The sequence below is a fragment of the Pinus tabuliformis genome, chromosome J, assembly GCF_031772625.1.
Source record: "Pinus tabuliformis cultivar Carrire ecotype Pingquan chromosome J, CPIR1, whole genome shotgun sequence".
NCBI classification, from domain to species: Eukaryota; Viridiplantae; Streptophyta; class Pinopsida; order Pinales; family Pinaceae; genus Pinus; species Pinus tabuliformis.
This window is the reverse complement of record NC_142295.1, coordinates 1,423,008,190-1,423,080,278: the sequence shown is the minus strand read 5'-3', so window position 1 is coordinate 1,423,080,278 and position 72,089 is coordinate 1,423,008,190. Positions and strand designations below refer to the sequence as shown.

The window sequence follows — 72,089 nt, the reverse complement described above, 5'->3', positions numbered from 1 at the left end:
TTTCTTTAGGAGGCCCATTTTAGACCTCAAAATTCCCCTAATGTGTCTTTGGAATGGTTCTCCTCACAGACTGAGGAGACGTCTATAACATTCAGTGAAAATTCATTTTTGGGGTGTATCTTGGTGAATTTAGGGAAAAAGATAGATAAGGCCCTCTCTACTTCCTCTTTTTTCCTCTTGATCTGCATGGTGTCCATCTACATAGCAAAGGTGTGTAGCATTTCACTTTTAAATTCCTCCAACATGTTTCCAATTTGATTTTCTATAGATGTGGTGGAGGAAGAGGAGCTGGCAAAATATTGACTAGCCCTACCCTTATTTCTAGCAACCCTAGAATGGTTTCTGAATACTATCTTGATATAATTATAGGGTAGCTAATAAATATCCCCTCCAGAAAACATATTTTGGGTTTCTAGTATGTCTTCCTTGATTCCTCTAAGGAGGACTAACTTGAGTGATTCATGATAAAGGGTGCATATGGCCCTTTTGTAACTGAGTTGGAACCTTTCATCATAATCTTCTAAGGATTCATAAGGTTGTAGGGTCATTCTATTCCCTCTTCGGTGCCTTTGGACCTACAATATTCCTTGTACTTTTTGTTAAAGGATGGTTACATTTGAGCTCGGGTGGTGATGTTATACCATGGTAGACCTGTGAACCAGCGCAAGGTTGCATCCTTAAGGATAGATGGGAACAACTTCATCTTCTGGTCATGAGAGGTATAATCATAAGCTCTGCAGATGAAAACAAACTCAAATAACAAGGTATCAGGGTCTTCTGAGTTTAAGCCATGGAAGTGAGGAAGGGAAGAGGGGCTTATATTTTTCATCCTATTATCTCCATTAGTCTCTCTAATGCAAAAAGCACCCTCATTCCTATTTTCAACTTCATTTATGTTTTCTGCCATGGTGTAAGCATGTGAAATTGTCTCTTCTTATTCTTCCCCAATAGGCTCTTCAATATTTCAGGTTCTTTACCTAAGGGATCCTCTAACTCTCCTACAGTTAGAGATGGAAGGTGACAATCGTCGAAGAAGAGGGCATGTTGACTGTTTGATGGTGTAGGGGTATTTGGCAATAATTTCCCTAAAGTGTCTCTACTCCTACAACACATGAAAGAAATATATATTTTTTTCTTTTATGAGTGTTTTTCAAAACCAAATGTGAGACAAAAAGTAAAGAAAGAGTAACATCTATCTAGTAAATGCAAAATAGAAAAAAACAAAACAAAAATTACATCTACCTAGACACCTACTCGGAAATGACGCCAAAAAGTGATGAGCCCTAGTATTGCAACAACAATGTTGTAACTCCCAATATTACCAACTTTACTTTATCAACCCGGGGTTTCATACAAACTTGGAGGTGATAGTGTTATATACACAACAGATGCATCATTCTACTCGTGTCACTTCTCAACTGGGGCACTTCACCATTAGGGTTCCAGAGCATTCCTCTATTGAACTAAAAGGATTTTGACTACTGAAAGCAGAAAGTAAAGGTTAGTTCTAGTGTAGAGAAAGTAAATGCTTGTCAATTCAGGAAATGAAAGCTGCCACCTTGTAAATGCTATGAAATGACATAAATCATCTAGGTATTAAATGACACAAATCACTTGCAGAAAGGAAACTATGCTAACCTTGTACTTGATCATATAGCTACCAGGGTTTCTTGAAAATAGAAGGTTATTCTATCATTTAAGAATTCAAACATGCACGCATTAACTATCTCATTCAAACTTGCAGAATAGATAAAAGCTCTAATTTCTAAATACAAAAATATAAAAGCTAATTCTAGATCTTGGAGGAGGGAAAGGAGTGAAAGGGATGGTTTAGGTGGAACTTTTGGTCATCGAGTCCAATCTAAGGGGTTAACCTACTCCTACACTAGGCTATGTTGTCAGTTTAGGTCAAAATAGGCCACTACAGGTTTGCTATATGAAACAATGACAGGATGTCCTAAACTGCTACAAGATGCCCTAAACTGCTACAGGATGTTGGCTGAGAGGTTTTTGAGGGTAAGCCAAATGAAGTGTTGGAAAGGTGTATGATAGTTATAAAAGGTGGATGGAAGGTGAACATCACCCAAGGCAAAGCCCAATACTCCAAGAAGGCCAAATTTTCTTAAGACATCTTGCTAATGATGGCTTGAAAATAGAGGTTCAAAATATGTACTGGCATGCATCAACAGAAGGTAGAGAAGGCCTAGATGGAGTTGGTAGGAGGAATCCCTACCTCTATATCAAAACACCTACAATCAAACTTGATTCTCTTTTCATTTACAAATAATTACATGTCAATGTGGAAAAGATGAGTTGAATTTGGAAAATCTGATCTAACTATTGCTAAGAACTAGATCTATGAAATGGACTACCTCCTAAGCTACAACAATTTTAAGAAGTGGCATAACAACTGTAGATATCTCCAAGAAATCATTAACAACTATCTAATTAATACTGAAACTTAATATATCCCATAAACAAAATATAAACTCTATTTTTAGGTTCTGAGAGTGGGGTCCTCTAATCATGATCCCATGAGGGAGATGAGATAGGGGTCACTATCACAATATTTTTGATTTATTTTCCTTCACTAGACTGCAACGTTAATCTACTATTTAAGCTAATGGAAGCATGGATAAGAAACAACTTACTCAACTTTCTAAGCTAAAAAGATATATAAATATACTTCAACAGTTAATTAACATTCTAAGCTAAGAATATAGATACATGAGAGAAACGTTTGCTACTAGGGTTTGGCCCTAACCCAAGAGATTCAACCCTCTGAGTCAACTCAGTGCTGGATCCAAACATAATTTCTCATTATCAATAAAAAAGTGTCAAATACATCATAACAATAACAATCAAATGTGTTGTAGCTTAATGGCCTCTTGGCTACAATAGAGACAGTTTCTCCACATTCAAAGATATAGATAGGGAAGATTTCCTTGAGACCCAAGTCCTTGCACTTGGTGGGAACCCAGCCTTAAGTGTTGAAGAAAAAGAAGGAGAATTAGAGGAAGGAGAAGAAGAGGCAGGAGAAGAGGAAGAAGCAGAAAAAGAAGAGGCAGATGTAGAATATGGAGGAAAGGAAGAGGTAGAGAAAACAAAGGGGGAGCCATAGAAAGAGGAATAGGTGGAGGAAGAATAAAAGGAATAAGAAGGGGATATGTCTCGAGAGTAGAAAAGGTTGTCTCCTAAACCCACTAAAAGGAGGCAACTACTTCCCTGGATGATTTGAGCACACCCATCAAATCCAAGAAGAAAAGGTAGAGAAAAAATCACCTGTATTTCAAAAAAAGGAAAAGCACGAGGATTAGATAGGGGAAGCCTCAATCACCCACAAGTACCCCCATTCTGATTGACGAATCACCTAGCAAGAGAGACGAGATGGATAATATTGAAAGGAAGGTTGAGGAAACCACATCTCCTAGAGCCATTTCAAAGACTCCCATAACCTATGTAAGGAAGCCTATCACCATGGAAACCTCCTCTAAATACCCCAAGGCACCTATCACACTCTAACAAAAAGGAAAAGGCCTGCTATAGGAAACAGAGGCAATGCTACAGGAAACATAGGAAGTGCTACAAGAAAGACAAAAAATGCTATAGGAGGAGAAAAAGGAGTAGAAAGAAGGCAAGGAGGCAACACAACAGGTACACGAGGAGAGAGATTTTCCAAATATTTAGGAGCCTAGCCCACGTAATGGCATAGATTAAGTTTTCCTCTCCCTTTTCTTCTTGGGTTTGATGGGTGTGATCAAGGCAATTAGGGTAATGCATGCCTCCTTTTCAATGGGATCAGGAGACAACCTTTCTTTCTCTCGATACATCTCCCCTTCTTCTTCCTTTTGTTCTTTGTCCACCTTTTCCTATTTGTGTGGTTCTCCCTCTGTTTTCTCTACCACTTCCTTTCCTCCATATTCTACTTTTGCATCTTATTTTTATGCTTTTTCCTCTTCTTATCCTCCCTCTTCTTATCCTTCCCCTTCTTCTCCATCTTCTTCTTCAGCAACTAAGGCTGGGTTCCCACCAAGTGCAAGGACTTGGGTCTCAAGGAAGGCTTCTCTGTCCATATCTCTGAATGTGGACCAGAGGACAAGAACTCTTGATTTACTCAAAGCATCATCCACTATTATCTTGATGAGACCATAGTGTGTTAACTGTTGTTTCTTTCCCTCTTTCACATTATGGATCATAGTAGATGCATCGTTCTAATCATGTCACTTCTCAACTCGGGCACTTGACCATTAGGGTTCTAGACCATTCTTCTATTGAACTAAAAGGAGTTTGACTACTACAGGCATAATGTAAAGGCTAGTTCTAGTGTAGAGAAAGTAAATGCTTGTTAATTTAGGAAATGAAAGCTGCCAACCTGTAAATGATATGAAATGACATAAATCATCTAGATATGAAATGACACAAATCACTTGCAAAAAGGAAACTATGCTAATCTTGCTCATCTAGCTACCAAGGTTGCTTCAAAATAAAAGGTTATTCTATCATTTTAGAATTCAAACATGCATGCATTAACTATCTCATTCACACTTACGTAATAGATAAAAGTTAAAATTGCTAAATGCATAAATATAAAAGCTAATACTATCTGATCTTACAGGAGGGAAAGGAGTGAAAGGACTGGTCTAGGTGGCATTCTGTTCATGGAGTCCAAGATGAGGGGTTAACCTACTCCTATACTAAGATCTTCAAATATTTCAGCTTTTTCACCTAAGGGGTCCTCTAACTCTCCTGCAGTCAGAGATAGAATGTGATAGTCACCGAAGGAGAGGGAAGGTTGATTGTTTGATGGTGTGGGGGTATTTAGAAATAATTTCCCTAAAGTGTCTCTACTCCTACGAGGCATGAAAGAAATATATTTTTTTTTGTTTTATGAGTATTTTCCAAAACCAAATGCAAGATAGAAAGGAAAGAAAGAGTAACATCTATCTAGTAAATGAAAAATAGAAAGAAAAAGAAGAAATTACATCTACCTAGACACCTCCCTGGAAATGGTGCAAAAAAGTGATGAGCCCTATTATTGTGGCAAGAATATTACAAATCCCAAGACTATCATCTTTACTTTATCAACCTGGGGTTTCGTGCAAAATTGGATGTGAAATTGTTATATACAAAGTAGGTGCATCATTATACTTATTTCACTTCAACTGGGCCACTTGACCATTAAGGTTCTAGACCATTCCTCTATTTAACTAAAATGAGTTTGACTACTGAAAGAAGAATGCAGAGGCTAGTTCTAGTGTAGAGAAAGTAAATTCTTGTTAATTGAAGAAATGAAAGTTGCCAACTTGTAAATGCTATGAAATGACATAAATCATCTAGTTATGTGTTGGTTTGTGGGGGCTTGGACTAGGTTCAGAGTTAGCTGCATTAACTTAAAGTTATTTTCAGTTAAACAGAGCTATAAACTTTGCGTAAACATCTAATCATGCATAAAATAGCATATAACAGTAGATCCAGATATTTGAAGAGTACTTAAGACAAAATATAGATAAATATCATTCAATTACATGTAAATAAAGAAAATACACAAGTATATAAAAATAGACACATAATTGCTTCAAATATCCTTTATTACTTCAGATCTTCCTTATACAAACTTTCCAGACCCTGCGCACATAGTTGCAGGGGCCCGCGCACTCAGCTGCGGACTTACCAAGGTCTCCGTGCACTCAGTTGCAGGAGCCTTACCCTTTGCAAAAACGTAGAAAGATTGTACAAACTCAGAACAAACCAAAATCCCATTATGTTCATTAAGATATTTTTTAGATTCGCTAAGACACCCTTTTATATACTCTTTTCTATTACAATACCATGGTCCGCAAACCATGGGTAGATTTCAAAATAATACCAAAACTAAGGGGATTTGACCTTCCTAAGCCCCTTGAATCATAGTGACTTGCACTACTCATGCTCCGCTCCTCAAAACGTAGAGACTTACAATATTTTAACAAAACTTGACCTAGGGGACCCTGTCCCAACAAGCCTCCAACAAAAATATGTCACTCATCCTCGAGTCACTTTGTTGGTACACTTTGGATATTTTCTTTTGGGCTGCTAAATGAAGAATTCATACAGTGAAGTGTCTCTGTTCATTGTACTTCTACCTAGCGATCTTTGTTGACCAATTTTTCCTTAGATCAACGAGATCAACAATAAAAACCAAATGTAATGGAATTCTTTTTCTTCCTCTTGCACTTCATGGAAATCATCCAAGAATTCTTGGCATAGGTACTTCGCCCAATTGAATCGAACCCCCTTGCTACACCAGGTAGCTAAGGATACCACTGGTGTCAGTACTTCATCAGCACGACACTTTCTCATTATTTTTCTTACCAAAATTTGTGCAGAAAACTGCACAACTTCATTGGAGATGGAACTAAGGGCATATACTTGCGATTTCTTGATCAACCTGGAGTCACTTTTCATTTGATCTATGAGATTTTACTCCTATGAATTCCCCACAAAAGCGTCTGTGGGGTTTGCGCCCTAATATGGCAGTGCTTTGATTCTTCATATCAGTATTTGATCAATTGGGATGGGCCCTCCCAGCCAGAGACACCCATCATGGACCAATGCCAATCAACTAGAGAAAACAAATAGTGTTAATAATGCTTTGGCTAAAATGCGGGACTTACAACATATTGAGCAACCCTACGCGCTCAATATCGGTCTCCCACTTCATTAGTTCAAGTTTTGTAACACTTGCATCCTCATATTATACCATCTTCAAGTGCTTGTTGGGTTCTTGTTATGGAAATTTCTCATGGTCGCTCAAATCCAAATCTTTCGTCTTCACACATGGTACCCAACCTAATAATTCACCCTCAATAGGTACTTCGTATGGTAGAAATGATATGAATACCTTGACTTTTACAGAGTTGAGGTCCATAGTTACTTTTGCGGTAGGCTTTTGCTATGGTATATATTGAGGCAGCCGAGAAATTGTCTCCACCCCTTCTGCATTGATATCCTCAACCCACACATTCATCTCTACTTCATCCAAGTCCTGAGGTTCCATAGGCTACTTTTTTAATCCATTCTTCCCTTTTGTCTTTTCTTAGTTGGGATCTTCTATGATGATTGTGGAACCGAGAGATGCTGCAGATTTTTCTACGTTTTCTCTTCTTCCAAAGAGGTCGTAGGCTTTGGCCTTGGTGACTTGGGTGTTGTAGCAGGGACTGGAAATGTTTTAGTCATAATGTTCCCTAATCCTATCCTCTAGAACTCTTGCTCGACTTCTGCCCAACTCAGGTAACCAGACATGCAACAACACACTCATCTCTTTAAGTGCAACAACACATAACAATTTCTCAAGAAAAAATGTGGCCAATATGGAGCAGGGTGTGATATTTATAACCTGATTCAAATTTGAATTGTCTGTTCCCTCACAAATATTCCTAATAAATGAAATTTTAGCAGCAAATTTTCCTAGATTTTCACTTTAAATGCATTTCCACCACTCTTTTTAAGGACAAAATCGTTGTCAAAGAAACTTTAGTTGTTCCAATGGTCACTTTTTGTGCAGTCACGTAGCAATCCTCCTTGTGGCATAGTTACCTCATTGCATCTTCCCCCTACGCGATCTTCCAAAACATCGCACAGCCTTCCTTCTTCGATATTTTCTTTCCTTGGCAGACTAGTTTATAGTCTTGCACTTTCTTTCAACTGCCAGAAGCATTGAGACTTTTCTGTGGCCATGTAGTCATTGCATAGGGGAAGGATTTTCACTATAAATATTCAACCCACTCCCATTAATCTTGTCAGGAAATAATTTCTCATTCATCTTCGTGATTTGAATTTCACCACCTTTTAAAATGTCCTTAATTACATATAGTCCTAACCAGTGCATCTGAAACTTCCCCGAAAATTTGGTAAACTTGTTGTCATACATTAGGACCAAAATCACCATTCTTGAAAGTGCACTGCTTAATGTGATGATCGTGCCATGCGTTTTCTCTATCTTTATGTACCTGTTGATGAAAGCCAGCCAAAAAATGGTCTTCTTCTAGCGCAAGCAGCTGCACTAGGTGTGCCTCCATTACTTGTGATCTTCCATCTCAGTTACTACTGTGATCCTTAGGTTGGGCACTATGTATTCCATTGGTATTACTTCTTCTTTCCTGTAAACTAGTCGAAAGGGTGTTTTCCCAGTTAATTTCTTACATGTAGTCTTGTATAACATAGAACCATTGGTATGTGTACATCCCAATCATTCCTATTAACATTGTAGACCATTGTGAGGGAATTCTCCAAGATTTTATTGAAATCTTTGAAAGTTCCATTCGCCTGGGGTTGATATGGCATACTCTTCTCATGGTACATCTGGAACTCTTCTGGTAAAGATGCAACTATGTCATTCAGGAAATGTGACCCTCTGTCATTCATCAAAATATTCAGGAATCCAAACCTTGACAAAATAAACTCAAGCATGAACTTCATAGTGGTTTCTGCACTACAATCGTTCACAAGTTGTGCCTCAACCCACCTTCTTAAGTACTTCATCATAGTGATAATATAATGTGCTCCTGTCTTCTTTCCCAGTGGCTGAATAGGTCCAACAAAGTCAATTTCCCATTTATCAAATTCTTGTAGCGTGAATTGTGGATTTAATGGAAGTCCATGCATTTGTAATGGTCTGCCATCCTTTGACACACATCTCATGCCCTGCATTATTCCTTGGAATCTTTATGTACCATAGGTCACTATAATCCTGCTCGTAGGATCTTCTGTGCAACAGTCTTTCCTGCATAGTGTCCTCCAACGACACCACCATTTCCTTAAGCTAGAATGTTATCTCTTTCATATTTAAGCACATATCATCATATAACTTCATCTAACCCTGTCTTATATAATTTCCCTGCAATCACAGAAAAATCTACAGCCTTGACAACTAATTCCTTCTTCTTCTAAGTCGTATAATCGTCAGGGGATATGACAGTAGATAAAAATTGAATAATTTATGCAAAATGTTCATACGCAACCCTGATAGCAAAGGTCTACACATCAGGTAATCCTTCATCAATATTTGTAGGCTCTTTTCCATTATCGATCCTAGAAAGGTGGTCTGGTCCATCATTTAATCTCCCGGGCTTCACTATTACTTCAAAATCATATTCTTAGAGAAGGAGAACCATCTACAGATTTTCCGCCACAACACACACTTATTGACCACATACTTCAAAGAAGAATGGTTCATGTACATCTTAAAGTGAACACCTAGCAAATAATGCCTGAACATCTATAGTGCTTAAACCATGGCCAATCCTTTGCACTATGTGGTTTATTAGTTCTTATCGGCCTTAGATAGTTTTTAGTTGGTGAAGGAAATCATGTGATCGATATCTCCTACCCTTGGTTGAGTTATGATGACTCCCAACGCTATGCAAGACACATCCACATGCACATGAGATTTCTTTTTCCAATCCATGAATACTACGATTGGCACCATAACCATCTTCTCCTTTAGAGTATCCAATCTCTTATGACAAATCATCATCCCAGAAAAATGTAGCATCCTTCTTTAACAACTTCTCCATGGACACATTGATCTGTGCATATGCCTTAATAAACTTCCTATAGTACCCAGTCTGACCAAATGTCACGTGTAGTTGCTTTACGTTCTTAGGGAGCTCCAGATTGATAATTACAACAATCTTAGCAGAATCTGCCATCAATCCCTGCTTACAGATAACATGGCCTAACAATATTCCATAGGGTACACAAAAAATACATTTCTTCACGTTCAAGGAGCTCTGATACTTCCCACATGTATCCAACATCAGGTGGCGTTATGAAACGAGCTCACAAAAATATAGAAAAAATAGATCAATGCCTTAGAAATAAGGCTCTTTGATGGGGCAACCTCCTTTACATTACACAAATGAACAATTCTTAGATGATACAAATGACAAGGCCTCCTTTCTATATATAGGATTCTAAGGGGTCATAATATAATCAAAGCCGACATAGCGATAATAATGTAAGGGCACAATAGTAGCAATAGTGGACTTATATGGGGCACAATAATAACAATATGGGGACTACATGGGCACAACAATATAATAAGGGGGTTGTACTAATAACAATAAGGGGTTACGCTAGTAGTATAGGGACCTAACATGCCCCTCTCCTTCAAAAAGTGTTGTCCTCAATGATTGAGTAGTTCTTGATGCTTTTGTATAAAATTCTTGTCCTCCCATGTGGAATATTCAGTGAGTAATTTCTTCCACTTGATGAGATACTCTGAAACTGGTCAATTTCCTAGCTTTCGGGTTTTTGTTTCTGTGACTGCTCTAGGTTCTAATATGATTTTTCCTTCCTCGTCAAGTTCTGGAAATATTGTTTGAACTGGGATCTTCTGCAACTTTTGAATGAGTGGCCACACTTCTTCATCCTTCTTCCATTCATTCCTTGCTTTGTTTATCCAATTTGGTTGGATCATAGAAATAGCACAAGACAATGCTTCCACATCCTCATCATTTCTTAAGAGTGCATTAGCAACAACATTTTTCTTTGCTTTTTTGTAGATGATTTCAAAATCATAACCCAACATATTTGTGACCCATTTTTTCTTTTCTTCTAAAGATAATCTTTGTTCTAAAAATAATTTCAGACTATCATGATCCAATTTTACTTTGAAGTGTCTTCCCATTAGGTAAGGTTGCCATTTCTTAAGTGCATGTAGTATTGCCAACATTTCCTTCTCATCAATATCTTTCTTGAGATGTAGCCGTAAAAATACCCAATCGCCTACATCAAAACTTATTTCACTGCGATGTTGATCTACCTATTGTTTAATTCGATTCTACACCAAAGTAGCATTATCCTTTAAAAGTTGGAGAACTTGTTGTTGATGCTCGATGTGATCTTTCACTACTTGAACCTTTTTCTTATTGATATGTCCTTCTATCTTTAGAGTTATAGGAGTGGTAATTTCTTCCAATGCTTTACAAGATATGGTCGGATTCATTTCTTGAAGCTCGATGTGATCTTTCACTTCCTGAACATTTTTCTTCTTGATATGTCCTTCTATCTTGATAGTTTGAGGAGTGGTAATTCCGGCCAATCCATTACAAGATATGGTTGGATTCATTTCTTCTTTCTCAATGTGATCTTTCACTTCTTGAACCTTTTTCTTCTTGATATGTCCTTCTATCTTGAGAGTTTGAGGAGTGGTAATTCTTGCCAATGCTTTACAAGATATGGTCGGATTCATTTCTTCTTTCTCTGGGGTTGGTTCCTAGTGTATATCCTCTTATTTTGATGTTTCTTGATCCTTTTCTTCCTCCTCTTCATAATCTATGTAAAATAATTTCTTCTCAGCACACTTATGACCTTTAGTGCATTTGCATTAACAATTGTAACAAAGCCCTCTTTCTCTTCTTTCTTCCAATTGTTGTGGTGTCACCCTTGTAGGTTGTGGAAGGCTAGGAGAAACAACACTTCCATGTTTATAGTTGTGAGTAGACTTCCTTGTTGCCATAAGTTTTCTTTCCACTTGGTAACAAAGCCCTTTTCCTATTTTTTCTCTAAAGAAGGTGTTTCTCTTTGTATTCTCATAATGTGTTATCATTTCCTCCGTGAAAATTGACCACGTAACAAGTTGTTTACAAGAACAAAGCCCTTTATACCATAAAATTGATCTGGCTCTAAATATGAAGATGCAATGCATACCTTTTGTAATAGTGGTACACCATGTAGATCAAAATATTGCTCCATCTGTAGTATCCAATTTACCGAATCCTTGCCATCAAACTTCCTCATATCGCCTTTTCTTGATTTTAGGAGCTCAATCTTGAAACGATTGTAACTCTGTAATTTCAGATCTTAAAGTTGTGAAATTGCAACCTACAGTATCCCTCTGCGTCCTCTTTCCAATGCCACCAGTCTGATCAAAATTGGATTCTCCAAGGAAGAGTTATTCCAAATCTCCCATGGTGACCTGATTATAGACTAGTTCAGTAGAGCGAACTTGTATGACATTCCACGTGTCACTGTTTCGACCTTAGTACCTGAAACTGATATACAGAAAACTAGAGGCTGTCCTCTTTCTGAAACTTCTTACGAGATTTCAATCTGATGCTCAAAACAAAAGTTATGATGATTTTCCCTAAGTCACCTTAGTGTTTGGAAAGTAATTCGGGAGTCCGAAAAAACACCAACTTCCTCAGATCATATCTCCACAAATATAGAGAGAAAAGCTTGGAAATTTGGACCTGAAGTTCAAAACTATTTCTGCCAAAATGGTTTTTTTTTAACCTTCTGAAATGTCGCAGAAAACAAGTTATAGCAAAAATTCCACGATGACCTATTTTAGATGAAATTTTTGAGCTTGCAAAAACTATAACTTCCTCAAATCATATCTCCAAACTTATAGCACGACAAGCTATGAAATATGGACGCAAGGTTTAGTGAGATTTCTTCTCAAATGGGTTTTCTTTTTAGTGTCTGAAACGTCACAAAAACAAAGTTATAACAAAAATTCCACGATGACCTATTTGGAGCAGCGAAACCCTAGAATGCAAAGCTCTGATACCAAGTGTTATGAAACGAGCTCACAAAAACATAGAAAAGATAGATCAACACCTTAGAAATAATCCTCTTAGAGGGGGAAACCTCTTTTACATTACACAAATGAACAATTCTTAAATGATACAAATTGCAAGACCTCCTTTCTATATATAGGAGTCTAAGGGGTCATAATATAATCAGAGTCGACATAACAATAATAATGTAAGGGCACAATAGTAACAATAGTGGGCTTCTATGGGGCACAATAATCACAATATGGGAACTACATGGGAAAAACAATATAATAAGGGGGTTTTACTAATAACAATAAGGGGTTACACTAGTAGTATAGGGACCTAACAGGTGGAGACTAAAGACATGTTTTCTGAGTAGCTGAAACATTGTCCAATCATCGAAGTAGACTTCCAAAAAATTATGAATGAATTCCTTGAATGTTGCGCAAACTACCCTTGAGAAAATCACAGGAGAATTTTTTAGTCCAAAAGGCATGACTGTATATTGGAATGACCCCCATTTTGTAGTGAATCTAGTCTTACTTATATCCTCCGGCACAATCTTAATTTGGTGGTATCCCGAGAATCCATCTGTAATTGAATAAGCTTCATGTCCACCAACATTCTTGAGAAATTCATCTGTAAATGGCATAAGGAATGGATCATGTACACATGTGTCGTTTAACTTCTGCGGATCCTAATATCATCCTTCACTTTCTTCTCTTGGACCACCATAGGACTGACCCACTCAGATTCTTCTACAAGCTCAATTATTCTAGCTGTGAGCATCTTATTTAGTTCCTCTCATACATTTTCCTTGTATTTTGGATTCAAATGATATGGGTGTTGCTTAACTACCTTTGCATTAGGTTTTAAATTGATCTTCATCATCCCCAAATATCCCATTATCCCTTTCAAGTTAGAGAGTAATAATTCATCTACCTTATCCATTGTATCTTCATCCCAATAGTCGCCAATGTTCGCAAATTTTGATTTTGCTTCTGAACCAAAATTTACTTGCTTTATGGGCACTTGTTGCGAAATATCAAGGATCTCCGCATTAGGTCCACCAACTTCAGGTTGTCTCTCTGATTCAGGGATATTAATATTCTGTGGATCCTCATAACCTTCTTCTGTCTTGACATTGTAACATTCTAAAGCATGTTGTAGCTATGTACTCCAGTCAGGTTGTACCCACATGATAGGTTCGACGAGTGTTTGGAAGATCGTTGATTTAATTTCCTGAAAAACTTCATCAATGTATTCGAACCCATATTCAAAATTGAATGTCAGCAAGAAACTTTCCTTAATCTCATCCCAATCAATGGTCTTGTGTCACAACTCCATCTCTAAATACTAGTTCTTTGGGATCACAACTAGGGTATGAATAAAGATATGCACCCACTCAAGTTGAGGTATCTCACCCCACACCTTAGTCCATCACACCATATGTTCACGCGGATCATCCTTCCAGGCATATTTTTCTGTGAGTCAGGTGTTCGTGTAGCCAAATCTTAATTGCATCATTCCATGATATTCCTTCAAGTCAGAAAAATTATCCCTGTGTGTACCCAACCATCTTGCAATTGTAGCTCTTAATGCTAGATCTAAGGCCTAGAACCGATGTTCCTCTGGTATATCCCTTTCAAAATGGTCAAGAAATATATTGACATCACCCAATCCCTCATAAAAGGGTAACTTACATACCTTGGTAGATACATAACGTAGCTCTTTTGTAAACTGAGTACATCGCACTGTAGAGACCTCTTGCAACCGACTCTGCCAGTTTTCTAACTCTTCGTCTCAATCTGATTGGTAGGAACTATCCTTCTCCCAACTGATCCTTCCATCCACAGTGGGATTGAACCAATCTTCATTTCACGCAATTAAATTATATATGTGCTCAATCTCTTCATCTTCATAATAGTCACGGTTCAATTCTATGTACTACACACCCTCAGCTGGATCCAATAGGACAATTACCCGAAGTTCATTATTTTCAAATACCATGCTTTGCTTCTTTAAGTTAATGATTGCATTCACTTCAAAGGCCCAATCAATCCCATGCAACACTGGGTATGGATTTATATCATCGATGATCTCAATAACTTCAAAATCAGACACTGCTCTTACACCTTCAATATCTACAGTTACTCCATGCAGGTGACCCATTGGAATTATTTTTTGTTGGTTCATCATGCGCGGCTGAATAGGAAACCACTATAACTTAGGCTTTCCCATGCATTCCCAAGTCTTCTGCGGTAGTATGTTAGCATGGGAGCCCAAGGATAGGATTGCCTGATCCATTTCAATATCACCAATCTGTGCAGTCAACCGCATCTCCCTACTAGTTCTCTTCTTGATTTTGTTCACCTTATTAACTAGGCATTGTTCTGTTAATGACTTATCCTTGTTGGTGAAATTATCTATTAGCCCTTGCATTCCTTCTACTACCTTCTAATCCTGTAATAACTTCATGCAGGTCTACAGAAATGATTTTAACACAGTAGGATCTGAATCTTGTGTTGCAGTAGTGTCTTCAAGTTTCTCCTTTTGTAAGACTATCGGCATCTGGTTCTGAGACGCAGAAGCACCTGGACCCATAAACCTCTTTCTTGTGGCCATGAACTTCTCTTTTTATCTATGTAAATCAAACCCAACATTCTTCTCACTAGCTTTTGAGAACCATGAATCTAATTCTGGTTTTTTTCGTTCCACCTTGTCTTCACCAATGCCTACACCTCTTCATGTGACTATGTTGATACTGGGATCGTCTTTGCGTGGCTCGAATCTCATCAACTGAAAATTTTGCGTCAGATGCGGGTTCTTCTTCTCCTGCATCTTCTCTATTAATATCGAGCAATCTTCTATAACATGATCAAATTCATGACAATACTGACACGAAGGGTGTGTTGGATTCTGACAATCATGCGTAAAGTGTCTTGGTTCTCCGCAGTTCTAACAAATAATCTATCCCCGACCTCTTCCAACTCCTCCTCCTCATCCTCTTCCCCGGTCTTGGAATCCTCCTCAAGTTGTAGGTGAGCCTTGGTCATTCTACACGTAGTTTTCAACCTCCACTCTATACAGCAGAGTTATGTCCATCATTAGTTCATAGCTTCGACAATTCCTCTCATCATGACCAACCGATTTACAAAAGTTACAAAATATTTTCTTTGGAAACTGTATAAACTTTTGTAATAGGGAACAATTATCTATCGAATGTTGTCCTGATACTTGGTAGATGCTACACCAGGTACTTGCATCGGTTCTTGATCCAGCGGAAGATTCTGGCTTTAGCGAGTTAGGACCTCCCACAGCTATATAATCCCGGAATACAGGGCACTAATCCTTATGATGACCTTCGGCCTTGCATTTTGTGCACCAAAATTCAGAATGTTCCTATGAGTTAACCTCCTTTCCCTTCTTCAGATCCTACAACTCCATATGGAGGCTTCCTAGCTGCGCCTAGATTTGTTAAACTCCTACATTCATATTCTAGATTGGCGAGGCTTCTAGCTTAATCGTGATTTCCAACACTTTGACCTTAGACCCAATCTTCTGCTGAGATAACAACAATCTATTGATGGTGTTGGACCTGCCAAACATGTAAGGGAATCTCCCTGGTAAGAAGTCCCAATTAGACCTCAGACCATTTGGTGTAGGAGTCTCAGTAGTGGGTCATACGATAATGCCTTAATTGTGGTTTCGCACAGAGGTAAGATGTTCCTGTTGGTAACAAGGGTGTGACAGCTGCAGTAAGTCAAGGAAGGTGCATGAGAGGTTCTAACACACTGAGGGTGAGGTGAGTGTGCCCCATGGAAACCTATAATAGTACGCGGCTTGGAAGGGAACACACAAGAGAAGATGCATCACAAGATGGAAAGAAAGTTAGCGAGCAATCCAATGTGATGGTTAAACCAACAACAAATTTCAGAAAGATTAATACATACTTATACAGAATAGTCCATACATACATGCGTGAGAAAAAAAATACATATATCATTTAGAGTAGACCAGATAGCATAGAATACAATACAACATATGCATGAAACGTGTTGGCTCTGTTATATTAAGCAGTGTAAGTTCCAGTCATACAATACATCCATGTCTAACCACTAGTTCTGATAGTGGAACATTACAGCCACAACCGCCTGCTCCTCCAAAGAGATATACTAGCTCTACACAGTGGAGAAGCCAAGGCTCATTACAATACTATCCAATATCTCTCCAAGATAGCCTTATTGAAAGCTTGGTTAACCAAAAGCCTTTACAATGAGTTATGAGGTTCTATTTATAAGAAAGGGTGGGGTGACCATTTACATTCCCCTTTGTGGCAGTCTGTCTACCCTCATGACTCTTCATCTACTCTATGATTGTTACATCCAACTATCGGCACTTGACAAGATGTTACATTAGAATGCACATGTGCCCATGTGAGACAAAATGGCTTGAGCAAGCCATGTAAGACATCACTGACACTCAGTCCATTGTGGCGATACCAACTATTTGACATGCTTGTGATGGTGAAGGTGGTGAGTTGATGCCAAGCTTGGTCATCCGTGATGGTGTGCATGCACTCCATGGTGACATCTTGCTGAAGTGAACTCTTTCCTCCATTGCATCCGGGTGCATTGGTATGAATCCTCAATCCAACTCATCTACTGGCATGCGCATGGTTTTATTAGGTGCGGTTGAAACGGAAACACACTGATGCATAGTGTCTATGCTGATCTTCTGGTGTGTACTAGTGGTCATTCACATCAACCGTCAACTGCATGTTCAGCTCTAGTCAGACTTGCTTCTTGTCTTTGCCTTGGTGAGTGTGTTGAATGGGTGGGATCGCATGAGTTCAAAAAATGACATGCATGTTGCTGAATTCCCTTACATTCGATCAACAACACTCCTCACCATGTCCACTCCATGTCAACTGTTGGGATGGATCTATAACTCGTACATGCGCAATTTCATCTGTGAGTGCATGTTTCACCCCCTGTTGTACCTGTTCCTAGTGCAACTCATTCTCTTGTCTATGTAGTTCCTGTTCTTCCTTGAGTTGTTGCTTCATCATATGTAACTCCTTCTCTATTCCATTTTGTTCCATCGCGTGATCTTCATGTCACGCCATCACCTCATAGCCCGAGTCTCCAAATTTTATTTCATCACAAGTAGATCTCCTTGAGCTTGCAACTTTGTCCTACCTCAGTGTTGTCAACAACATTCCTCTTGCGTTCATTGCATTCGGTATGCTACCTTCAGCTGTTGTTCATTGTGTTGCTCGCTATGATGCTGCTTCTGTCATATCTTGACATCCTTGTCTACAAACAACTTGATGTCTTCATGGGTAGGAAAGTTCATAGACACTTGATCGAATGCATCCCCAAGTGTGCTCTAAATGGTGTCTTCAACTCTGCTCTCCTGGAAACCATTGTACTTGTACTGCTGAGAAGTAGATGAACACCTATGATGCTTGGAGACATGGAAATACTCATGATAATAAATCAGTTAGTCAAAAACCAAAACGAACTTGAGAACTGACTTGCAACATACCTGTGTGACTGATCACGAAGGTCGTGCAATTTCCGTCGGGAGGTTGGGAGACTGACTACCAAAACTATGCAAGGCATATTCTGAGTTGTCAAGAGGCTCACTAACTGATAGAACTGCGCAATGCACATTCCAACCTAGCCTGTTTAGTATTGAAACTGCACAATGTGCAATTTCAATCAGCAGTGACATGCAACCTGCAAACTGCATTGCATAGTTTCTAGGGCCAATAGGACACTGCCTCCAAGAATTACGCAATGCAAGCCTGGATGCCTGTGCATGGCTAAACTTACACAATTTATGGAGGGAAAGCAGGGTCTTCACTTCCAGAAATGCGCAGTGCTAGCTAGGCAAGGCACAGTCTGAGCAAAGGCAGCCCAGTCCAGCCTACGGGTGACTGAAAACATGAGAATTTTGAATGCATAGTGGGATGAGTGTAAACGAGAGTGAATGATCATTCATGCAAACAACAAGTGTAGGATTTTGAAAATGGGTGTTGGCTTGATGGGCCTTGACCCAGGTTCAGCGTTATTCAGCCAAGAAAATCCCTACACTACTGGCCCTTTCAGCATCAATCTGCAGAGCGCGGACCGAAGTCTCACCCGAAGCAGTAAGGGGGGATGCAAGAACCAAGTTTCTGCACCCTAAGATGGTCGTCATGTTGGTTTTATACCTTAGCTCCTTCCTTCGCGCAGATTGATAAACCTTTAGGGCTTATCAATGTACTTTCTCTTCTGTCTCTTAGAAACTTCGTGAAGGTATACGATGGTCCTTCGTGGAACCCTACCTAATGGCTCAGGTACTTACGCACCTTTGTTACTATGTTATTGTATAATTTCCTAGATTATCTTACATGTTCATCGAATTTACCATGCAGTTAAGATTATCTCCGCTTAAACATATATCATTATTTGCGTTCATCTAACAGATAGAAACATATACATTCGCACATCAGATTAGCATTATAACATAAACCCAGAACTTAACATAACATAATCACATGTGATCCACAGAGGAAAAAGACACAATAATTTCAGAATACTTCTCTTTATTGATGATTTAGCTTTTCAATACAGACTATGTCCGCCCTGTGCACACAACTGCATGGGTCTGTGCACTCAGCTGGACTTCTACCCTAGGCCTCTGCGCACTTAGCTGCAGAGCTCTTCCTATGCTAAAACTCTCACTCTTAGCTCTTTACATACTCATCAAGAACTTTTACTTCACTTCCTTCCCCCTTAGACTCATCTAAGACCTCCTTTTTATATAATCCCATGGTCCACAGACCAAGGGCAGATCTCTAAAACTGACACAACTTATCTAGACTAAGGGCGAAAAACCCTTTTTGACTCTTGATATCTTCACACTCCGTGACCACAAAATGCAGATACTTTACATTTATTTATACAAACTTCGGGTCTTCTGCCCCAAAACTTGGGTTTTTAACCCCAAAATTGACCCCTAGGGGACCCGTTCCCAACAACGAAAAAGCATGCATATCTGTAAGTGAGTAGCCGCAACAGTGACCCTTGATGAAAAACAATGTCATGCATGCGAAAACAATGAGATGAAAATGAAAACTGAAATGGTGTTGAAAATAGCAACAAGAAATGCAAAATATAGAAGTGCTAAAAATAGCACTGCGATAAATAGCATTTCAAGATACCTTCCTATTTTAGTTAGTATCTGAACAAAAATAGAGAAGTAAAATTTGAATTCGATCTTAGAAGTTGTTTGTAAAATAATTAATTAATTCATCTTGAGTTAATTAGTTGTAGAAAATGAAACATGAAGCCTATGTGGGGACATGCAATAGTTATCCCATTAATTGAGGAATTTATCCCTCAGTTAAAGAGATAAGGATGAGTTGTAATTAGTTAGCTCAGTTAACTGGGTTAAGTCCAGTTATACTAGTTCAAATAGTTTGTTGAACTAATTGTGATTTCAGTTAGTTAATGCATGCATGCATGTAACTGTTGCACTTTAGATAACTGAATATTCTCTCATAAATAACTCAAGCATGTCAGTTCAGTCAAAGACCCAGTTGAGATCAGATGATGGGACAGTGTACTATCAATTGTGGTAATATTCCATTGTGAATATCTCTTGCATGCATAAGGAACTCATTCCTTGGAGATTGCATAGTTACTTCTTCAATTTAGTGAGTGTGTTGTTAGTCCAGTGTTCGCAGCCTGTCACCAGTAATCAACATGAGCTCTTACTATGTCCAAATTTTTTAGATGTTTTGCACATGATAGTCAGCACAAAACATATCATAAGTATGTTTGTCAGGAGCATCTCGAAAAGAGCTTTCCAACAGTATATCACACTCCAAAAACCGACTCCCAGATCAAAAGATATGACTGAATGAATGGTTGACTCAAAGGTTGGCCTCCCATGCAGCAGTTCAGGTATTGAATGATCCAGAGGAAGCTAGGAGATGTCAATGGCTGGACTGTGATAGAGAAGAAAATAGTAGTTGAGGTCTATTATCGTGTTTATAATCCTCATCTCAACATATGGTGAGCTCATTTCTTTGCTTTTATTGAAAGAGATATCTTGTGCAGATGGCACTGTGCATTGCTGACAGTGAAATTGCTGGTGAAAGGTATACAGTTGCTAGTCTCATGGTCCTAGAGAGGAATTACTTGAAGATTTATAGATGTTCATTCAGTGTTTGTTGTCATCCTTACTTACATCTCTTCCAAGCTTTTCAATTCATCAGCCTGTGTCTATTTTCCTACCTAAAATGCTTCAGCAAAACAACGTTTATTTGAGCAACATGATCTGGAGTGCCGCCCTACACGTAGCACTTACACCTGGGAAACAAACAGAACAACCATATGAAGGAGCTGTAGCAGAAGATGGTCAGAAGCCAAGCATATTTGACACTTTCACTCATAGGGAAGGGACTACTCTGGATGGAAGTAATGGAGATGTAGTTGTTGATCAATACCATCGTTACAAGGAGGATATTGATCTAATGTCTGTGATGGGAGTAGATGCCTATAGATTTTCAATCTCATGGCCTAGGCTTATTCCTGATGGTGAAGGACCCATCAATCCAAAGGGCATTGAGTACTATAATAACCTCATAAATGAGCTTTTGTCCAATGGCATTCAACCACATGTTACATTGTACCACTTTGATCTGCCCCAAGCTCTGGAAGATTCCTATGGAGGTTTCTTAAATCCGTAAATTTTGGAGGATTTTAAAGGTTATGTAAATGTGTGTTCCAAAGAGTTTGGTGATCGAGTAAAATATTGGTCCACTTTCAATGATCCCAATATATTTTCCACTGCAGGATATCATCAAGGCTTTTTCCCACCTCAACGATGCTACCAACCATTTGGAAATTGTACTGCTTGAAACTCAATTGTTAAGCCTTATATTGTTGGTCATCATGTTTTTCTATCACATATAGCTACTGTGGAGCTGTATAGGAAAACCTATCAGGCAAAGTAGAAGGGATGGATTGGATTAATAATTTTAGTAAATTGGATGATACCTCTTACTAATAAATCCACAGATGTGGTTGCTACTCAAAGAGCAAATGATTTTATGGTGAGCTAGTTTTTAGACTCATTTGTTTCTGGAGACTATCCAGGGAGCATGAGGAATATAGTGGGTTCTCGGTTACCTTCATTTACAAAAGAACAGGCTCAAAAGTTACAAGGGTCATTGGACTTCATTGGTGTCAATCACTATGTTACCATGTATTGTTTTGATGTTCCAAGAAAAGGTGAACTTATATCAAGAGACTATGCTCAAGATATTTCCATTGGAATTGTAGTGGAACGAGATGGAATTCCCCTCAGCGGCAATGGATCATTTTTTTGGTATGCCAGTTGTACCACAAAGCATGTAGGTAGTGCTTGAATATATTGAGGACCGTTCCCATAATATTCCTATTATTGTGCATGAAAATGGATTTTCAGACCCTAATAATTCTTCTGTTCCCCTTTCTAAGGATTTGAATGAGCAATTTAGGATGGATCTCCATCAAGATGTCCTTCAGTATGTGCTGGTAGCAATAAGGAAAGGGTGGTGGCAGCGGTCATGATCCATTTGACATATTCTAGTCGTTCTTCATTGGAAATCCTTTTGGAGGTGGTAGCAGTAGGGGAACCCGAAGGCAAAGGAGAGGTGAAGAGGTTGTTCGCCCCTTGAAAGTATCATTGGAGGACCTTTACAATTGGATATTAAAGAAGTTATCACCATCTCAAAATGTTCTGTGCCCACAATGCAAGGGTGAAAAGTCTTACCCGATAAGAAAATGCTCGAGGTCACCATTGAAAAGGGAATGCAAAATGGTCAAAGGATCACCTTTCAAGGGGAAGCAGATGAAGTGCCCGACACAGTTACTAGTGACATTGTATTTGTATTTCAACAAAGGAAGCATCCCAAATTCAAGAGAAATGGAGACGATCTTTTCGTTGAGCATTATTTATCATTGAAAAAGGCATTGTGTGGGTTTCAGTTTATATTTACCCATCTGGATGGTCAGCAACTGCTTATTAAATCTAGTCTCGGTGAAGTTGTTAAGCCAGGTCAGTTCAAGGCTATTAATGATGAAGGAATGCATGTTTACTAGCGGCCATTCATGAAGGGTAATCTATACATTCATTTCTCTGTAGAGTTCCCAGATTCTTTAACTCCTGAACAGTGCAAGGATCTGGAAGTAGTTTTGCCTCCTTGAACTGCAAGCCAACTAACAGACAAAGGCCCAGCTCAGCACCCCTGCATCAACAATACACACAAGTCAAAATTTGAAGTCAAGTTAAAATAAAATTGAAAGTCAAGCTAATATGGCTGTGGTGCTGTGCTCCTGGCTGTGGCGATGTGCTTCTGGGAGTGTGGCACTGTGCTCCTGGCTATGGTGCTGTGCTCCTGGGTTTAGCGTTGCGCATAGAGGAATACCAAAAGACATGGACTTCTATGCCTATGGGTGGAGATGGCCTGTGTCATTGTGTCTTCAAAGCACTGTATCCTGGTGATAAGGAAGAGAAGAAATGGATTGTTGAGTATGTGGATTTTTGATGGTCTCTCATGAGATATTTACAACAAAGGTTTAAGGCACTTTCAACAGGTGGTAAATTGCCCAAGGCCGCAGAGTGCTCTTTATTATTGACACCATTTATAAACTTGTACACAAGGAAAGATCTCTATCAGCTATTGTAACTTCGGCTGTTAACTTTATACCTCAGAAATTTCTATTTGAGAAGCACACTATCATAGATGAAGACAATGGAAAGTTTTTGAATGACGCTTTCACTCAATGCACCTATGGTTAATGCTTCTCGAAGAAGGGGAGTTTGAAATTGAGTTCACAGAAATCGTAGTGTTTAACTCAACAACCAGCAACAAAAACTATCATAGTGCATGGTTATCACTTTACCTCTAACACTTCTAGGCTGCAAGATAAACGGTGATGATAAACAGGTAATAATCTCACAAGTTCTATGGTAACCAGAGATCAATGTGAATGATAGTGAAGTTGAAGAGTAGAAGCACAATTCCTTTGTGTAGGCTTGGCCACATGCGCCCTCAGTGGTGACCATAGCTACTCGAGCGCTTTGATGGACATAAACATCGTTTGACATTGAAACTATTGCTACAAGTGATGAGCAATTCTTCATCTGTTTTTCCATCTCTCATCGCTCATCAAACACCAATCATTTGATTGATGGTTACAACCACCCCATCCATGTAGTCCCACAAATGAACACATATTATAGAGGGCAAGTATCCCTGCCATGAAATCAGTGGCATCAAATTTTTCAAAGGAGAGGTGGTAGTGTTCAAATCATTCAACAAACAGATGGCAAAGATTTTTGGGCATCCAAGCCATGTACAGGGCGTAGGTGGAGGATGAGTTGATCAGCATCCCAAATTATCCCTGATTTCCAGCGATGTTCCACAACAGACTTTGGAAATTCGACTTGTGGCAACAAATTAATTGTTCCTTTTTATTTTTGAGATTAAATTAGTTTATTTTGTTATAATTCAATTCAGGTAATTTGATCGCATAAAAACATATTTAGGTTTTTGTTTGTTTTTTATATTTTAATTATTTTGATTTCTATGTTTAGGAATCAATAATTAATATGTAATATTATAAATAGGATTAGTTTGAAGATGTAAGGGTTTGATTTTGGCAGCAAAGAGGCTGCTTGGCATTGTGTAAAGTTTTCTTGAATATCATTTTAATAAAGCAGTTTTCTGCCCTTTAGACCTGGGATTATCATGGTGCTTAAATGTCCAGTATGTTTTTCTCATAAATTCTTTTATACATTATGTTTTTATGGCTTTTTACAGCATTATCTAAGAGATGTGTTAGGAATCCATCCCCTATGATGCTCCTTTCATGATGATTTTGTTGTTAGATGTAATGGTTGTCTTAGCAAAATTCATCTTTTGCTAGATGCTCTGTTAGCAACCTCGTGATTCTCTTTCGTCTAAAGTTGTTGCTGCAAATCCATCCCTTGTTTGATTCCTGTAGGGTAGTGGGCTTTCTCCCCTATTCTTCTCACATTAGCAATCTTTATCTAGTTGAACATGGAACTTACTTTGCCCCATGTTTTCAGACAGAAACTGACATCGACTCCATAGCCCAATCGTCCTTTCTCTTGTTTTTTCAACCCAAAACCTTTTAAACAAATTCCCATACTCCATAGCTAGCCTAAAACTTCATTCATTGCAGCCACATCTTGTTGGCAAAGAGAGAGCCCTCTCTAGTCTGGCAGGGCTAGATGCCAGATCGAAAGCTTGGTCTGTGGTTACCTCAGAATTGCCTTTTCTCAGCCATGAGGTAAATTTTGATTGCTAACATATTGGCATCGTTGCCGGGGTCGAGGTGATAGATATTCTCCGAGAAAGATCATTCAAGTTGCAGATCTGATTGCTGATGGTGGACAATAGTCAAACACATATGAAGGCTGAAATCATATACCTGACGACTTCATTGTTCAAGATCTGAAGCTTCAAAGTTTAGAGCGACTTCACTCCCAAAGAATCCATATTTCAGAGCATTGATGGTAATCACCAATGACAGGGTATGTGACAAACCCTGTGTATTGTAAAGCTTTCAAAGAAGTTAGAGATCAGTTAGTGGATATTGAAATAGATGAAGTATTTTTCATTACTGTGCTTCAATGTTTGAGATCTCCGAAGTTTCCTCCTAAAGCTAAAATTGGTTTCTTTGAGTTAGTTGTTGAAAAATTTGAGAAAGAGATTCAATATTTAAATGATCAGATCCAATCATATGAATTCCGAGATCCTGAAAAGTTCTTGGAAACTCTCCCTCCTTCAAAGCAAGAAACAATAGGGATGCCCGTGGATGTTTGCATTGATAGTTTGCAGTTGGAGGTCTACGTTAAGGAGTTAGGGAAGCAATCAGAGTCTGGTTTCTTTGATCCTATTTCCACATATATGGACTATTTTTTCAGTTTGAATGATAAGTTAGATTGTCTTTCACACAGCGAAATTCAATTTGTGCATGGATGGCTATCAGCATTTACTTTTGCATCCTAGTTCAAACACTTCCAAGCAGCATCCTTGTCACAGTTACTTGATTGGTTGATCTGGCATTACAACATTACTTGATCTGTCAATTTTGCAACAAATTAGGTTAGATTTGTACATAAATAAGATGCCAAAGGAAACATTTCCTTTTCCGATATTTGTTATGTACAGGTTGCAGTATGTGTATGTTTGGATTGGTATGAGTTGTTTTGAGTTTGCAGCTGTTTGACCGTATTGCCCAATGGATGAGGCACTTGGTCTGCGGTGTTCTTGATACCTCCAAGGAGTTTCCATCCCCAATAAGGCTAATGTTAGTCCAGTCTTCACAGTCTGTCACCAGGGATCAACATGAGCTCTTACTATGTCCGGTTTTTTTAGATGTTTTTCACATGATATTCAAAACAAAACATGTCATAAGTATGTTTATTGGGAGCAGCTCGAAAAGATATTTCCAACAGTATATCACACTCCAAAAACCGGCTCCCAGATCAAAAGATATGACCGAATGAATGGTTGACTCAAAGGTTAACCTCCCGTGCAGCAGTTCAGGTATTGAATGATCCAGAGGAAGCTAGGAGATGTCAGTGGTTGGACTGTGATAGAGAAGAACATAGCATTAGAGGTCTATTTTCATGCTGCTAATCCTCATCTCAACATATGGCGAGCTCGTTTCTCTACTTTTATTGAAAGAGATATCCTATGCAGAGGGAACTATGCATTGCTGACAATGAAATTGCTGGTGAAAGGTATACAGTTGCTCGTCTCATGGTCCTAGAGAGGAATTACTTGAAAATTATAGATTTTCATTCTGTGCTTGCTATCATCCTTACTTACATCTCTTCTAAGCTTTTCAATTCATCAGCCTGTGTCTATTTTCCTATCTAAAATGCTTCAACAAAACATCTTTTATTTGAGCAACATGATTTGGAGTGCCGTCCTACGTGCAGCACTTACACCTGGGAAAAAAACAGAAAAACCGTATGAAGGAGTTGCAGCAGAAGATGGTCAGAAGCCAAGCATCTTTGACACTTTCACTCACAGGGAAGGGACTACTCCGTATGGAAGTAATGGAGATGTAGTTGTTGATCAATACCATCGTTACAAGGAGGATATTGATCTAATGTCTACAATGGGAGTAGATTCCTATATATTTTCAATCTCATGGTCCAAGATTATTCCTGATGGTGAAGGACCCATCAATCTAAAGGGTGTTGAGTACTATAATAACCTCATAAATGAGCTTTTGTCCCATGGCATTCAACCACATGTTACATTGTACCACTTTGATCTGCCCCAAGCTCTAGAAGATTCCTATGGAGGTTTCTTAAATCCACAGATTGTGGAGGATTTTAAAGGTTATGCAGATGTGTGTTTCAGAGAGTTTGGTGATCGAGTAAAATATTGGTCCACTTTCAATGAGCCCAATATATTTGCCACTACAGGATATGATCAAGGCTTTTTCCCACCTCAACGATGCTCCCAACCATTTGGAAATTGTACTACTGGAAACTCAAATGTTGAGCCTTATATTGTTGGTCACCATGTTTTGCTATCACATATAGTTGCTGTGGAGCTATACAGGAAAACCTATCAGGCAAAGTAGAAGGGATGGATTGGATTAATAATTTTAGTAAATTGGATGATACCTATTAATAATAAATCCACAAATGTGGTTGCTACTCAAAGAGCAAATGATTTTATGGTGAACTGGCTTTTAGACTCATTTGTTTCTAGAGACTATCCAGCGAGCATGAGGAATATAGTGGGTTCTCAGTTACCTTCATTTACAAAAGAACAGGCTCAAAAGTCACAAGGGTCATTGGAATTCATTGGTGTCAATCATTATGTTACCATGTATTGTTTGGATGTTCCAAGAAAAGGTGAAATTATATCAAGAGACTATGCTCAAGATATTTCCATTGGAATTGTAGTGGAACGAGATGGAATTCCCCTCAACAACAATGGATCATTGTTTTGGTATGCCAGTTGTACCACAAAGCATGCAGGTAATGCTTGAATATATTGAGGACCGTTCCCATAATATTCCTATTATTGTGCATGAAAATGGATTTTCAGAGCCTAATAATTCTTCTATTCCCCTTTCTAAGGCTTTGAATGACCAATTCAGGATGGATCTCCATCAAGATGTCCTTCAGTATGTGCTGGCAGCAATAAGGAAAGGGTGGTGGCATCAGTCATGATCCATTTGACATATTCTAGTCATTCTTCGGTGGAAATCCTTTTGGAGGTGGTAGCAGCAGGGGAACCCGAAGGCAAAGGAGAGGTGAAGAGGTTGTTCACCCCTTGAAAGTATCATTGGAGGACCTTTACAATTGGATATTAAAGAAGTTGTCACCATCTCGAAATGTTCTATGCCCACAATGCAAGGGTGAAAAAGTCTTACCCGATAAGAAAATGCTCGAGGTCACAGTTGAGAAGGGAATGCAAAATGGTTAGAGGATCACTTTCCAAGGGGAAGCAGATGAAGTGCCCGACACAGTTACTGGTGACATTGTATTTGTAGTTCAACAAAGGGAGCATCCCAAATTCAAGAGAAAGGGAGACGATCTTTTCATTGAGCATACTTTATCATTGACAGAGGCATTGTGTGGGTTTCAGTTTATATTGATCCATTTGGATGGCCACAACTAATTAAATCTACTCCCGGTGAAGTTGTTAAGCTAGGTCAGTTCAAGGCTATTAATAATGAAGGAATGCCTGTTTACCAGTGGCCATTCATGAAGGGTAATATGTACATTAATTTCTCTGTAGAGTTCCCAGATTCTTTAACTCTTGAATAGTGTAAGGATATGGAAGTAGTTTTTCCTCCTCGAACTACGAGCCAGCTAATAGAAAAAGGCCTAGCTCAGCACCCCTGCATCAACAACACACACAAGTCAAAATTTGAAGTCAAGTTAAAATAAAATTGAAAGTAAAGCTAATTTGACTGTGGCGTTGTGCTCCTGGCTGTGGCACTGCACTCTTGGGTTTAGCACTGCGCATAAAGGAATGCCAAAAGACATGGACTGCTATGCCTATGGGTGGAGATGGCCCGTGTCATTGTGTCTTCAAAGCACTGTATCCTAGTGATAAGGAAGATAAGAAAAGGATTGTTGGGTATGTGGATTTTTGATGGTCTCTCATGAGATATTTACAGTAAAGGTTTCAGGCACTTTCAATAGGCAATAAATTTCCCAAGGCCGCAGAGTGCTCTTTATTATTGACACCATCTATAAACTTGTATGCAAGGAAAGATCTTTGTCAGCTATTGTAACTTCGGCTGTTAACTGTATACCTCAGTAATTTCTATTTAAGAAGCGCGCTATCATAGATGAAGACAGTGGAAAGTTTTTGAATGACACTTTCACTCAATTCACCTGTGGTTAGTGCTTCTCAAAGAAGGGGAGTTTGAAATTGAGTTTACAGAAATCGTAATGTTTAACTCAACAACCAGCAATGAAAACTATCATAGTGCCTGGTTATCACTTTACCTCTAACACTTTTGGGCTGTAAGATAAATGGTGATGATAAACAGGTAATAATCTCACAAGTTCTATGGTAACCAGAGATCAATGTGAATGACAGTGAAGTTGAAGAGCAGAAGCATAATTCCTTTGTGGAGGCTTGGCCACATGTGACCTTAGTGGTGACCATAGCTACTTGAGCTCTTTGATGGACATAAACATCGTTTGACATTGAAACTGTTTGTTGCAAGTGATGAGTGATTCTTCATCCATTTTTCCATCTCTCACCACTCATCAAACACCAATCATTTGATTGATGGTTACAACCACCCCATCCATGTAGTCCCACAAATGAACACATATTACAGAGGGAAAGTGTCCCAGCCATGAAATCAGCAGCGCTGAATTTTTCAAAGGAGAGGTGGCAGTATTCAAATCATTCAACAAAAAGATGGAAAATATTTTTGGGCATCCAAGCCATCTACAGGGCATAGCTGGAGGATGAGTTGATCAGCATCCCAGATTATCCTTGATTTCTAGCGATGTTCCACAACAGACTTTGGCAATTCGACTTGTGGCAACAAATTAATTGTTCCTTTTTATTTTTGAGATTTAATTAGGTTATTTTGTTATAATTTAATTTAGGTAGTTTGACCGCATAAAAACATATTTAGGTTTTTGTTTGTTTTTTCTATTTTAATTATTTTGATTCCTATGTTTATGAATCAATAATTAATATGAAATATTATAAATAGGATTAGCTTGAAGATGTAAGGGTTTGATTTTGGCAGCAGAGAGGCTACTTGGCACTGTGTAAAGTTTTCCTGAATATCATTTTAATAAAGTAGTTTTCTGCCCTTTGGACCTGGGATTCATCACGGTGCTTAAATGTCCAATATGTTTTTCTCATAAATTCATTTATACATTATGTTTTGCTGCCTCGGTACAGCATTATCTAAGAGATGTGTTAGGAATCCATCCCCTATGATGCTCCTTTCATGATGATTTTGCTGTTAGATGCAATGGTTGTCTTAACAGAATTCATCCTTTGCTAGATGCTTTGTTGAGAAACCTCATGATTCTCTTTCGTCTAAATTTGCTGCTACAGATCCATCCCTTGTCTGATTCCTGCAGGGCAGCGGGATTTCTCCCCTATTCTTCTTGCATTCGCAATCTTTATCTAGCTGAACATGGCACTTACTTTTCCACAAGTTTACCAACAGAAACTGGCATCGACTCCATAGCCCAATTGTCCTTTCTCTTGTTGTTTCGACCCAAAATATTTTAAACAAATTACCATACTCCATAGCTGGCCTAAAATTTCATTCATTGCAACCACATCTTGTTGGAAAAGAGATAGCCCTCTTTGGTTTGGCAGGGCTAGATGCCAGATTGAAAGCTTGGTCTGTGGTTACCTCGGAATTTCCTTTTCTCAGCCATGAGGTACATTCTGAGTGCTAACATGTGTGATGAGGCCAATCACATAGGTTGCATCATTGGACCCCAAGAAAAACTGCACAAGGAAATAGAAGGCTTGGAGAGCTGAGGAAAGGCATATCTTGTGCCTATTCAGTCTATGAGTTGTATTGTTTGATTGCAGAGGGAGCAGGATAGCTTGTGAGCTGATTCTTTTTGCAATTTGAACATATTTCCACTTGTATGATAATACAGAGATTGGGGCTTTAGGCTAAGGCTTTCCATGCGTTATTCTTCTGTGTTCATGTGTGATTGATTTCTCATTCTGAGTTATATGTGTTCTAACTGATCTTGCTCATATTCGATTAAGCTTCCGCAAAGTTTGTTGTAGAAGTAGATCTTTTATTTTGATTTAGTATATTGCATAATCTGTTGATCTAAAATGGGAATTTATACATGGTATCAGAGCAAAAGTGATCAAAGTGAAGAAAAATATACAAGAAGGGAGAAGTTTGAAGTTTGAGGTTCCTGAATATAGAAATCGAGTTCTTATCACATCTCAATTTTACCAATGGCATTCAACGGTTTAAGACTCGAGTACGCCCTTGATCGTAGCTCAAATTATATAGCGTGGAAGGATCACATGGAAGTAGTATTAGAGGATAACGATCTAAGGGACTTCATTGATCAAGAAGTCCCCAATTCGGTAGTAGCTGATGCTACAGAATCAACGGAATGGAAAAAATGTGTGGCTAGATGTTACACTAAAATTTGTCACCATGACTATTTGCAGTTAGTATGGCTCCATCAACTGTCATACTATCCTACTTGGCAAGTCTTATACCTCTGCTCTTCATGTCAAACTCCAAGAAAGAGAGAAAGTCTTTAAAAATCTATATAACTCTGGGTACGCAATTTCTCTTAGCCTTACCTGCGTGTACGCACCCCAAGTTCACAATACCTGCGTACTTGTACGCTCTGTCTGTAAAGGGGTGAGTTCGTACTCCTGTAAAGGTCAAAAGGTGCAAGTTTCACTTCAAAAAAGTTACTTGTGGTCATTTCTAGAGCATTCTAGAAGTTTGTTTGACGTGTATTGAGCGCCTCCAGATGGTTCATGTATCCCTATGAAAGAGGAACTTATCCCATCAAGAGGGGAGCTATCCCATTCAAAGAGGGGCTTATCCCATTGATGGTGGACCTGATTAACTTCCTCTAAAGCACTATAAATACAGGCATTGGGCTAGAGGGAGGGGAGGTTGAAAGCTGAACATTCCTAAGGGTAGATGCTGCTGGAATTAGGACTCCCTTATAGAGCTTGAGAGGAGAGATTCCCATCCTTTCTTAGCTTCATTTGGAAGTGGGTGAGCTGATCAAAGTAAAGGAGAACTCTTGCTGGACCCTGGGAGGGACCTGCACAACACCAAGGCTCAAGTTGTAATGGTTTCTTTTGTTTCCACTTAATACAATAAACTCATTTTTCTCAACAGATTGTTATACATGATTTGTTTCATATACTCCTTGGTCTGTATGATGAATATGTTTTATTTTATAAGTTATTCAGGTGCTATGTAATCTTTTGTTTGTTAGTGAATGCAGGTTTCGAAGAGAAGGAGGAGCTCATCCGGATCGGCGAGGCTGGACTACTACAAAGCGTTGGACTAAAGGTATGTTATAAACACCTGATTACTTGTATTCTAAATGCATATTTAGAGAAAGGTAGTGTTTAATTGTCTTGTTTGTCACTAGAAAGCCTTAGCTTCTAGGGAGGTTGGTTTTATCCACAAAATTGACTCTTTCCGCATGAAAAAATGGCGACTCCACTGGGGAACTCCATTGATGTGAATGATTTCTCTTTTGATTGATACTTTGATTTGAGAAAAGTCGATTTCTTTCTGGTTTTTGGTTGATTGACTGTGAATTTGGGTGGAATAGCTTAGGGTTAAGTTAGATTTTATTTTTCTTGATTTTGAGAGCAGTACGCACCCTCTGCGTTAAGCACAGTGCGTACCTGTACGCACTTTTGCTGTGTACACAGAGCGTGGCCGCACCTGTGCAAACAGGCTGCCTGCGTACCCCTGTCAAAAGCTTAGAAAATTTCCATTTTTTCCTTTTTCTCCTATTAGATTTTGTTTATAGCGTATTTTTGCTGCCCAGATCCACTATTCACCTGTCAGAAGCTTTCATCTTGGCTAATTTCATTGGCATTCCTGCTTTAAGCTTTTATCAATTGGGTGTTTTGAGTCTCTTTTTTGAGAAATTCTTAATTTGATTTCCTTTGGTCATTACTTGGAGGTTTGTCTGAGTCTTTTCACAATTTTGCATCGTTTTGATTTTGTTTTTGCAAAAAAAATTCCCCCTCATTCGCCGGGGGGGGGGGGGGGGCTAAATTGTGTATGAGTGTTAATCGCCTTTTAGTGTTTTTATTTTTTGATCTTTGGAACTCTCACCCAATTTTCTCGACTTGCACTTGATTGATTCTTAGATTACATTAAAATCGTCTTGTGTTTGAGAATTCTCTTGCATAGATCACATTTGCATAATTAGAATTCTCATTTTCAGAATATGAATGAAAAATGTGCATAGATTACATTTGCATACTTTTCAAGTGAATTGTGCTTAGATTACCATTGCATAGTTTACATTCTGAAAAATCAATCGTAGATTTGGATCAGCTTTCTTTGATTTGAATTTACACAAAAAATAAAAATAAAAAAAAAAACTATTTTGGAATTGATTTGCATTAGTTTTTCTTGATAAAATTAGTGCATTAGAGAATTTGTTATATTTTCTCTTAGTGATCAATTTTTTGCATTGTTGGAAGTGAATGGAAACTCTCTCCTTACTTTAGTTAGGATTCATCGAATTGAAAAGATTACATTATCATATTCGATTGCATTCAGTTGAGTCGGGTCATAACACCATTGGTTTCATTTCCATTTACCCATTTGAGTAATAACAGCCTTAATAACACAACGCTTAATTAAAATTCATCTGGTAATTTTTACATTTCTAGGGCTCTGATACACCAACATAGCTTAGGCTAGTATCTTGGAGTAGGAGAGTAATTAACTCTCCAAGACAGCAAAACCAAACAAGTAGCTCATCTTGTGTTAGGATAAATCCACCAGTTACATTTATGCTCTGGGAAAGCTCCTCTTAAAGGAGAAGCACGAGATCGTGTCCGAACCAGTGAGGGGATCAATCCTCCTTAATTGGGAACGACGCCAGATACGCACGTACTACAAACGGTAAACCTCAGATTGACCATTGTCGAGGAGCCTGGGGTCACTTGTCGGTAAACCTTGGATTATTGTCAAGGAGTCGGCAAGGGGATTGAGCTTGTTACTCTGCCCTTGTGTGCTATCGGATCGTAGACTGTTCCCCCAGGTATATTTGTTGTTGTTGGTGACCGTAGTGACCACTATCTTTAGGGTTCTACCCAAGGTGACGGTGGAGGGAAGATCCCACTGTACCTGGAGCAGACGTCGACTAGACTCACTTGGATTTTCTGGGGGGTTCACTTCACTCGAGACGGTTAAAGTGGAGGAACTTGGTCCAGTCTATTCATTAAGCAGGTTGCCGGGGTAACTGTTCCACCCGCCACTTCTGTACTGAATTCTGCGATGTTGGATTTCATCACCACCTAGTGTTTTCGGTCCGGAAGGCTACTGTTTGTGTGTGGTTTGACTCCTAGATTTGATAGCGCGTGTTAATTTGTTTGTTTTTACTTTTAGAGACCATAGGTGTGAATTGTGGATTTTAATTGTTAAGTGTGAATTGTGAATTGTTAATTTTAGCTTTAAATTGTTAATAAAATTCACTGAAGTTGAATATAATGGCAAATGTTCCAGAATTCACCAACCTAGGAACCCCTCCTAACGAGAATCCTAGTACTTTTCCTTACTTTGGAAATGTTGGTCCTCCTTATATGGCTACTTTGTCATTACCTGGATTTACAATAGGTTTACCGATATGGTTATTTTCAACTTCGTTGGCCCAAAATACTCCAATTGTTCCACCTCGACCGAATGCTTCACCTCAACAGAGTTCACCATCTCAACATCACCAACTTTCTGTTGACCCTTTACCTTCTTCGCCTAATTTTTCTTCCTCCATCTCTTCCTCTTTGCCTGGTAAAAGCCTTGATGCTAGTAACCAGGTGTCTAAGAAGAAGAAGAAAGGGAAGAAGAAGAAGAAGCAAGATAAAAATGAAGTCAACCAACCCACCATGGTTGTAAGTGTTAGTTGTGTTGAGGAAAACTCCGACATGCATCGTAAACCAAAATACCCTTGCAGGCTTTGTAAGGGTGACCACTTCCTTGTCAATTATCCTGGTATTCCAAAGGTCTTGGAAGTATTGTCAGAAAAATCTCATCAACTTTCCATTGATCCATCAATCAGTGATAGTCAGGTTCCTCGGAAAAAGGGTAAAGTTAGGTTTCCTTGTAAGTTATGCAAAGGGAGTCATCAAACTCACATTTTCCCTCACATGGATGAAGCCTCAACATTATTGGAAAACCTTACTGTTCCACAGCAAGAATTTCCAACTGGTTACTGTAAACTTTCTCCCAACCTACCGTCAACTGACAGAGTGATTGATCTAGTTTCAAGTACAGTCGATCACACTCTTCCATTGGAGAGTGAAACTCATGTCACTCAAGTTGATGATCCATTAGTTGATCAAGTGGTCGATTCAATTTCACATTCGGTCGATCCCACTTTCCCTTTAGAGAGTGAACTTCATACCACTCAGGTTCTTCTTGTTACATCAGATTCTTCTATGCCAGGGGGCATTTCACCTGTTTCTACAGAACCCCCTCCAAGTACTGAGGTCTTTTCCTTTGATTGGAATAGACTGACAGAACCTCGTCTTCCTTCCTCCATCCCTTTCCAAATCATTGTCAAGGCTGGTGGTAGGGACATACATCGTACTCAGGTAGATGAAGGTGGTTCTGTTAGTATTTTATCCTCAATTGTTTGGAAATCTTTGGGTTCCCCTCAGCTTGCGCCTATTACGCAGAATCTGAAAGCTTTTAACATAACCATTAGTGAACCTTTAGGGATCCTTCCTAAGTTTTCTCTTACCTTGGAAGGTAAAACTGTCTGTATTGATCTTATGGTAGTTCGAGGTCCCTTGGATTTCAATTTACTCCTTGGGTGAGACTATGTTTATGTAATGAAAGCTGTCGTATCGACACTCTTTCGCGTGATGTCTTTCCCTCACAATGGCAGTATTGTGACTGTAGACCAGCTTTCGTTCCCTAGTCTTGTTTCAACTACCAATAATATGACACCCCTAAATGTTCCTGATTCTAAAGTGGTATCTACCCTGCCACGGGTTAATTATGTGGCAACTGGTCCCATGTTTTCAGTTACCGATGTAAGTGAGCCTCTCATTGTTTGCTCATCTTCCTTTGATTTAGATCCGGTAATTGACATGGAAAACTCTATGGGATTACTTGAACACGATGTTCTTGTCCCTTTTGAGTCCCTTGACATGTGTTCCTTCCAAAGAACTATTCTTCCTTCTGTTGAAGACCTTTTGGAAGCCATGATCAAGGTGTGTCCATTGACATGTCTTTCTTCCAGTTGGAAGCCATGATCAGTGAGTACGAGGAAAGTTCCTTTTACTGTGTCGACCTCGTTAGAAAATGAATCAGTGAGAGTGAGGATAATTTGTTTCCGTCTCAACCTCGTTAAAAAATGAAACTGGATGAAACGAGGATAGTTTTTTCCTGTATCAACCTCGTTAAAAAATGAAACAGGCTGCCATGAGGAAAGTTCCTTTTACTGTGTCGTCCTCATTAAAAAATGAATCAGTGAGTGTGAGGAAAGTTCCTTTTACTGTGTCAACCTCATTAAAAAATGAATCAGTGTGCACGAGGATAGTTTGTTCCTCTCTCAACCTCATTAAAAAATGAAATTGGATGTTGTGAGGAAAGTTCCTTTTACTGTGTCAACCTCGTTAAAAAATGAATCAGTGTGAGTGAGGAAAGTTCCTTTTACTGTGTCAACCTCGTTAAAAAATGAATCAGTGTGAGTGAGGAAAGTTCCTTTTACTGTGTCAACCTCGTTAAAAAATGAATCAGTGTGGACGAGGATAGTTTTTTCCTGTATCAACCTTGTTAAAAAATGAAACAGGCTAATTACGAGGATAGTTCTTTTCCTGTATCTACCTCGTTAAAAAATGAAACAGGCTGGTTATGAGGATAGGTTTTCCCTGTATCAACCTCGTTAAAAAATGAAACAGGCTAGCATGAGGATAGTTGTTTTACTGAGTCAACCTCATTAAAAAATGAATCAGCTAGATTTTAGGATATGTAGGTAGATTGTAGAAAGTAGGATTTTGAGGTTAGTTCCTGTTACTGAGTCAACCTCGTTAAAAAATGAATCGGGTTTGAGGATAGTTCCTGTTACTGAGTCAACCTCGTTAAAAAATGAATCGGGTTTGAGGATAGTTCCTGTTACTGAGTCAACCTCGTTAAAAAATGAATCAGGTTTGAGGATAGTTCCTGTTACTGAGTCAACCTCCTTAAAAAATGAATCGGGTTTGAGGATAGTTCCTGTTACTAAGTCAACCTCGTTAAAAAATGAATCAGGTATGAGGATAGTTCTTTTACTGAGACAACCTCGTTAAAAAATGAATCAGGTATGAGGATAGTTCTTTTCTTGTGTCAACCTCCTTAAAAATGAAACAACTCCCTTTTCAAGTATTGAAAGTAAACCTTCATTCCATCCATCTGGTTGAATGCAATGAAGCCTGGGGGGCATGGACCTCGCTTTGCATCATTATATGGGGGGCATGCGAACTTATTGAGCATAGTTCCTTGTCTTGTGTCAAGCTCGTTAAAAAATGAAACAAGGAGTCTTGAGCATAGTTCCTTGTCTTGTGTCAAGCTCGTTAAAAAATGAAACAAGGGTATGTTAAGTAGGTAGATTGTAGAGAGGAGTCTTGAGCATAGTTCCTTGTCTTGTGTCAAGCTCGTTAAAAAATGAAACACGAGTAGGTTAAGTAGGTAGATTGTAGAGAGTAGTCATGAGCATAGTTCCTTGTCTTGTGTCAAGCTCATTAAAAAATGAATCAAGGATTTTAGAGCACAGTTCCTTGTCTTGTGTCAAGCTCGTTAAAAAAAGAAACAAGGAGTCATGAGCATAGTTCCTTGTCTTGTGTCAAGCTCGTTAAAAAATGAATCAAGGTTTTTAGAGTAAAGTTTTTTGTTAGGTAGATTGTAGAGAGTAGTTATGAGCATAGTTCCTTATCTTGTGTCAAGCTCGTTTAAAAAATGAAACAAGGGTTTGAGGATAGTTCTTTTCTTGTGTCAACCTCACTAAAAAATGAAACAACTCCCACAAGTCTTTCCAAGATCTTGAAAGTAAAGCTTCATTCCATCCACCTCATTGAATGCAATGAAGCTTGAGGGGCATGTATCTCGTTTTGCGTCATTATGCTGGGGGCATGTGAACTTATAACAAGCATAGTTTTTCATTTCAAGCTTGCGTAAAACATGAAACCGAATCTGAGCATAGTTCTTCTCCTGTGTCAAGCTCGTTAAAAAATGAAACAAATCCTCCTCTAATTGAGTCAACAGTTTGACTAGATCTCGTAAATGTTAAGTTGTATATTTAGGTTAGTTATTTCAGCTTTTTGCATAATGTTCTTACAGTTTAGGTCGAGTCTTTCAAATGATCTCGTAACTCAACCTTCATTTCATCCAACTGGTTGAATGAAATGAAGCTGGGGGGCATGTGCTCTAGCAGTTATGCTTAGGGGGCATCAAGCACAGTTTTCTCTCTGTTTCAAGCTTGTGTAAAAATGAAACTACTCTGAAGCATAGTTTTTCTCTGTTTCAAGCTTTTGTAAAAATGAAACCTATCTCGAGTCAATTTCAGTTATTTTCAAGACTCGTTAAACTCATGAAAATCCCGAGATTATTTTGCTATTTTTCATTCTCGTAAAACAAATGAAAATGCCGAGTTCTTTCTGTCTTTTCCTGCTCATAAATTAAATTGAAAGTCAGCCATATGAGTACATTTTTATCATTTTTTCGAACTCATTAAAACTTACGAAAAAGTGAAGACCATGAGTACATTTTTATCCCTTTTTCGAACTTGTTAAAACTTACGAAAAAGTGAAACCTCAGAGTCATCTTTAAGCTCTTTTCTGACTCCTAAAATATGAAAAGATCGTCGAGCGTTTCTTTTACACTCGTTAAAATGGAATTCAAAGACAGTCCTCTTACAACCCTTTTCTGACCGTAAAAACATGAAAAGATTGCCGGATTTTTGTCGTTTCAAATTCGATATTGGAAATAAAACGACGTGTCCTTGATCGCTTTTTACCTTTCAGATTAGAGACACTAATCATGAAAGTACTCCTTGGTCGTAAAACATCCAGGGGTTCTCTCAAGTATTATTTTATACTTTTTCGGGCTTGGGAGACACAAATTTACGAAAATGTTCAACCCTGGAGTCTTCTTAAGTTTTTCAGACTCTCTAAAATTGAAAAACGCCGAGTTTCTCCTATACTGGACTCGTTAAAATTTCACAGTAAAGGACCTGTTCGATTACAAACAGGAACGGACCACTCCTTCTTAGGGTTCGAATCTAAACTAAGTTGGACTCATTCGAAGGATGAGCTTATAATCAAGCATATGTTATCCTCCTCAAGCTTGTAAAAAATAAAGAGGTACTTGCCAGAAATGGTGGGGGAAAAGAGAGAAAAATGAGCCTATTTGTTATTCTTTGTCTCAGAAGAAGCCTTATCACCACTCTTGAACACGACACTTTTCATTCACCTGGGTTGGGAAATCCTTTTCCTAACAGTTGGTCAAACCACATTGAAAATCTTCAAACCGGTTCCGGGTATTAACTATTGGGTCAATTGTCATCAAGCCATCAGTCTTGTCGTTATGTGTTCAAGAGGTCACTACAAATAAACCATTCATCTGCAAAATACCCGTCATCCATCTCGACCATCCCTGAGTCAGTCCTTACAGCTACATTTCTTCAACTTGATCTATGATTTCGTGTTGTGGGCTTGCCTGCAATGGGTCGCTTTCTATCGACATCAGCACATTATCTAGAAAGATGACCTAGAAATCGTTAGTACCTTGAAATCTGTATGCATCAATGACAGGTTTCTCGCCTTTGACGACAGTTTACATCATTGACTTTCGATCGAAGGATTCCATGAAATGTTCGACATCAACACATTCATTCACATCTCATGGATTGTATTGGGTACTTTGAGAACCATTGACATCACTGGTGGTCTCTCTCACACTTGTTAACATTTTACATCATTGACTGGTAATCAGGTGGTTTCTACCATGCTCGACATCAACTCATTTATTCGCATGGATAGAATCGTACTATTTCGGGAAGTAGAAATGAAGACCCTGGATCTAGTTTCCACCATCCAGGCTGCGAGGAGTTTTGTATTCATTGTATAGTAGACTAACTATAAACAGATGGCTGCGTCCATACTGTGTCTACACAAGTCTATGATTATGATGTACTGCAAAATCATTCCTGTATCAGAGCAGTAGTTAGTTTGTTAGTTAAAGTTTTTGATCTGAGTATGGGAATGCCTACCTCAGCGATGATATGATCTTATATATGTATTTTTTGTTGAATATTTGCAGGTTCCGACTGGGCTCTCCACAAGATAATCCTTGAAATGATAAAGTACTTCACCCTTCCTAGATGATATGAAACCCTAATCTACTACAGGCTTCGCACTTTAGGGGGCAATCTGTTACACTAAAATTTGTCACCATGACTATTTGCAGTTAGTATGGCTCCATCAACTGTCATACTATCCTCCTTGGAAAGTCTTATACCTCTGCTCTTCATGTCAAACTCCAAGAAAGAGAGAAAGTCTTTAAAAATCTATATAACTCTGGGTACGCAGTTTCTCTTAGCCTTACCTACGTGTACGCACCCCAAGTTCACAATACCTGCGTACTTGTACGCTCTGTCTGTAAAGGGGTGGGTGCGTACTCCTGTAAAGGTCAAAAGGCACAAGTTTCACTTCAAAAAAGTTACTTGTGGTCATTTCTAGAGCATTCTAGAAGTTTGTTTGACGTGTATTGAGCGCCTCCAGATGGTTCATGTATCCCTATGAAAGAGGAACTTATCCCATCAAGAGGGGAGCTATCCCATTCAAAGAGGGGCTTATCCCATTGATGGTGGACCTGATTAACTTCCTCTAAAGCACTATAAATACAGGCATTGGGCCGGAGGGAGGGGAGGTTGAAAGCTGAACATTCCTAAGGGTAGATGCTACTGGAATTAGGACTCCTTTATAGAGCTTGAGAGGAGAGATTCCCATCCTTTCTTATCTTCATTTGGAAGTGGGTGAGCTGATCAAAGTAAAGGAGAACTCTTGCTGGACCCTGGGAGGGACCTGCACAACACCAAGGCTCAGGTTGTAATGGTTTCTTTTGTTTCCACTTAATACAATAAACTCATTTTTCTCAACAGATTGTTATACATGATTTGTTTCATATACTCCTTGGTCTGTATGATGAATATGTTTTATTTTATAAGTTATTCAGGTGCTATGTAATATTTTGTTTGTTAGTGAATGCAGGTTTCGAAGAGAAGGAGGAGCTCATCCGGATCAGCGAGGCTAGACTACTACAAAGCGTTGGACTAAAGGTATGTTATAAACACCTGATTACTTGTATTCTAAATGCATATTTAGAGAAAGGTAGTGTTTAATTGTCTTGTTTGTCACTAGAAAGCCTTAGCTTCTAGGGAGGTTGGTTTTGTCCGCAAAATTGACTCTTTCCGCATGACACTAGAGAAAGGAGAATCCTCCTGGAGGGAGTTCGAGACCACATTGTCTCAAGACTCCATGGGAAGGAAACACGATTTTCGATGTGGAAAACATTGAAAGATCTATATCAGAACAATAGAAATCAAAGGAAGTTGGCACTGAAAGACAAGCTTCGGAAAATCAAGAGTGAAAAGTGCGACACGATCTCTACATATCTAAACAAGCTCACCACTTGTACGGATGAGATTGGAAGTGTAGGGATCATGACAGCCAATGATGACATGGTGAGTCTTTCACTTCTCAATCTTCCTAAGAGTTGGCATAGCTAGCAAGACTTGCTTAATGGAAGAGAAAAATTGCCAGATTGGGAATGAATTTGGTTGGATTTGATGTAGGAGGAGATAAGAGGAAGCACTAGAGATGGATCCTCATCAAAGCAAGATGATGAGGAAAATCTAGCCTTAGCGAGTAAGGCGAGGAAAGGGAAAGGGAAGGCATCCCATCCCAAATCTAGTTCTTCCCATGGTGGGAAGAATTTTGACAAATCGAAAGTGCGATGCTTTCATTGTCATGAAGTGGGCCATTAAGCTACGAATTGTCCACTGAAGAAATCCAAGAAGGGATCCTCAAAGGGATCTGATGGTAATGAAATAGCCTCAAAGTTTGAGTTGGATTTCTCTCTTATCACATGCATGGTTTTATCCATGGTGGCATGTGTGTGGTACCTGGACAGTGGAGCTTCATTCCACATGTTAGCTGACAAGAATCTTTTCAGCACCTTGGAGGAGAAGGATATGCAGATGCAGATCAAGATGGGTGATGATGGAAAGTATTGTGTTTCAGGTGAATGTATAGTTGTGTTTCAGAGGAAGCATGGAGCTCCTCTCACCCTAACTGATGTAAAGTATGTACCTGGTCTAAAGAATAATCTTGTATCTGTTGCTATGCTAGAAGATAAAGGCTATGATGTAGTCTTTAGTAAAGGAAAGGTATTCCTAAGGCATATCGGCACTGGACAGACCAAGTGAATTGGGATTCGAGTAAAGAATCTCTACAAGATGGAGGTAGACGACTGTTCTGCATTGAGTTCCACAACTGAGATGGTGTAGAGCCAAGATTTTGGCGAGCTATGGCATAGAAGACTGGGCCACTTGCACCATGGACCCCTGAAGATCATGCAACAGATTTCTACTAGACTTCCCAAGGGAAAACTGGAGCAGATGAATACATGCAAAGGTTGTACCTTGGGTAACTATGCAAAATCTTCCTTTCCATATAGAGACAGTAGAGCTGGAGCAATCCTGGAGCGAGTTCACTTAGATGTTTGTGGACCATTCTCTACAGCCTCCACCGCTAAACAAAGGTACTATGTTATTTTTATTGCCGATTTTTCTCGTAGATGTTGGATCTACTTTATGCAAAACAAGGATCAGACCTTCTTGAGGTTTTGTGAGTTTAAAGCCTTGGTAGAGAAAGAATCTGGAAAGAAAATAAAAGCCTTGCGTAGCGACAATGGTGGAGAGTATGTATCCCAACAGTTTAAGGACTTCTACGCTGCAGAAGGAATTAAACGGGAGTTGATGACACCCCATAACCCACAGAAAAATGGGCTGGCTAAAAGGAATAACAGATCGATTGTGGGAGCAACTCGAGTGATGTTGCATGACCAAAGCCTACCATTGCATTTGTGGGATGAGGCATGCAATACAACAGTATACTTGCAGAATAGAAACCCGCACCGTATACTAGGAATGCAGACAACTATGGAGGTCTTTCCTGAGAAGAGACCAGATGTGAGTCACTTCTGAATCTTTGGATCATCAGTTTACTGTCATGTGACCAAAGATGCCTGGAAGAAGCTAGATACAATAACTGAGTCGGGAATACTTGTGGGGTACACTGATACACCCCACAACTATTGGGTGTACCTTCTTACCAATCAGAGGACAGTGGTATACAGGGATCTGAAGTTCGACAAGTAGAAAGCAATGCAAGTATCACTTGAGAGGGAGCTCAAGTTGCACGCAAAGGAGGAACTTTCAGTTCCTAAGGAGGAGGAGCCTCAGATTGATGCAAAGCAGCCACATGCAGAGGATTTGGGAGTGGAGACATCCACTCATGCAAAGACTTCCAGAGAAGGGTAGAAATGCTCAAGGGAAGTTGATAGGCTGAGTCTGGTTGCATGGGAGAATGTGGGACAACCATCTCATCAGCGCAGAGAGAGGAGATTTCCCGAGAAGGTACACTAGGTACATGGCCTTGGTTGGGGAGTGTGTAGAGACCAAACCTTCATCATTCGAGGAGGTAGTGCAGAAAACAGTCTAGGTTTATGCAATGGTAGAGGAGTATGACTCTATCATTCGGAACAATGTGTGGGATGTTGTCCCAAGACCTCAGGACAAGTCAACGGTTAGTTCCAAATGGCTTTACAAGTTAAAGCACGCAGCTGATGGTAGTGTTGAGAAAAATAAGGCAAGGTTTGTTGCCCGAGGTTTCTCATAAGTTGAGGGGATCAACTATGATGATACCTTTGCTCTTGTAGCAAGGTACTCATCTACCAGATAGATGTTGGCACTATTAGCTCAGATGGGTTGGAAGATCCATCAGATGGACATGAAGACAACATTCCTCAATGGGAAGATTGAGGAGGAGATGTACATTGAGCAACCAGAGGGTTTTGAGACCTTCAATCGTGAGTTGCATGTGTGCTGACTCAAGAGGGCTCTGTATGGGCTGAATCAAGCACCCCATGCTTTGTACACCAAGATCGACAGCTATTTCACCGGGTTGGGCTTCCCCAAGAGTCAAGCAGATGTGAGCCTTTACCACATCATGGTAGAAGGTAAGCCATTGATCATTGTTCTTTATGTCGATGATCTAATTTTGATAGGTAATGATCAACTGATCCAGTCTTGCAAGGAGGACCTTTCAAGAGAGTTCAAAATGAAAGACATGGGTCTTATGCACTACTTTCTAAGCATGGAGGTTTGGCAGCAAGATGGTGAAGTATTAGTGTCTCAAGGCAAGTATGCAAATGAGATACTCATGTGCTTTCACATGGAGAAGTGCAAGCCCATGTAGACTCCTCTAGCTGGGAACTAGAGGAAGGAGGATGCTACTTCAGGTGAGGTAGTAGCTGCTACTGTTTATCGGTAGCTTGTGGGTTCACTTATGTATCTGGTGAACACACGACTAGACTTATGCCTTGCGGTGAACCAACTAAGTCAAGCTATGGTTCAGCCAACCAAGCTATTTTGGAACGCAGCAAAGCATGTGTTGAGATACCTCAGAGGCACATCTCAGTTTGGATTGTGGTATGGACGAACAGAGGGAATGAAGCTTCAGGGCTTCATAGATGTAGATTGGGCAGGGAGTCCATCAGACTGGAAGAGCACTTCTGGAGGAATCTTCAACCTTGGTTCAGCTACAGTTTCCTGGTACAGTAGGAAACAGAGGTCAGTTGCACTTAGCTCAGCAGAGGCCGATTACATGGTTTCTAGTCAGGTTGCATGTGAGGCCATTTGGATGCGAAAGATTCTAGTGGGATTGTTTGGTCAGAGGATGGATCCAACTGTGATCTGCTACGACAATCAGAGTTGTATCAAACTCTCTGAGAGTCCAGTTTTTCATGAAAGGTCCAAGCATATTAATATCCGATATCACCATATTCGAGACTGTGTGGACAAGAGGATCATTTCATTGTTGTATGTTTCGACCAAGGAACGGGATGCAGATATTTTGACTAAGGCATTGTCAAAATGCAAGTTCGAGTTCAACAGAGATAGGATTGGGGTTACTGATAATCCCTTTCTTGTTGAGAGGGAGTGTGGAAAATAGCAACAAGAAATGCTAAATATAGAAGTGCTAAAATTAGCTCTGCCATAAATAGAATTTTGGGATACCTTCCTATTTTAGTTAGTCCCTGAACTAAAATAGAGAAGTAAAATTCGAATTTGATCTTAGGAGTTGTTGTAGAATAATTAATTAATTCATCTTGAGTTAATTAGTTGTAGAAAATCAAAAATCAAGTATATGTGGGGACATGCAACAGTTATCCCATTAATTGAGGAATTTATCACTCAGTTAAAGAGATAAGGATGAGTTGTAATTAGTTAGCTCAGTTAACTGAGTTGAGTCTAGTTAGACTAGTTCAAATAGTTTGTTGAACTAATTGTGAGTTCAGTTAGTTAATGCATGCATGCATGTAACTTGTTATCACTTAGAACCATAAACATATGTATATAATCCTTTGTCCAAGTTTAATATCAAAAAGTTGGTGTCAAATGTTTTTTGTCCTATGTTTCTTACTTAGGGTTGAAATTTTAAAGGTGTTTGATGTAAATCATTCTCTAATCCCATCGGTCATCCTCCATCATGATTGTTCAAGCCATGTCTTGTCTTACCTATGTCACCGATCCTTTCCGTAATTCCGCAGCGCAGTCTCATTGGTCAGTTCTGCAGCGTAATCATTGATTAGCCATTTCGTAGCACGTCAACATCAAGCCGTTTCGCAGCGCATTTTGCCAATTCATAACTAATTGCGCTACGAAATCGCAGATTCGTGCGTTTTGCAGCATATATTCCTCAAAGGGTCAAGTCTGTTGATGAGTCATCACTTCTGTCCGTTCATGTCAGTGGGCGTACCTCCCAAACACTCATTAACCATCACTCCACCAATAGGTTTGCAGGCATGCACATAAATATTATTCAAATGGTTTTACCGTGCAAAGATTTTTTATGATGATCGTAGATGATGCATAAATGACCAGCCTGTGTGATGAGATATTTGATTTTGCAAGCGAGCCCGAGTTTTTCAAGTGAGCCTGTTTTCAAGCGAGCCCGCGTTAAAAAAAGTTGAATTACCATTTGAGTTGAAGCTGTTGGCCATTCTCTGTGTGAAAATTTCAAAAGCGAAATGGAGAAGAAAGAGCATAGGTCGGGAAAATGTCAGAGAACAGAGCCTGAAGGTTTGGACCTTGCATTAAGAGATGAGGGCGTGAAGAAAGCCTTCAAGGATGCTGGCTGTTGGAATTTCTGTGAGAAGCTGCAGGGTGGCCATGCTCAGGTAACAAAGGATTTTGCTTTAAATTTCACCGGTTTGAATTCTAAAATTGCTATGTTAGAGGTTCAAGTGTCCCCAGAGGCAATTGCTGCTGTAACTGAGATTCCAAGGGGGGGGCAAGAGTGGTTTAAGAACTTTAAATTTGATATGAACCCCTGCAAAGAATTTCTAAAGGAGGCATATGTGAATGAGGATCTAACAAAGGCAGTGCCTAGAAACTATGTTAAGGAGCACTATGCTCTTCTTCTCACATGTATTCAGAAGTACTTAACCTGTGAGGGAAGATATAACAAGGTCTACTCCTATCACTTTAAGTTGTTGTTGCATTTTACTGGTAAGGCATCCATAGATATTCCATTTTACTTGTTTCGCAGTCTCAGCAAAATGTGTGACAAAGTGCAATTAAGAAAGGATGACTGTGAAACATCATTATTTCACCATGGTTTGGTTAAATTGCTAGTGCTGGATGGTCTTCAGAAAATTGGTAGAGACTGGAACTCTTTCATCTTCATGGCTGGTTTCCAAAGTAAAACAGGTCTTACCCCACAGCCAGTTAAGGAAAAAGAAAAATCAGTTGATGAAGAGCCCACAATAGCCCAGCTTCGAAAGGAGGCAAAAGATAAAAAGAAGGCCAAGTCACAGTTGAAAAAATCAGTGAAACCATTGACCATTAAAGAGCAACCTCAGCCATCATCAAAAGAAGAGGCTAAGCATAAGAAAGCTGTACCTGGACCAAGTGAATCTGAAACAGTGTCTAGAGCTAGGACAAGGAGTCAAGTAAGCAAAGAAAAAGGCAAAGCATTGGCTGTTGAGGAAAGCCCGACATCTAAAGCCAGCTTGAGTGATTTGCTTGAGGCCATTGAGTTTGAGCAGGTTGAACCAGTGCATATTGAACCAATGCACATTGATTTGACTCAATCGTCACCAGAAAGCACTAAGAAATCTAAAGCTTCAAAAAGATTGAGGTTTGATGAACCCGGTGATGAATTTGTCCTCAAACCAAGAAGACCTGTTACAAGAAAACAAGTAAGGGAAGCCTCTAAACTGCCTAGAACAGAGGAAGTTGAAAAATTGCCTAGAACAGAGGAGGCAGAGAAAACCAAGCAGAAGCACACCAGTAGAACAGTCATTATTTCCCAAGGAGGTAATGTTATAGCCATAAAGGACCAGCTGGAGGCAGAAAAGATTGAAATTGATAAGGTGAAGAAAGCCACTAGGGAGTTTGCAGTCAGATATGCAAATTATCGGAAAGTTGTGTTGAAAGGAAGTAAAAACCTAGTAAGCCAGGTGGATTCAGTAGCTGATGTCTACACATGGACGGTTCCAGCTCTCAAACAGGCCCAATTCATCAGAAAAATAAACATGTGTTTAAAGGCTGAGAACAAAGCCATGAAGAGGAGGATTGAAGATTTGGAATCACAGCTAGGTCAGTGGAAGAAGGTGGAAGACTTAAAGGCTCAGCTAGATCAATTAGCTGATAAATAAAGTTGCTGCTCAAAGAGAGGTATTGTTCTAAGTTTTGTAAAAATTTTTGGCTTAGTTTCATTATTTTGAAGGCATCCAGACCCCTGTCATATAAAAAGGAGTTTTAGCAATTGGAGGTATAAGCAGTAAATACCTCAGAGAAAAGATAAACTGTTTAAACAGTTTCGCAGTTTCGTAGCGCGCTACGAAACTGCGAAACTACTGTAGGTGCTGTTTTTAATACAGGCAAACAGTTCGATGGAATAATCAGAAATTTTCAAAGGAAACATCTGAGGGACATTTAGGAGACCAAATGAAGATAGCATAGCCATTCAAATGATGACAGGTGTACCTTTGTAAAAGTGTAATGTTTTGGTTCAAGTTCAAGTTTTGCTTGTAAAGGCACTTTATTATGGGTCATTAGGGTTTGGAAGGAGCTGCATACGGGGAGTTTTGGTTGGCACACCTGTTCATCAACGAAGCTTCCAGCACATCTGGAAATATGGTGATGCTCATCATTTTTGGGATATTAAAGAGCTGGAGACATGCTGCTACATTTTCGAAGAGGTAGTGGAAGACTGGAACCGGAAAAACAGGGGTTTTATCCTAATATTATTGAACCATCAACGCATCCAGCATCCAAAGCTAGCCTGGAACATTGAATCTTCTTCTCAGCTGTCTCGGCCAAACTGAAAGGAGACAGGTGTCAAGGAGCAAGAAAGTATCATTCTACAAGGAGGATAGAATTAGAGTTTTAGTTTAATTAGGACTCTTTAAAATTCCAGTTTAGCACTTATTGTATTTAATGAGTCAGTTAAATAGCAGATAGGGGTAATTAGTAGCAGTCATCAAGCTCCCCTCATGCTGGAGGAGGAAGCTCAAAGTAGTTAAAGATATGTTTCTATATATAGATGAAACTTTGATGTAATGAGGGTTGGATATTTGAGAAAACAGAGTTTATTTTGGCTTGTGTAAAAACTTATTTTCAGTAATACAAATAACTGCTTTTCTTCTCAGGATTCACACAGTGTTTCAAATGCTCAAGATATATGTGGTTTTGTTTTATCCTTTATGTTTTACAACTGTATAGATACACAATCACTCAGAATTCACTTTGCTGCTCTGATTTCCTGTGTGTATCTGTAAGTTGAGGTTTCTATGAGAGGTATTTTGAGTGTTTAAACATTACATGCCCTGACTTCTATGAATGAGTAGTTTTATAGTTTGCTGAAATGATGATTAACTCCATGAGCCCAATGGAAGTCTTTGTAATGTCTGTCCAGCCAACATATGTGTTAAATTTACTTTGCAAGAGTTAGCCATCTCATCAATATTTAAAATCAATAACCCTTTGAGAGAACCTTCTCAGGCTAAGGAGGCTAAGCCTTAGTCAAAAGTCTGGTTTGAAATAGTTACACAGAGTCTAACTGATCAGCAGCCTTTCAGTGCTTGATTTTGTGATAACATAACTGTTGCACTTCAAATAACTGAATATTCTCTCATAAATAACTCGTGCATGTCAATTCAGTCAGAGACCTAGTCGATATCAAATTATGGGACAATGTACTATCAGTTGTAGCAATATTCCATTGTGAATATCTCTTGCATGCAAAAGGAATTAATTCCTTGGAGATTGCGCAGTTACTTCTTCAGTTTAGTGAGTGTGTGATGAGGCCAATCACACAGGTGGCATCATTGGACCACAAGAAAAAATACACAAGGAAATAGGAGGCTTGGAGGGCTGAGGAAAGGCATTTCTTGTGTCTGTTCAGTCTGTGAGCTGTATTGTTTGATTGCAGAGACAGCAAGATAGCTTGTGAGCTAATTCTTTTTATAATATGAACATATTTCAACTTGTATGATAATACAGAGATTGGGGTTTTAGGCTGAGGCTTTCCCCGGGTATTCTTCTATGTTCATGTGTGATTGATTTCTCATTCTTAGTTATATGTGTTCTAATTGATCTTTCTCATATTCTATTAAACTTCCACAAAGTTTGTTGTAGGAGTAGATCTTGTATTTTGCTTTAGTATATTGCATAATATATTGATCTACAGTGGGAATTTCTACAAATGGTGCTAGTACAAGCTAGTATGCATGCGAATGACAACAAGCGCTCACTAAAATCAAGAAGGCAACATTCATATGAAGTGAAACAAAAAAAGCGCCAAAAACGCAACACAATTCATGTGCAGCGGGCTTACCCCAAGACAACATAGCTGAATGTACCGACGACTCCTAGATACAATGTGGGATGCCAAAGATGGAATTTCGATGTGAGGAATGATATCTGTAGCATCTTATTGATGAGTTTTGATAAGGTCGAGGTTGTGATGTGCATGCCACAAATCTAGGAAAAGCGACACTTGGTGGGAGGTTTCTAAGATGATCCTTGCATGTAACCTCCAACTACTAAAAATGGATCCCCAAATCAAGGGATTCCTTTGCATGATGCCTTGGGAGGAGCATCCCATGCATCTAAATTAGTTTTGCTTGGTCGCAGAGGGAACTGGTCAAATCAACTGCACATGCAACAGTCTGCTCAGCTAGGAGGAAAAATGTGCATTTCTGAGAGGGAGTTGGGTTGGCTTCCCAGAGGGATTACACAATTTATGGCTAGAGAAGTTGATTTCTACCTAGAATTGCACAATTTCTGTGCTGAGTAGCCTTGTTGGGAGGAATTGTGCAATTTTCTCATTGAACATTGACAGGAAGAATTGTGCAATTCTAGTGCCCAGTAGGCTTCCAAACAGAATTGTGCAATTTCTGGAGGGAATACTGGTTTCCCTCCAAGATTGCGCAATTTCTTGAGGGATCTACTCAGCCTGTAGTTGGACCAAGTTTGATGAAACAACCTATGAGGGGGATGCAAAAAGATTTGATCGACAGGTTGTCATTCTGCAAGAAAATCACTAAAGCTTGTGTACCTGACAAGACAGGACATGCTGTTGTGAAAGGTTGGTAGGGAGGCTCCAAAATGAAGCTAAGGAAAACTTTTGGAGTGTGGTTGTAGCTGCTACAACACTTGGTGACAAACTAGTAGAAATCCATCTCTCTGAATGGACTTTGTTCATTAAAATCAAGTCTAACACCTCCGGAAGTATTGCTCAATTCTCAGTTCATCTTGGTTTCCACACTTACTTGATTGTAAGATGTAGCATCTGCCAAGCCCTTGGTTGATCGACACACATTCTAAGCCAAGTCAACACAGTTGCTTTGACTAGGGTTGAGGGGTATATTGGCTCACAATTAGTATAGTCCTCAGAGTCTTAGTTTCGTATCTATTGTTGCTCTGCTACCGGTAGGTCTGGACAGTACCCCAGCGGAGTCATGCAGGAACACAAGCATCACTTTGTTGCCAGTGAGCCTAGTTAGTACCCCGGTGAAGTTACTTGCATCAACTATCTACATAGGAATCCTTTCTCTTCTTTTTCCTTATTCATTTTCATTTATTTTTTAATGTTTTTCACTTTTTCATTTTTTTCATTTTTCACCTTCATAATTGTGCATAACACTTATTCATTTTAGAGGCAGAAGAGGGATCTCGACTTATTGAGAGCATAATAGGTTGTTCCTTAAGAGAAGTAGTTTATGTATACCTCTGATGTGCTTGTTAAGGTTTTCCCCCTCACCTTACTCTACTTGACTGAGCTGACAAGGATTAACCCAAAAACAACTGATTAGAGTATGTGGTACTAGTTAGCGCACAAGCTTTGTGTTTTCACCAAGTTTTACTTCGAACAATACGTATTATCCATTGATGTATCATGGACTGAAGACAACAAGTTCTTACATAAGAGAGTGGACAACAGATAACCAAATGTTGATAGTTGTACAAGTCCTCTCGTACTTTACCTAGCTTGTTTCAAGAGTCACACATGGTCCATGCTAAACTAACCTACGGATAATAAAAAGAAAACAAACTAAAAAGCAAAGCAAGAATGATCCAAGTGGATATTGGTGGCTGTTGAAATATGGCAACACGAATATTCCAATTTAATTTGTGCTTGAATTAAATTGTGAATTAAAAATCGAATTTAGTCTTAACAACTACTTGGAAATAATTAATTAATTAGTTGGAGAAATTCAAGTTAGAAGTCTTTCTGATGTCATGCAAGATTTATCCCTTAAATTAAGGAGATAAGATTGATTGATATTTGAGTTTTAATTAGTTAACTCAGTTTACTGAGTTAAGTCCAGTTAAATTAGTTCCAAACTATTTGAGGAACTAATAGTGAGTTGACAATCAGTTGATGCATTAATGCACTCAACTAGTGCTACTCCAGTTAACTGAAGATTCCCTCATCAAAAACTCATGCATGTCTATTCTGAGAGAGACCCAATTGATATTACTTTTCAAGGACAACGTACTATCAGTTGCATGTGTTTTCTCATGGAGAAAACTCATGCATGCAGTCAAAGATTTATCCTCGAGGATTGCAGTTTTGGAGGAATGGTTTTCCACTTGGTAACATAAAAGTCATCGACAAGGAATAGTGCAAGGAAATGGGAGCTTGGAGGGTAGAGAGGAAGGCTGGAGAGAAGCCAAGATTTCCTGTGAGCATCTGTGAGGATTGTACTAATATCTGGCTAGCTGTGAGAGCTAAGGCTTTGTATAATTCCTATGTATGATAATACAATAGTGTGGGGTTTTTAGTTGAGGCTCGATCATTAAGCTTCTGTAAATTGATAGTAGAAGTAGGTTATAGTATTTTGGTTTGATTTATATTGCATTATTGGGTTAACCTACATCAAATTTTCTACAATGGCCACCCGCCTATTCCACTTGGACCCCCACCATTGTTTCTTTCAGTTTTTCAGTTTTTGTAGCACAATTTACTGTTTTTGGGAACTTTTCGAGCCTTGAACTTTCGAAGCCATTTTGAGGCCCTAAACGACGTTTTACAACCCTGGGAAGTTGATGTACCAATTTACCCAAACTGGGCCCATAGTTTGGCGCTTCATCTCCTAGGGTTGGGTTTTTGGATGTTCAGGGTTTTCCATTGTTTCTCAACAATAAATAGGCCTTTGAGCCTCATTGTAACACAGTTTAGAGGCATGTGGCCGCCACACCTCTTCTCTGAGATAAGCTACCATCACCCGAGCTAGTCTTATTTCCATCATGTTTGTAAGCATATTTCAGTATTTGATATTATTGAAATGAAGTGTTATTCCTACTGCATCTTTATATTTCTAGTTATATCTGTAATTTGTTGCACTCCTGTTTAAATCTATATCAGTGATATCATAGTAGTCTTCTCTTTCTCTGTTTTTCTTTACATGTCCCCAACGAGGTCATCATATAAGGAGCTAAGGCTCGATATGTTTGAACCTTTGCAATTTTAGCCTCACAAACCCCGAAAATCACCCATGGGAGAAGAAAATAAAGACGAGGGGGCAGGAGATCCTATCAAAATATTGCTTAAGGAGGCCCTCGAGAAAAAAATGAAAGTGATGATGGATAACTTTGCCTAGATCCTTCAATGGTTGCCCACTGATGGTGCATCCCCATTCAGCAGCCACTCTAGAGGTTCCACTCCTTTTAAGGTACAAGTGAAATTTGACGTTCCCATTTTTTAGGGCCAAAGAGATGAAGACGTCATGGATAAATGGTTAAATATGCTAGAAGGATATTTTTTTGTTCATGATTTTTCCAACCGAGAAAATATTACTTTTGCTCTCCTCAAAGTTGCCCCCCACGTCAAGGACTGGTGGAAACCTATTGTGAGCAGAAGGATGAAAGTACGAGCTCAGTGTTTTTAGCCACATCCACTTGGAACTCGTTCCGAGATGTCATCAAGGAGCAGTGCTACCCTGTCAGGAGCTATAAGGATAAATATATATAGTGAACAATGTTGCTACAGGGAAGGGACCAAGATGTGCCAGAGTTTACCAATTTTTTTCATACCCTTCACACGAAGTTGGGTATCAAGGATTCTAAGAAATATTTGGTTCTCAAGTACCGCAACTGCCTACATAGGTACATCTAGGATGAGATGGAGTTCATAGACATCTCCTCGCTCAGCATGGCATATCGATAGGTTATCAGAAAAAGTTTAAATATAAGAAGTGAGACTTTGGATCTGCGAATTCGAAGTAAGGGAAAGGTGCCCCAAAATCACAGAACAAAGGAAAAAGACAAGGCAGGGTGGCCCAAGACAACCCGCCAAAGCCACAGGAAAATAACAACACCACGAAGCCGAATAAGGACACGGGAAAGTGGTGTGAGTTCCATAAGAGCTCCACTCACAAAGAAGTGAGTGTCAGGCCAAGTAGTCATTGGTGGCCGAGCTAAAGGCATCAGATTCAGATGCATGTTTCGACTCTGAGTCAAAACCCGACAAGGGTAATGAGAAAGGGAAGCAGATTATCGATGCAGAGCCCAACTCCACCGTTGCCACCATGAAGATCCAGAAGGAGGAAACCAAAGATCCAGAGGAGGAGGAGTGCCTCTCCCACTCCTATATGTGGGTAAAGGGTTCCCCACTATAGTTCATTGTCAATAGTGGGAGCCAAAAGAACGTCATTTCAGTAGAGGTCTTACCGACCACAACACATCCACAAGCATACACCATCAGGTGGCTTCACCAAAGACGGGACCTTCGCATGAGCCAGCAATGCTTCTTTCCATACAACATCAAGCCATTCACGAATGAGGTATTATGTGACGTCACTCCCCTTGATGTTTGTGATGTATTATTAGCCCAACCATACTTGTGGAAGTGACATGTTGTGTATGAGTCAAGGCCTCATGTTGTTATTGTTACTTTGGGAAATAAATTGTACAGGATATTGGAGGTAGCACTGCCTACCACAATCTCTTTGGTTACTGCAAAACAATGCAGTAAGCTCATTCCCAAAACCAAGAAATTTTTTCTTGATGATATGCCCTCAGGGAAAGAAGAATATGGTGGCCACGACATCCAAACAGGGCCCTTCCGCACGACAACAAAAAATGGACAAGGTCGTGGAGGAGTACAAGGACATCTTCACCTTCCCCACAGGGGTACCTCTGCACTATCAGGTCAATCACTCCATCGATCTGACCTCAGATGCGTTGCTGCCCAATAGACCAATATATAGGCACTTTATTCTGGAGAACAACGAAATGAAGAGGCAGACTCAGGAGCTGCTACAGAAAGGTCACATTCGGCCGAGTTCATCACCCTATGGGGGATCGATCATGTTGGTACAAAAGAAGGATGGGACTTGGAGACTCTGTATTGACTATCGGATGCTAAACAAGATCACTATCTAGAATAGGTACCCGATCCCACGGATTGATGACCTTCTGGACCAACTAAAGGAGGCAAAATATTTCAACAAGATCAACTTGAAGTCAGGATATCACCAGGTACGAATCGAACCCTTCGATGTGTGGAAGACTGACTTCAAAGCCAAGGAGGGCCTTTTCGAATGGTTGGTTATGCCTTTCGGGTTGGAAAATGCTCTTGCAACCTTCATGGGGCTGATGGATGACATCTTGCAGCCATTCACCAACTCATTTGTAGTGGTATACTTGGATGACATCTTGATATTTAGCTAGAGTTGGGAAGAGCAAGTCCACCACATCTGATAGTTTCTCCAAACACTACGACAACCCAGGTGTTACACAAAATATTGTCACCATGACTATTTGCGGTTAGTATGGGTCTATCATTATTCATACTGTCCTCCTAAGCAAGTCTCAGACCTCAGCTCTTCATGTCAAGATTTGAAAATGAGAGAAAGACATTAAAAATCAACAAAGCTCTGGTTCCGCACTTTCTCTCACTATTGCCTGCGGTCCCGCACCCCCTGTTCACATTACCTGCAGACCTGCCCGCTCTGTCTCTAAGGGAGTGGGTGCGAACCCCTGTGAAAGTCAAAAAGGTGCAAGTTTATTCTAAAAAACTCACTTTGGGTTAATTCTAGATGATTCTAGAAGGAATTTTGACATGGATGGTTCGCTCTTAGGTGGTTCATGAATCCCAAAAGAGAAGGAGCTAATCCCTTGATGAGAGGAGCTATCCCTTTGAAGGAGGGCTTTATCCCTTTGAAGGAGGACCTAGTAACTTCCCTCCATTGCACTATAAATTAAGGCATTGGGCTGGTTGGTAGAGAGGTTAGAAGCTGAACATTTTTGAGGGTAAATTCTGGTGGAATTGAGACTTCCTAGTTAAGCTTGAGAGGAGAGATCACATACCTTTCGGCTTCATTGGGAAGAGAGTGAAACTTGTCAAAGCAGAGGAGACTTCTTGTTGGAACCTGGGAGGAGCTTTTACAGCATCAAGGCACAGGTTGTAAAGTTCTTCTTTGACTTGAATTAATACAATCAGATTCATTTTTCTCAACAAATTGTCTTATGTCATTTGTTTCATGAATTCCTTGATCATCATGATAAGTATGCTTTATTACATTGGTTTTTCAGGTGCTATTTAATTTGTGTGCTTGTTTGTGTTTGCAGATTCGCTACAAGGGAGCTCATTTGGATCAAAGGAGCGAGGCTTCCACAAACTTGCATTGGACCCAAGGTAGGCCTAAAACACTTGTTTGCCTTTGTTAATAAATTGCATACTTAGAGAAAGATAGTTTTTGATTGGCTTGCTTGTCACTAGATATCATTAGATACTAGGGAGGTCGATCTTGTCTACAAGAACGACTCATTTCGTGTGACAAAATGGCAACTCCACTGGGGACTTGATTCCTTGATTTTCTTTACTTTGACCTGAGAAACTGTGTTTTTGTTTCTATTTTTGGCTTATTGTGTGTGGAATTGGGTAGATTTAGTAGATCTTGGATTATTTTTTTGTTTTTGATAACTTTTGGAGAGGACCGCACCCTTGGCTTGCAACACAGTGCGGACCTATCCGCACTTTTGCTTTTCACACAGAGCGGTACCGCACCTGTGTGAACTGTGGGCCTGCGGACCCTGTCAAAATTTTGTAAAACTTGAGATTTTCTCTTTTAGTCAGCTTAGTTTTTGTTTAGATGTTTATATCCCCTACCCAATCCTGCAGGTGACTTGTCAGGAACTTTTCTTAGGTTAATTCCATTGGTGTTAGGGTTTTAGGTGAAATTCCTAGAAGTTTTGGTTGTCAGGTTTGATTTTAATTTTGGTCTTGTAGTAGCTCAGAGCTTAGAAGCTATAGAAGCCTCAGATCACGTTGGTTTTTACTGGCCTTCTTATGAGTCTGACTGTTTGCAAAATCTACATTCGTTGAGGAATCCATCTTGTGTTTCTCATTGCAAAACTTCGAAAATACTTGTGTTAAAAGTTTGGATTTCATTTTTAGAAAAGAAAACAAAAATTGGTTGTTTTTTGACTGATTTGTGATTCTGGACAAATTAGTCCTTAGTTTGCTTATAGCTAAGTAAAACATCCTAGAAAAAGACATCTTGTAAGCTTTTACTTCAAATAGTTTTTTATAATTTATAGATCTCAAGATTAGTTATTTCGATAGTTTTGAGTGTTTTATAAAAATAAAAAATCTCTTTTGGAAAAACTTTGTTTTTGTAGTATTTGAGTATTTGAAAGAAAATGGAAATTTTTGTGAATATAACTAGTTGTCTCATTTTTGAGTGCATTGGAAAAGACAAAAAGCTCTTCTTTTGATTTGTTTGTTAAGGAAAAGATTTGTGTTTACACGCATTTGCATTCTCAAACTCTTTCCTAGCTAGAAATTCATTGAAGGGAAAAGATTGCTTATCATCTTAAGTGCATTTTTTAGTGATTTCTAGTCGAGTCTTCACACCATAAGTTTCATCTCCGCACCTCTTGACTTAAAGAAAAATCCAATAAAAATAATGCTTAAAGTAAAATCTATCTAGTAATCTTTTTATTTCTAGGGCTCTAATACACCAACATAGCTTAGGCTAGTTTCTTGGAGTAGGGAGTAATTAACTCTCCAAGACAGTAAAACAAACAAGTAGCTGTATCTTGCGGTAGGAGAAAAATCCAATTTTTACATCTATGTTCTGGGAAAGCTTCTCTTAAAGGAGAAGCATGAGATCCTGTCCGAACCAGTGTGGGAATCAATCCTTCCTCATTGGGAACGACGCTAGATATTCACGTATTAAAAACGGTAAACCTTGGATTAACCATTGTCGAGGAGCCTAGGGTCACTTGTTGGTAAACCTTGGATTATGTCAATGAGCCTTCAAGGGGATTGAGCTTGTTACTCTGCCCTTGCATGCGTATCGGATCGTAGACTGTTCCCCTAGGTATATTTGTTTCCGTTGGTAACCATAGTGACCATATTCTATGGGATTCTTCCTAAGGTGATGGTGGAGGGAAGATCCCACTCTACCTGGAGTAGACATCAGCTTGACTCACTTGGATTTTCTGGGGGGTTCTCTTCACTCGAGACAGTTTAGTGGAGAAACTTGTGCCAGTCTATTCATTAAGCAGTTTACTGGGGTAACTGTTCCAACCGCCATATCTGTATTGAATTCTGCGACGTTGGATTTCATCACCAACTAGTGTTTTCAGTATGGAAAGTTACTGTTTGTGTGTAGTTTGATCTCCTAGATTCTTTAGGCATGTGATTCAAATTTGTTTGGTTCTTTAGAGGCTTTAGGTGGTTCTCATTGAGATTTTACTTTGTTTGCATGTGAAGTAGTTAAAATATTTAATCGTGGCGGAATTACCGAGGAAGTCCCGTAGACTTCGGGGCCAACCTCCTGAGTTTTCACCGAGCCAACCTGAAGGGTTAAGAGCCCTTGTAACTCCTAGAGACAGTAGAGTTGGGTCACCTGAAGAAGGAGAGTCTTTTTTAGTGGTACATCCTGATTATCAAGCTTTAGTAGCAGATTATAATCCACAATCTGTGTATGTTTCCGAAGTTACTGGTAGTTCTTCATCTACTAGTGATTTGGGTGAGGAACCTGAAATATCTAAACCTGAAACTAAATTTGCTGCTACTCCAACATCGAGATTTACCTCTCCAACTTCTAGTGGTCCTGGTTCACCCAGGGTAGAAAGAATAATTACCCAAAATCTTCCTTCTGGACTTATAGCTATTGAAGAACTTGCTACTCTGGAAGAAGAAGGTATCCCTATCCCTGAAAATCAACCTGTTATAGAACTTAGGGAGAGTGAATCAATCTTTTACAGTCCACCTAGGAGCAGTGCTTGGTATCTTTCATTGACCAATTTTTTTGAAAACCTGGGACTAAGTTTTTCACCACCTCGTATTCCTTTTCACCCAACACCTAGGGGTTACTATCCTCCATTAAATATGTCAAGATAGTCGTCCATGTTTTCTCAATCTCCAGAAACCTTTTTCTACGGCGATCCTTCTGTTTCCTCTTGGTATCAGTCACTTACTGGTACTTTTTCGGGAGCATCTCCTCAACCTATTGAACAAGGGTTAACAACTGGAAATAATGGAACTAAGCTGTTGAGTGTAGAAGATATTCTCATGATGTCAGGTACTATTCCTAATCCTTAACCTCAAGGTGGCCAGTTACCGCCTGGGGGGCAGCCTCAAAGTCCTCAATTATCACTTGGGAGGCAACCTCAAGGTACCCAATTTGCGCCTCGTGGCAACCTCAAGGACAGTACATACCTACAGGACAGTACGTTCCTCAAGGTCAACCCCAGACTCAATATGTACCTCAAGGTCAACCCCAGTATCAATATGTACCTCAAGGTCAACCCCAGTATCAGTACGTGCCTCAAGGTTATCAACCTCAAGGTCAGTACCCGAACCAAGGTTTCCAACCACCTTCCGGTCAATCATATGTTCAAGGAACTGGAAATGTACCTTTGAATTATCAACCCTACCCTCAACCCGGTTATGGTCCTCAATATTCTCAACCTGTTATGGGTCCGTACCCCAGAATGAACTTAGTGTGGGATCTGTTAGCTTCCTGCTGCAGCAGGTTAATCATCTTTCATGATCGACATTTTTACATGCCAAATATGTCATACTTTGCTTGCTGCAATGCTCCATATTTGCTACAAATGGCCAGAGAAGTATCCATGAGAGTGTGCTAGTCTAAATGCCACTGTTGTGTTCCATTTTTGATGAGTTGATCCATTTTGATGAGTTTTTTCAGCTAAGGGAGGTCCAAACAGCTTAATCTTGGTCTCCCTAGGTTTCAATTTCCTGTTTTAGAATATAGAGAATAAACATCTGTCCAAACTGTTTAATCTTGGCAGATTTGTAGATAGGTAGAGAAACAAGGGTGCTCAACAGCTTAATCTGAGCCCCTAGATGCAATAAGTGTAGTTGTAGATAGGAGGACAGCAAGAAGAGAAGAACAAAAAGCTGGGTATGCTAGTTCAAGTGCACCCAAACCAAAAAGAAGAGAAAATGTTAGGTGAATAGGCCGGGTAGGTAGCTTTGTGGTTGCAGAATCATGGCGTGTGATCCATTTCATATTGTCAAGTGTTATATCTATCATATCACAAGTTGAAGATAGTTGTTCAGTTGGAGGACTTCAAGAAATGCATGTCTAACTTCCCCCTTCTTCCTCTCCCCCAAATCACTCACTAACTTCCCCTAAAGAGGTCAAGATCTGCTTGATACCTCTTAGATTCATCATTCTCCATATCATTTGCCTTGGTGGAGATCTGCTTCACTCAAGGAATGCTTACACTTCTTCTATCAGTCATTTTCCCCCATTGATAGCCTAAGACATCATACTTAGTGCTTGTTCTCATCTTTGTCATGTTAGCTACTAACTTTATTATGTAGCTCCCTATCTATTTCCCCTTCCCCTACTAAAACTATGTATATAACTCCCCTATATACTTATCCCTCCCCCTGGTTGAAAAATAACCATATGCATCCTTGGGGATTGCTAAGTTTATCTGAAACTCAGCAAGAACCCTCATTGCCCCCTCAAACCATCTTCTCATGCATTTTGGACACTTTCCAATGCATAGAACCCTTCATCCCCCCTAACTATTTCCCAAGTGCATAAGGACTCATTCCTTTGCATAATTCCCCTTCACATGTTTAAAAATCACCCTTTTGACCTTGGTTTGCCTTTATAAGGCATGAAACCCTCTTTGGCCACTAAACCCCTCTCAAAACCACATCACTTTCCTCCTAAGTGCCTTTGGACTCCTTCCAAGGCATAAGAATATGCAAACCATGCAAAAACCATGAAAAACCTTCAAAAAATGACAAAATCCTCCCTTTTTTGGCCATCGGACCCCTTCCGATGCCTTAGAATCCAAGCAAAAGCTTAAAGGTTACCCCCTCCGAATTCAAAAGACTTGCATTTTTGAATAAATAATGGCTCCGATGAGAAATGGGTCCTTTGGGTCCCCCTCCGATGCGATATCGCTATCGGGAGGGGGAAATCATATGTTCAAACACCATATATAACTCCTTCGAATTCATGTTTCCTTTGCATTTTAATAAAATGCATGCCTCGATGAAAAAAGGATCTATTTTGATCCCCCTCTGATGCGATATCGCTATCGGGAGGGGGAAGTGGCATATATAAGCGAAATGGCTAAGTCTCAAGGCATGGGGCATAATGCTGATGGGCCGGACCCGAAAACATATAAAGTGGACTAGTAAAAGCATATCGGGTCCGCCACATTTCGGCGTTTCTATGTGGCAGCCCCATGACCCCGCCGATAGCGAATTGCCGAATTAATCACAGCCATCCATTTTTGGGCCCCAAATCAACGGCCCATATGTAATCGGCGGTCGCCCCATGTATATGGCTCCGACCAGCGGAGCCGAAATAAGATTAAGGCGCGGCGTATAAAGGATTTTGGGTCCGTAAGGGGGCGTTGCATAGCGAAAATGGAAGGCTCCGACGGGGTGGAGCCGAAATATAATAAACTGCAGCATATATAGATATCGGGTCCACTAACTCTTTTTTATTAAATCTGCCGATTGACATCGCTAATGGGCCAGACCCGAAATGCAATAAAGAAGGGCCTATAATCAGATCGGGTTCGCCAGCTATTTCGCTCATCGGGGGTTTTATGTGTTGGGACTAATGGTCCGCCCCGATGCGAGTTAGTGCCAGCCGTCCGATCGCCCTCCCAGATCAATGGTCATGATCTGTTCGCGGCTCTCCCCATGTCCTACTGGCGGAGCCGAAATAAATTATAGCGTGGCACAATAAGGATTTCGGGTTCGTAAGGATCCTTTGAACAGCAAAAAGGGAAGGCTCCGATATGGCGGAGCTGAAAAGTTATAAAGGGCAGCCACAAAGCATTTCAGGTCCACAACAGTTCGGAGGTTTTATGTGTTGGGACCAATGGTCTGCCCCGATGTGAGTTAGCGCCAGTTGTTGGATCGGCCCGTGCCGGATCCAACGGCTATTATTTAATCTAATGAACAGTGATCGCTCCCGCCCTAGTTTTGGTAAAATTTCATGTTTTAAGGCATTTTTGCCTTATAAAAGGAAAACGGCCATTTTTCACAGGGTTTCTTCTAGCGCCCGCGCTCGGCTTTAGTTAAAGAAATTCATGACTCCTTAAGCCATTTTGGATTGCTCCAAAGCCCAGTTTAGCTCCAGAAGCCAGTCTCGGCCTCAGCACGATCAGTAGCATGCAATTCCTCCTTTTTGCGCCATTTCTTCACAGTTTAATACTATTTTGGATCGGCTAGCGCCGATAGCATCCCAAAAGCCATGAAAGTCTTTGCAGCAGTTATTTTTGCATTTAATTGGAAGATAAAGGGGCGATTAGATAGTTTAAAGCATATCAAGGAAGGAAAAGGCCCAGTTTCAGTGGCAAAGAGTATCAGTGTTGCGGCAAAGTGTATCAGTGAAGGTGTTCAATGCAAACTTTGAACCCAAAGCAGGAAATCATTAAAGAGCCTCCCAGCAAAGTCAATAAAGCAGCTCTGAGCCATAAAGACTCACCAACTCACAGTTTTGGCCACTTAAGGCAGAAGAACCATTTGCAGGCGCAAATGAATGAATTTAAAGCACACTTATGGCTAAAAGAGCCAGCACAGAGCCATAAGGACAGATTTTGATCCATTTTTGAGGCAGCTGCCCCAGCGCAGCACTTAGATAAATGTTTTAAGCATTTACTTCAAGATAAAATAGATTAAAGCACTCATTTTTCTCAGATCTGCCTAAGATCTGCTGTAATGGATATTTTGAGATGCCAGTTGCCCCAGCGCAGCTGTTAGATAGATATTTCTGCCATTTACTTCTGTACAAATTAGGTTAAAGGCATTTATTTGAGGAGATATATCCCAGATCTGATGTTTGTAGATATTTTTTCTATTTAAACCACCCTCTGTTATGATGTAAAGGGTTGGTTGGTCGATAACTTCCTCTAGACTTGCATTGTATTTCCTGAGAGTCTCTATAATCAAGGATCACTGGAATGTTTGGGAGATGAACTGACTGTTGTGTTTTAATGACTAAAGAGTGACTATGGAATCCTAATGCTTCTACATAGCCCAATAAGTGTTTCTTATCTCTGTTTACAGTTTATATGTGTTTATGCCATCATTGTTTCACTATCTAAATAGCAGAAAGAAAGAATAGTTCAGAGCTCACTTAGTTGTATTCTATTCTCAATTTCTATGATTTATCTATGTTTTCCTCTGAATTAGTTCTAAATATGAATACTGATTTGATCATATTTACACTAGTTCCTTCATATATGAATTTTGTTTAGGAATCCTTGATTGCTCCTATATAAATGTTCATTCACCTTCCCTCTGTTAGCATAATGAGAGCTACTTAGTGGCCTTTCATTCACTGACCTTCATTCCATCCTTATTCCATCTTGATATTGTTTTATGTGTAGCTATCCTACTCTGTATTCCTCTTATGACCAAGAAAACGCAACAGCAAGCCTAATCCACGACTCCATGCCCAATGGTTTGAACTTCTCACACTATGCATCCCAACTCTGTTTGAAAGAATCCCCCATCCCACCAAACATAAACAAAACCCCCTTGAACTCGTTAGCTAGCCTAATATCATCTTCAAGAAAGCTAAATTATAAAGAGAGCCCTCTCTGATTGCAGGTAGGCTAGGACCTGCAGTCCAAAGATTGGTTTGTGGTTACCTCGGTTGTATCCTTTAAGGAGCTTTAAGGACAACCTGAGTGATAACATAATGGCGAATCCACTGGGGAACATCCTCAGTTAATTTCACAAATCAAGTTGGAAAGCTCCACTGGGAAGGAACCAGACCTTCAAAAGTTTCTTTCTAACCCATATATTCTTAGAAAATCCCCAAAAAACAAGCTAGAAGCTGGCTCCCAAAAATAATTCACATTATACAAGGTCAAATCCAGACCCAAATCCCACAGCTGCCTTTGAAAATCCGAATTTGATCCAACGAAACCTCAGGAAGCTAGAGCGAAGAGAGGATTTTGCTGATAATAGTCCTGAAGCAGTTCACCGACGCTGTGGCCCAACCCCTGTCAAAGTTTTATTTCGTTCAACCCCTAGTTCCCCTTGTTCCTCATCCACCTCTCAAAGCACTCCTTCCACACCTCCATTCACTGCACATACTACCACTACTACTCCTATTATCCCAGTTGTTCTAGCTGTTCCGTTTATCCCTGTTGTTCCACTTATCCCTACCAACATGGCGAATAGATATGCACCTTTACAGCTGCCTACAAATCCCGGGGCTATGCCTCAGGATTACCAAACTAAAATCACATATTTTGATGGCACAAGTGCCTGCACAGCCCTTTAGCATACAAAGAAAATGCAGGATTACTTTGAAAGCTATGAGATTGACGATGATGGTGTGAGAATGAAGATTTTTGTCCAAAGCTTGTCAGGTGATGTCAGGACTTGGTTTAGAGCACTTCCAGCCAATTCCATAGTAGACCTAGAAGCCTTATACTAGTCATTTATCAACAGATGGGAGAAAAAGAAAGACCCTTTGCACATACTAGCTGAATATGATACAATCAAAAGAGGTCCACAAGAAACAGTCTTGGACTATTGTGCAAGGTTCAATAGCATTTATAATGCTATCCCACAAAACTTAAGGCCCCCACCTGACCTTGCCTTATATAAATTCCCTGATGGATTCGACCCAGATATGGCCTACCAATTAAAAGAAAGAGCCCCTAACAGCCTTGCAGACATGCAAAATGTGGCTGTCACTGTGGAGGCAAATTTAATTGCCAAAAGGAACAGAGCTACAACTGAGAGAAGAACCACCTTCAAGGAAGAGCCCTCAGCCTTGGATCAAAAGCTAGATGCTATTATCAATGGCATGCATAGGCTGGGAGACAGAGTAGAGAGTTTTGAGAGGAAATCATCATGGGAAGGACAACAACCCAATACCATAAGGAACCCAAATTTCAGGAACACTCAGAACTCAAACGCTGGTAGATCTAGCCCAGACCGTGATATAAGGCCTCCTTTCCAAGAAAATTATACAGAAGCATCCACATCTAGTGATGCCATATAGGACACTCACATGAACTTGGTGGATTTGAAGGGTGAGCAACAAATTTTCCTAACTCAAGAAGACCAAGATGACCATGAGCTAAATCAATTTCAAACTAAGTCTGGTGAGTCTTTTGACTTTAAACAAGGTTATGATTCAGCTGTTTATGATGTCCACAAACAGTATAAGCTGAGGACAAGAACCGTAGATGTGCCCGAAAATGTTAAACCAACGGAGGGCAAACAGCCCAACCAGATTAGAGGCAAGGCTGTTATAATAGAAACAGCTGATATAACTGTCCCAAACCCACACCAAGTGACTGTAGAGGACACACCAGACATGCAACCCTCTAATGATCAGCCCCTGCTACCTTCGTCCTCAAAGGAAAATGTAAATAGCTCTCCTAAAAGCCTTCCCAAAATAGAAATACCGCAAGGTATCACTCACCATAACACTGATAATCAAGAGGAAAACGTAGAAAATACACTTGAAAAGGGGAAATCTGCTATTGCCAACACAAAGACTCCATTGGAGAAACCATTCAACTTAGAAGCAGAAATAAGCAAACTTAAGATTTCCATCCCTTTATCTGAACTTGCAAAGCATGATGTGTATAGGCAATAAATCCAAAGATCACTGCAAATGCCAGAGAATAGGGATGATGTGAATGTTTTAGATGATACACCTGAGTTGCTTTTTGGTCTAGAAGTTGATGGCAAATCAGCACATGGAGCTGTTCTACCCTTTTATGTCAGTCTGCACATACATGATAAAGTTTTACATAATGCCATGTTTGACTCAGGTGCCTCACACAACCTTATGCCCAAAGGTGTAATGGAGAAGCTAAACCTTGATGTAACAAGACCATAAAAAGATCTATTCTCCTTTGACTCAAGTCAAGTCAAATGTTTAGGCCTCATCAAAGACTTGTGTGTCTCCTTAGTCCAATACCCAAACAAGACAATCCTCATGGATGTGGTGGTTGCTGACATCCCACCAAAGTATGGCATGCTCTTGTCAAGATCTTGGGGGGCAAAACTCCAAGGATCTCTCCAATTAGACCTCTCCTATGCCACTATTTCAGTCTTTGGACAACCAAAGAGGCTATATAGAGAAACACTGATGAAGTATGTGGTAAGTAGTGAGGAAAAGCCCCAGAATTTCCCTATCTATTCAATCCATTCTGATATGGATTCTTTTATTTTGTTTAATGATGAAACTGTTAACACTCAGGTTGTTCCCTTTGACTCCTAAGGGAATATGGCCGAGGTAACCACAAACCAATCTTTGGATCACAGGTTCTAGCCTACCTGCAATCAGAGAGGGCTCTCTCTTTAGAATTTAGCTTTGTTTAGTAATGTTTTAGGCTAGTTATGATGCAATGAATTTTGTTTAAAATTTTGGTTGAATGATATCTTCTAATAGCTGAAATGCAATGTTCAGGGGTTTTTAGTCCATTGGGCATTGGAGTCTGTGATTATGTGTTGCTTGAGATATTTAGTGAGAATGATGATACTGCAGGGCTAGATGGGCACTCATGAAACAATCTTCAAATTTGGGAATATGGACTATTGCCAACTAGTGAGAGGCAACTAAGAATCTTTCACTATGCTCGTGATATGGAGAAATGAAATATTACTCAGGAGCAACTCAGAATTCCTTAACAGTATCTACTATGAAAGATTCAGTGTAAATGTGAGCAATTAATAATTTCACATTCATAACTAATTCTGAAGAAGACATAAATAACAACAGAGATTGAGTTTAGGGTGTTCAATGAACAAATCCTGAACTATTATTTTTCTCTAATGCTAAACCTAAGAAACATACAACATAAGCGGATTATGAAAGATAGGAGAACATAATAACACGGTTCAGAAAAACTTATTGTAACATGAAATAACGCAGGAATCCTGCAGCAGCAAGCAAGCTCATCACAACACTTCAAACAACGTATAACTTCAGAAATTCCATCAGCTCCTTGTATTAAAAGTCTGAAATTACAGTATAGCTCTTCAGAAGAGATATCAACAACCCTAACAGGTTTATGCGTGGGGATATATATACAACTGTTTTACAAAAATATCTTAACGATGAGTCATTTTCTCAATAACTTTCTTTACCAACTCTAAAAAATGGCAGATGCAATAGTTATTGCTACTTTAAATGAACAATGAATGACTGTTCACTTCTGTCAGAAATCCTTTGACTTTTGGAGGCAACCGAGGTCGGTTGAGTGCTTTGTATTGAATTTGAGGAATCTGCTTTTTCCTGTCTTGTCATGGTGTGGCTGCCTCAACCCTGTCATCTACATTTGTAGGTCCTGCTTTGGTCGCCAAATTTGATTGCTGAGTTGGCCTTTTCCGCTCCTTTCTCAGTCAGAGAAACTATATCAATTTTCTGAAAATGCTGACTTGTGATCGATACACAAAAACCTGGTGAATAAACCTGTTTCTTCACAGCAAAGTTTGTATCATGCCCATCCACCATTCCTGTGTAGGCAATTGGTGTCTTAGGATTTTGCCTAAGGTCTCATCTGCCTCAGTGTATTTGTAATAGTTTGGAGGCACTTCAAAAATATGTTTAATCTCATTCATAATAAAGAATAAATTCTCTAGCTTGTCATAGAGACTCTGCCTAGATGGAGGCCCTGTTTCCTCTGGGGCACTTGTTGATGCAGTGATCTGGTTTGTGGCGTAGGTATTGACTCTTTTGGCATAGTGCTCATGAGACAGTAACCTTCCTGCACTAGTTACCAAGCTGGGAAGACCTCTGTTATACAATGCTGTGATTTTTTCAATAAATTTATTCACATCTGCCTGCATTTCTTGACACCTTCTATCCAATGTCTGCACATAATTTCTCAAGGTAATCACCCTCTTTACTAGTAAAATGGTATCAGTTCTGCTGGTGATACCCATTCCTACCAGCTGGGGGCCAGTGCGATTGTTAAGGACATTAATCATCCTGTTGGCTATTTCAGGCATATTGCCTAGAGATGCCCTAGCTCTCTGATTTTCTGATTGGGCCCTGCCTATGAGATCCATATGCTCATGGATAGTTTCAATATACTGCCACTGGTCTGTAATAGATTGACCAATGTTGGCCCATAGGATTTTCTTAATTTCAACTATAACCTTATCAAGAGAAAGCTCTTTTTCCAGTTCCTTTATTCTTTTTTCAAGAGCCCTTACCTCTCTTGTTCTTTCAGCTATGCTCTGCTTTGATTTATCATATTTTTCTTCAATAGCAGCCAATTTATCTTTGGTCTCTTTCAGTTCAGCCATCTGTGCTTCTAGTGCTTCAATCTCCTTCATCATACTCTGCATGCTGAGGCTGGGCACCTGTTCTGATGTTGTTGTTGGTGCTGCTACTCCTGTAGCCAGTGCTGAGCTTGAAGGGCCTGCCTCTGATGTCTGTCCGGTGGGAGGACCTACTGCAGATGTCTGTGCTGGCTGAATTGGTACTTCACCTTGTCTTGTTTTTAATGCTACCTCCAATGCACTCTCTGTTTCCATCAATCTCTTATATAAACTCAGGAGTAAAGCAACCACATCCTGATCCTTCTTTTGCTCTGCAACCTCTCCAGTCTGAGGGTGAAGGGTAGCTGGCAGCTTGATATGCTTTCTCATAGCTACTATGTCTTCATCTCTTTTCTTTAATAGTGCCTGTACACCCCTAGGGTCTTTTGGATCATGTCCCAGCTCTATAATAATCTCTTCCAAGGACTTGATTCTGTTGTCCTTGGCTTGAGATGATGCCTTTTCTAATTCTAGTTGAGCAGTAGTATTGTGTAAAGAATTTTTCAATTGGTGTGCCAGTAGGGTTTTATCAGCTAATGTGGAATAGAGCATCTCCCCGGTTTGCCTGTGTAGCTCGATCTAGTCCATGGGGTGGATGTCTTTGGCGAAAATCTCCAAATTAGTTCTGATATAATCAGCAGCTCTCTGAGGTTGCTGCATAGTAGGCCTAAAATGAGTAAGAGTCATTTTTTATTCTTGAATATCATAAGCAGACATTAGCCTCTGCTGATTAGTTGGTGCCATTTTCAAGAGTTGATTGTAGATCTGGTATTTGAGAGGCTCATTTCTTTTCTTGATATCTATGAACTGCTTCTTGATGCTAGAGTCTGCCTTGGATCGCTGCCTTGAAGAACTCACCTCTGTCCCATGTGGCATGTCTTGTCCTTGCTGCAAGGAGTTGGCCGATGTTTCAATGCTAGGAGGGAGCATAGTATCGGTTGGTCTCTCTGGCAATTCCTCTTCTGAAAAGGGATTTAGCCTCTATCTTTTTTCACCTTGCTGGTCCGTTAAAGTAGTAGGAGGAGTGTCCTCTTGCCTATCCCTTTTCCTCATTCTTTCCTCATTAGTAGGTGTTTGTAAAACTGAAGATTCAACTGTTACCTCCTGCCTTGGAGGGATTTGCTCTTATGTTTGCTGCTCTGCAGAGGCAGGTGCCTTAGCTATGCCTTCTTGCTATTCTACTTGTTGTTCCACATTAGGAGGTGACTCCTCTTGTTGTACTGTTTTTCCTTTAGCCATGTTTGTTGCTTGACCAGTTGTTTTGGTAGACTGCTGGGGAACAGTGGACGAAGAGGCAGCTTCTCCAAGATGCCGAGGGGCTGGAGAACAAACCTGTCCAAAATATTCCAAGTCAACTGCTTTTTCTAATGTCTTAAAGGCTTTTTCTGCTAATTCTTCTTCAGAATAATCCTCCACTAATGTGCCTTCTCTCCACTCTAATTGGTTAGCATGTTTTTCAATTTTTGGAATGCTAAAGTGATCATAGGTTGCAAGCCTATACTTGATTCTTCTGAGGCTTATGAAATGGTTAGGGTCATAGGGTGCCCAATAGAAGCTTGTCTTGAGGAGGAGGCCTTTTAGAATTTTGTCTGCCTCTTCCCAAGCTTCTTCCCTCTTGTTAAAGATAAATGGACCCAACTGATGCTTAATTTTCAGTTGTGCTTTCTTGTTTCTGCTATGAAAGTGGATCATATCTGCATTGCCGAACTGCCAGAAGTATTCTAATGCAAAAAGTCTCATGGGAACATACTTTGGTAGTATGTATGGGGCTATCTCACAGCCATATATTCTGATCACTGTGTGGTCTTGGTAAAAGTACCAATCTCCAATGCTATAGTTCTTAGAAAGCTAGAGGATTTTCTGCATATCATCAGTGAGTCTAGGAGGAGGGGAACTCTGCAGCAGGGACAAGGCTGGGTGAATGAAGAGGTCAATAAACTCACAGTAGTTGTATGGTGAGTAATGAATATGATGACAGACTGATGTCCAGAACATTACAGATCTTCTGTTTCCCTTTACATCTAACTTCTTGAGGAAAACCAGAAAACTATCAGGTTGATTGTATAATAGCAGATGATATATATAGGAGGTGTATTTGAATACCCTCTCTCTCTCCAGGTTCATGAACTGTTCATGAATCTTGTTGGCTATAAAGGTAGCATAGTCATACTAGACAACAGGGGACTGTCCTGGGGTGAACATGGATAGCATGACTAAGGTTGTCTCATCCACAAACTCACTGGTTTTGAACCCTAAGATGGAGGATATCATGTCTACTAGTAGTCTCCCTGTGTCATTGAACCAAACATGTAGATAAGGGGGAGGCTATTGGGGCTAGAATTCTGGAAGCATAAACAATTGGCCAATTCTTGTAATTTGTGAGTTGGAGAGCTTGGCACCTTGCTCTAGTAAAAGCTGCATAGAAAGAGGAGCCAGTGGCTTTGCAGATTGAAACTGTAGCATTTGGTTGATGGCTTCAGGAGTGATATGGAATAAGACAGAGCCTGAAGGACTCAGAACAGCCCTTTGATTGGGGTCATAATTTGTGCAGCATTGGTGAATCAAATCAGGGAACTCATTGACCTGAGGGAGATAATAGATTGGCAAGTGGGATTTCCAGATTCCCAAGAGATCAGTACCATCTCTGTGTTTTTTCTTAAATTCACAAACGGCTTCTATGTGGTATTTGTTACACAGCTCTACAGTTTCTCTCATCTGATAATCTCTGTCAGCAAGGGCCAACCATTCTAGGTCCTTATGTGGGGCATTCAAAGGTGCAATATTCAATGCCACAGGGGTCTCCATTGTTTAACTGTTATTTGGAGTTGTATTTGAACTTGACTTTCTGGAAAAGGTAACACAGAGCAGTGAATTTCAATGGACAGGGCAATTTGCAGAGAGAAAACAGGTAAATTGGGGTGAAACAGAGTTGAAATGCTCCTGAGAGAGGTTAAAAGAGCCAATGTTGGGACTGAGTATTGCTTTTACAGTGGATTTTGTCTGGCAATGGCTTTAAGTAGCAAATGCGCAATAAGCTATGGAAAGCTTGGTAAATTTGAACAATGGGGGCCCTCTACAGGTGAATTTGGGGCTTACAGTGGGAAATGGAGGTTCTTCCTGCTTAGGATTTTTAGCAGTTCTTATGTTTTCCCTCTTTTCTCATTCAATTTAGTGAATTTGCAAGGACCAGGGTATGTAGAGGGAATTTGATAAGTACCTGGGAACAGTATGGCCGACGGTGTTGAAGGTCGATTGAACACACGGCACCGGCAGCTAGGGAGCAAGCTTTGGAGTTGGCGGACAGGCGACGTAAACGGTCATGCAGGAATACAGTGCGCGTTTGGTGAAAAAATGGGAAAAAACGATTTTTGCGCAATAATATAGGAAATTTGGTATTTGGCGCCTTTTTTAATGGATGACGTCAGCATGACGTCATTGGTCCGGTTGGGTACGGAAGAGTGACGTGTCGACTAGTGATTGGGTTGACATGGACGAGCGGCGTGGCGGACAGGTCGGAGAAATGGCGGAAGGTAGGGTGACGTAATGCTGATGTGGAGATGACGTGGGGCGGAAAGGGAGAGCGGTAATGAATGGTGGTTGGTGGTATTATCGGACCGCTTAAGGTACGGGCCCGGTAATGGTCA

General features: G+C 39.8%; 4 pseudogenes; all 4 read left to right on the top strand.

The window, feature by feature from the left end:
- The first annotated feature begins 20,838 nt into the window (after nucleotides 1-20,838).
- On the top strand, nucleotides 20,839-21,288 carry LOC149232684 (putative inactive beta-glucosidase 33 pseudogene; annotated as a pseudogene).
- A 414-nt stretch (nucleotides 21,289-21,702) lies between these two features.
- LOC149232683 (dnaJ protein homolog pseudogene) lies at nucleotides 21,703-22,789 on the top strand (annotated as a pseudogene).
- Nucleotides 22,790-26,734: 3,945 nt separating this feature from the next.
- LOC149232682 (beta-glucosidase 31 pseudogene) lies at nucleotides 26,735-27,217 on the top strand (annotated as a pseudogene).
- Nucleotides 27,218-27,364: 147 nt separating this feature from the next.
- Nucleotides 27,365-68,602, top strand: LOC149232681 (dnaJ protein homolog pseudogene; annotated as a pseudogene).
- Nucleotides 68,603-72,089: the final 3,487 nt, after the last annotated feature.